The 72,089-nt window shown below is 44.6% G+C and overlaps 1 long non-coding RNA gene across 1 annotated transcript; it reads right to left on the bottom strand.

Moving 5' to 3' along the window:
* Nucleotides 1-27,387: 27,387 nt before the first annotated feature.
* LOC123065706 (uncharacterized) lies at nucleotides 27,388-28,774 on the bottom strand. Its single transcript, XR_006431115.1, has 2 exons — nucleotides 28,405-28,774; nucleotides 27,388-28,020 (listed from the first exon to the last, which is right to left on the bottom strand). It is a non-coding gene; the product is annotated as an uncharacterized lncRNA (long non-coding RNA).
* Between the last annotated feature and the right edge of the window lie 43,315 nt (nucleotides 28,775-72,089).

Raw genomic sequence — 72,089 nt, 5'->3', positions numbered from 1 at the left:
CAAAACTGACCTGACGATGTTTCGGGTCATAATAGCTTTTCTACCGGCTGTGAGCTATTTTCAGTCTGTCCTGAATAAGTTTCACTTTTGTTTCTGCTTTCTTGAGAATTGTCAGGCCAAAAATTCGGCTATCCCCGGTTTCACACCAATTGAGTGGGGTACGGCATCTTCGGCCATACAATGCTTCAAAGGGTGACGTCTTTAGACTTGCCTGATAACTATTGTTGTATGAGAATTCCGCATATGGCAGGCTATCCTCCCAACTTGCTCCATAAGTAAGAACAAAAGTTCTCAGCATGTCTTCCAATATTTGGTTTACCCGTTCAGTCTGTCCCCCTGTTTGTGGGTGATATGCCGTACCGAAAACCAGTTGCGCTCCTAGGGCCTGCTGCAGGTGATCCCAAAACCTTGAGACAAACTGAGTTCCTCTGTCAGAGACTATGGTCTTGGGTACTCCGTGTAGGCAAACAATTCGAGAGAGGTATAACTTAGCAAGCCTCTGAGTTGAATATGTTGTGTCACGCCCAATATGCGACCCTATCCGAAAGGAACTCGAAGGTCCCACCAAGGATAGACCCGCATATTGAAACACTTTTGCAAGGTGGATATCATTACATCAACATTACAAAATAGATGGGGATACATACATAAGACATACAAAGCCACACGAATACAACATCATGATACATCAGAGCACCATCCGACTACGGATGAAACACAAACAGAAACTCAAATGACATCCACCCTGCTAGCCCAGGCTGCCGACCTGGAACCTATCCCCTGATCGAAGAAGTAGAAGAAGAACTCAACGCAAGCAAGCATCACTCTCGCGTCATGATCATCGCATGAACCTGTACCTGCAACTGTTGTTGTAGTAATCTATGAGCCACGAGGACTCAGCAATCCCATTACCATGGGTATCAAGACTAGCAAAGCTTAAAGGAAAGGAAGGGGTAAAGTGGTGAGGCTGCAGCAGCGACTAAGCATGATAAGATGGCTAACATACGCAAACAAGAGCAAGAAGAGAACAAGCGGAATGGTCGTGAAACTAGCAATGATCAAGAAGTGATCCTGAACTCCTACTTACATTAAACATAACCCAGAAACCGTGTTCACTTCCCGGACTCCGCCGAAAAGAGACCATCACGGCTACACACGCGGTTGATGCGTTTTAATTCGGATCTGGTGTCAAGTTATCTACAACCGGACATTAACAAATTCCCATCTGCCTATAACCGCAGGCACGGCTTTCAAAATATTATACCCTGCAGGGGTGTCCCAACTTAGCCCACGATAAGCTCTCGCGATCAACGAAGGAATAGACCTTCTCCCAGGAAGACCCGATCAGACTCGGAATCTCGGTTTACATGACATTTCGACAATGGTAAAACAAGACCAGCAAGACCGCCCGATGCGCCAACAATCCCGATAGGAGCTGCACATATCTCGTTCTCAGGGCAACACCGGATAAGCGAAGCGTACAAGAACCGACGTAACCCAAGTTGCAAAGGGATGGCCCCGTACGGTGCTCTAGTTTGGACCAACACTTAGACAAGCACTGGCCCGGGGGGGCTATAATAAAGATGACCCTCGAGATAGCGACTCCCAAGGGAAAAGTAGGTGGTGGTGAGGCAAATGGTAAAACCAATGTTGGGCCTTGCTGGAGGAGTTTTATTCAAAGCGAACTGTCAAGGGGGTCCCATAAATCACCCGACCGCGTAAGGAACGCAAAATCCAGGAACATAACACCGGTATGACAGAAACTAGGGCGGCAAGAGTGGAACAAAACACCAGGCAAAAGGCCGAGTCTTCCACCCTTTACCAAATATATAGATGCATTAATAATATAAGAGATATTGTGATATCCCAACCAAAATCCTGTCCACCATGGAGCAATCTTCAACTTCACCTGCAACTAGCAACGCTATAAGAGGGCTGAGCAAAGCGGTAACATAGCCAAACAACGGTTTGAATAGGAAAGGTGTCAAAGGTTAGAGGTTCATGGCAATATGGGAGGCTTGAAGAGCAAAAGATAGGTAACGCAGCATAGCGATAGAACGAAGAAACTAGCATAGCAATAATAGTAGTGAGATCCAGGGTAGCGGTCATCTTGCCTGAAATCCTGCAAGGAAGAAGAACGAGTCCATGAAGAAGACGAACGGATGAAGCCGAACCAAGTGTAGACGAACGAATCCTCACGATCGCAACGAAACAGGAACTAACAAGAAGAAGCACACACCACGGTAAACACACCACACATGAACATGACATGATGCACAACAAGCATGATGCATGACAAGACTACATGAAGCTACTCATGGCAAGGGATGATGCAAACAAGAGCAACACATCAAGGCAAGTTTAAATGAGGCCGGGAACAACATATAACAATTCCGGTAAGTCCTCATATGCATATTTCGAAATTGGTCCAGATCTGAATAAACCTTATATTCAAGTTGTTAAACAGCAAGTTAAAATGCACAAGGATGATCTACACGAGATTCTAGTCAATTTACATATGAAGTTCATTTAGTTCGGAGTTACGGCCTAGAAGATATGAGCAAAACAAGTTAGACATGGCATCGATGCAAAATACATACAAACATCAAGCAAACACCTCAAAACAAGGATGCAACATGATAATATGAAACTACATGCAAAATCAAGCAATTTTCATATAGAGCACACTCAAATCGGAGCAACGGTTCAACATACACACACTATACAAGTTTAAAGGATAAGCTGTCCAAAACAGCAACTAGGCATATTGCAAGCATCAAAACAATATGCTACACCACCTCAACAAGAAAACAAAAGGCATGGGCATGATGTACAGGTAAAGCATAACAAAACATGAACACTGAGCTATCTCCAGAAATCACTAGAACATGCTCAAATACACATGGTAAGATTGCAAGTTATAACAATTTCAGACTTTGCAGAAAACAACATCACGATGCAATGTTTAGAGCTATCAAACAACATGTTACAGGAACTTATAATGGCAAACAAAGGCATGGCATGATTCTACTCAAAGCATAGATCAAAAGTCCTTTACTGACCATAAGCCAAAAAGGATCACAAAATTTGATGGCACCCACGTAAACATAGCAAGTTATATTACAGATCCATACATGGCAGAAACAGAATTATGAAGGCATGTAAATGAGCTTGTACCACTCACTACAGAGAAATACATGGCATGGCAAGGCACCCAACAGTAAGAAAACATATTTGTGAAGCTAAGCATGGCAATAGCAAGTTAATAGCGTGCATGGATCACTAGGAAAACACATGGAACCAACTGAACTTGATGTTAACAGGCTGACAGCAACATTATGAAGCAACTTCAGAGCAAGATTACAACAAGCTACATCAACCTATAAATTCAATCAGGGGCATGGATGGATAGAGGATGACATGTAGATCAAAACATGTTTATAGAACATCTCCAGATTATGCATAGAATGATTAGTAGCAACATGTTTATATAGCATCACGAAATAACAGATTTAGCCTAGCAAAACAGCAACATAATGTACCCTACTTAACAAGCTCGATTCACTCACCACAAGTCATTGCATGACAAGATAAGCATAGCATCATCAAGAAGACATGTTTGTGAAACAAACCAAGTCAAGAACAGGTCTATAGCATGCAAGGATAAACTATAGCAACCTTGGCAAAATTGAATAACAAGTAAACAATCTGTCAGGAAACATTTTGAAGCAAAAGTAGAGCACGAAAATGACATGCTAGACTACTCCATAATTGCAACAAAGGGCATGAATGGATAGACAATAACCATATGTTCAAAACATCCTTACTGAAGTATCTCAAAATATGCATGGATCTCTCTGTAGCATCAAGTTTACATGGCATCAAAATAACAGCAGAACAGGGACTAAAATCAGCAACATCACGATGCCTAGTTTGCATGCTTGTGCTTGTCACCACATTGATCACAAAAATACATGGTGAACACCACTGTAAATAAGACATGGCATAGATCAAAACACATGTAGACATCAACCTCATAGGATGCACGCATCAAACATGGCAAAAATGACAAAAGAGCTCGTTCTGTTAACAGACAGCAGAAAACATTATGAAGCACTCTTACAACGATGATTCAGGTATCTAGATGACCTCAAATGAACATGATGCAATGTAATGAAATGATTACTCATTGAGACGAACAATTTGACATATTACACGCGCAAAACGGAGCTACGGATGCAGACATACGACGTGATGAATATGGCATGATAATGACAAAAATCTGGGACTTAGTCATTTTTTTGAAAAAAACCGGAACAGCGCAATATAACTAAGACGTGACCGGGCGGGTTTTAGGCGGGCTCACCTAGCGGGCCAGGCCCAGAAGGGGAAGGAGGCAGGCCGGCTTGGGCCTGGGAGGCAGCAGGCCGGGGCTGGGCCGGACACGGATGGGCCGGGCGGGGCCCATGAGCGGATGCTGGTCCTCCCGATCCCGCCTGGATCGGGGCAAGGGCGGCGGCGACTCCGGGAAGGGTGGGGCGGCGAAGGGGCGGCAGGACGGCGGCGGGGGCGGCCAGATCCGGGCATGGCGCCCCCGGATCCAGGCGACGACGAGGCCGGGGCGCCGAAGGGCGACCGGCGGCGGGGTCTGGTGGAGGCGGGGTCCGGCGACGGAGGAGCTCGGAAGTGGAGGCGGCGGGGCCGCGGAGCGAGGCGCGGAGGCGCTCGCGCGGCTGCGGCCGGGAGCGGGCCTCGGGGGCCGGCCTCGGGCCCGGGCGGGCCGGCGGCGCGGGAGACGGCGGCGCCACCGTGGCGGCCGCGGATTGGCCGGGGCGGCGGCGGCGGACATTGTCCGGCCCAGATCGGACATGTCCGGTGCGCGGAGAGGGGATTTTTAGGATTTCGGGAGGAATCATCCGCGAATTTTGAGGGGGGGGGAGGACCTATTTATAGATAGAGGGAGCTAGGCGAGTCCAAATGAGGAGCGGTTTTCGGCCACGCGATCGTGATCGAACGACCGAGAGCATGGAGGGGAGTTAGATGGGTTTTGGGCCAGTTTGGAAGAGGTGTTGGGCTACAAAGAGAGAGGGGCTTTACGGTTACCCGGTTAACCGTTGGAGTATCAAACGACCTCCAAATGACACGAAACTTGACAGGCGGTCTACCGGTGGTATACCAAGGCCGCTTGGCAAGACTCGGTCCATTCCGAGAACGTTTAACACCCGCTCACAACGAGAGACGAAAGGGGAACGCCGGAGGGCATAGGAGCGCCGGATTGCAAAATGGACAACGGGGAAAAGGCTCGGATGCATGAGACGAACACGCATGCAAAATGAAATGCACATGATGACATGATAAAATGCAACACACAAGCAAATGACATGGCAACAACGGCGAATAACTGGCAGACACCTGGCGCATCGGATCCGGGGCATTACAACACTCCTCCACTAACAAGAGATGTCGTCCCGAGATATTAGGACCGATACGGAAGGGAAAAGGAAGAGGTGAAAAAGAACTGAAGAGAAGAAGCAAAGAATCGAGAGCACTCGAGAAGAAGAGAGGAACGACGAGAATGACGAGAATCGAAAGCTCACGGAATCATATAGACTATGAAACCACTCCGGTTAGAACGAGATAAGAAACTAATAAGATTGAAAGGATTTAGGCAGCACTCCTGCTGAAAATGGAATGAAAAGAACACAAACTTTAGAGGATGGAAAGATACTTGATTAACTCTTGAAGAATGAATTAAATCATGAAGAACCACCATGAAGAACTCCGGTAAACAAAAAGGATGACGAGATAGAATGAAGGAATAAAGAATGAGATTAAAGCCTTGAGACGATTTAGATGGAGGTTCCGACGAAATGGCCAATGAAAGTTGAACTCCGGAAAGAAAAAGATGAAAACACTTGGAACTAGAATTTATTCATCAAGAACAAACTCTGAAGGAAGGGATTACTCACTTGGATGAAATAAGAATAAGATTTTTGTTATGCTTATCCTCATCAAATTAAATTGATGACAAGCAATGGATTTTGCATACCACTTATTCTTCTTGAAAAAGGATTGAGAAGGGATAGCACAAAACTTGAGAAAGTCCTCATGAATCACCGGTAGTATTGAAAAGAACGAATGAATTAAAATGATAATCGAGGAAAAAGAATCTTGACCGAACCACCGTAAGAATTCGAAAATGACTGATAAAAGAGACTGAATCACCGGGAAGAATTAGAAGAACAAATATGCTTGAGTGGATTTAGATGCCAAAGAACGAAGAGATAACGAGCTGATTAAAGAACACTTGAACGAAACACTGGGATAATTAAAGAAAGAAAAACTGGAATGATGAGGGCGAAGAATTCTTCTAGAACGAAGGCCTCCGGTGAAAAGAAATGGAAAAACAACCCTTACATACTCCGGATGGATGAAAATAACTTCTGTCAAACGGAATAATTTGAGAGGATAATATGAAGCTAGAACCATGAATCTTCGGAAGAACGGACATGATTTGGAGGAAAACTCTTCTTCGATCTTCAAATGACAACGGGAAACACCACCAAAATAACTGAGATACTCCGGTAGAATGAAAACGAAGGGGTTTGAGCCAACAATGAAAAGAATTTGAACGAGATCTTGGAACAACATCTGACTGATGAAATCCATTCTTACGTCACACTTGAAAAGAATTGAGAATAACTCCGGGAGAATTAGAAGAGTCAGGTAAGATCCTGGGAAAAGACCTGTGGGTTAGGGCCCACTGAATAGAAAACACCGTTGAAAAGGATGATGAACAAATAGATGAAGCACCGGAACAATTGAAATATTTGAATGAGGTGACAACCTCGAATTAATACGAACACAGACGAATCTCCTGAGATGTCTTGAACTCCGGAATGATTGAATGGTGAGAGACAAACAAGCAGGGAAAACACTTGAGCCGAGGGAAAAAATACGATCAACACCGAAAAACATGAATTGAATCCACCGGAAAGAAAAAGAGCTGAAGAATGTCCACCGAGACGAGAATTCACCGGTTAGAATAATTGAGGGAAGCCTGAAGAGGCTCCGCACGAATGAAATAGATGGTCGAAACAGACTCAGACTCCGGGAAGAAGAGGGTGGGAGGGCGGGAAAACAAAGGCAACTTAGAAGGGGAAACGACGAATATCTTGAAGAGAAAAACACTGGTTGAAATCGCTGAGGAAAGAAAGCAAAGACTTCGCACGAGTAGGATGGATACTCGATTACGGACTCCGGTTCCGAGAAGAAGAAGGGTGGGCGGGTGGGAAAGAAAACAACTGAGGATTGAACTCAAAGATGAAGAGGGTCGAGTCAACTTGACGAGAAATGCACCGGATCAAAAAGAGCTGAGAACCAATGATTGGAAAACCAACTGCGTGATCCTAAAGAAAATTTGAAAGGGAAGAGGAGTAATTCAAAACACCTACGTCAAGATTCCTCACCAGAGCGACGAAGGGACTGAGGAGTAAAAAGAATTCCAACTCTCCGATATAACTAGACTCTGAAAAAATAGTTTATTCTAGACTCAACAATGGCCAAACTACACGATCAATCAAGGGGGCTCCTAGGGTCGGTCGAGGCTCTAATACCAACTTGTCACGCCCAATATGTGACCCTATCCGAAAGGAACTCGAAGGTCCCACCAAGGATAGACCCGCATATTGAAACGCTTTTGCAAGGTGGATATCATTACATCAACATTACAAAATAGATGGGGATACATACATAAGACATACAAAGCCACACGAATACAACATCATGATACATCAGAGCACCATCCGACTACGGATGAAACACAAACAGAAACTCAAACGACATCCACCCTGCTAGCCCAGGCTGCCGACCTGGAACCTATCCCATGATCGAAGAAGTAGAAGAAGAACTCAACGCAAGCAAGCATCGCTCTCGCGTCATGATCATCGCATGAACCTGTACCTGCAACTGTTGTTGTAGTAATCTGTGAGCCATGAGGACTCAGCAATCCCATTACCATGGGTATCAAGACTAGCAAAGCTTAAAGGAAAGGAAGGGGTAAAGTGGTGAGGCAGCAGCAGCGACTAAGCATGATAAGGTGGCTAACATACGCAAATAAGAGCGAGAAGAGAACAAGCGGAACGGTCGTGAAACTAGCAATGATCAAGAAGTGATCCTGAACTCCTACTTACGTCAAACATAACCCAGAAACCGTGTTCACTTCCCGGACTCCGCCGAAAAGAGACCATCACGGCTACACACGCGGTTGATACGTTTTAATTCGGATCTGGTGTCAAGTTATCTACAACCGGACATTAACAAATTCCCATCTGCCTATAACCGCAGGCACGACTTTCGAAAGATTATACCCTGCAGGGGTGTCCCAACTTAGCCCACGATAAGCTCTCGCGATCAACGAAGGAATAGACCTTCTCCCAGGAAGACCCGATCAGACTCGGAATCCCGGTTTACATGACATTTCGACAATGGTAAAACAAGACCAGCAAGACCGCCCGATGCGCCGAAAATCCCGATAGGAGCTGCACATATCTCGTTCTCAGGGCAACACCAGATAAGCGAAGCGTACAGGAACCGACGTAACCCAAGTTGCCAAGGGATGGCCCCGCACGGTGCTCTAGTTTGGACCAACACTTAGACAAGCACTGGCCCGGGGGGGGGGGCTATAATAAGGATGACCCTCGAGAGAGCGACTCCCAAGGGAAAAGTAGGTGGTGGTGAGGCAAATGGTAAAACCAATGTTGGGCCTTGCTGGAGGAGTTTTATTCAAAGCAAACTGTCAAGGGGGTCCCATAAATCACCCGACCGCGTAAGGAACGCAAAATCCGGGAACATAACACCGGTATGACGGAAACTAGGGCGGCAAGAGTGGAACAAAACACCAGGAAAAAGGACGAGTCTTCCACCCTTTACCAAATATATAGATGCATTAATAATATAAGAGATATTGTGATATCCCAACCAAAATCCTGTCCACCATGGAGCAATCTTCAACTTCACCTGCAACTAGCAACGCTATAAGAGGGCTGAGCAAAGCGGTAACATAGCCAAACAACGGTTTGCATAGGAAAGATGTCAAAGGTTAGAGGTTCATGGCAATATGGGACGCTTGAAGAGCAAAAGATAGGTAACGCAGCATAGCGATAGAACGAAGCAACTAGCAGCAATGATAGTAGTGAGATCCAGGGTAGCGGTCATCTTGCCTGAAATCCCGCAACGAAGAAGAACGAGTCCATGAAGAAGACGAACGGATGAAGCCGAACCAAGCGTAGACGAACGAATCCTCACGATCGTAACGGAACAGGAACTAACAAGAAGAAGCACACACCACGGTAAACACACCACACATGAACATGACATGATGCACAACAAGCATGATGCATGACAAGACTACATGAAGCTACTCATGGCAAGGGATGATGCAAACAAGAGCAACACATCAAGGCAAGTTTAAATGAGGCCGGGAACAACATATAACAATTCCGGTAAGTCCTCATATGCGTATTTCGAAATTGGTCCAGATATGAATAAACCTTATGTTCAAGTTGTTAAATAGAAAGTTAAAGTTCACAAGGATGATCTACACGAGATTCTAGTCAAGTTTCATATAAAGTTCATTTAGTTCGGAGTTACGGCCTAGAAGATATGAGCAAAACAAGTTAGACATGGCATCGATGCAAAATGCATACAAACATCAAGCAAACACCTCAAAACAAGGGTGCAACATGATAATATGAAACTACATGCAAAATCAAGCAAGTTTCATATAGAGCACACTCAAAACGGAGCAACGGTTCAACATACACACACTATACAAGTTTAAAGGATGAGCTGTCCAAAACAGCAACTAGGCATATTGCAAGCATCAAAACAATGCTACAACACCTTAACAAGAAAACAAAAGGCATGGGCATGATGTACAGGTAAAGCATAACAAAACATGAACACTGAGCTATCTCCAGAAATCACTAGAACATGCTCAAATACACATGGTAAGATTGCAAGTTATAACAATTTCAGACTTTGCAGAAAACAACATCACGATGCAATGTTTAGAGCTATCAAACAACATGTTACAAGAACTTATAATGGCAAACAAAGGCATGGCATGATTCTACTCAAAGCATAGATCAAAAGTCCTTTACTGACCATAAGCCAAAAAGGATCACAAAATTTGATGGCACCCACGTAAACATAGCAAGTTATATTACAGATTCATACATGGCAGAAACAGAATTATGAAGGCATGTAAATGAGCTTGTACCACTCACTACAGAGAAATACATGGCATGGCAAGGCACCCAACAGTAAGAAGACATATTTGTGAAGCTAAGCATGGCAATAGCAAGTTAATAGGGTGCATGGATCACTAGGAAAACACATGGAAACAACTGAACTTGATGTTAACAGGCTGACAGCAACATTATGAAGCAACTTCAGAGCAAGATTACAATAAGCTAAAGCAACCTATAAATGCAACCAGGGGCATGTATGGATAGAGGATGACATGTAGATCAAAACATGTTTATAGAACATCTCCAGATTATGCATAGAATGATTAGTAGCAACATGTTTATATAGCATCACGAAATAACAGATTCAGCCTAGCAAAACAGCAACATCATGTACCCTACTTAACAAGCTCGATTCACTCACCACAAGTCATTGAATTACAAGATAAGCATAGCATCATCAAGAAGACATGTTTGTGAAACAAACCAAGTCAAGAACAAGTCTATAGCATGCAAGGATAAACTATAGGAACCTTGGCAAAATTGAATAACAAGTAAACAATCTGCCAGGAAACATTTTGAAGCAAAAGTAGAGCACGAAAATGACATGCTAGACTACTCCATAATTGCAACAAAGGGCATGAATGGATAGAAAATAACCATATGTTCAAAACATCCTTACTGAAGTATCTCAAAATATGCATGGATCTCTCTGTAGCATCAAGTTTACATGGCATCAAAATAACAGCAGAACAGGGACTAAAATCAGCAACATCACGATGCCTAGTTTGCATGCTTGTGCTAATCACTACATTGATCACAAAAATACATGGTAAACACCACTGTAAATAAGACATGGCATAGATCAAAACACATGTAGACATCAACCTCATAGGATGCACGCATCAAACATGGCAAAAATGACAAAAGAGCTCGTTCTGTTAACAGACAGCAGAAAACATTATGAAGCACTCTTACAACGATGATTCAGGTATCTAGATGACCTCAAATGAACATGATGAAATGGAATGAAATGATGTACTCATCGAGGTGAACAATTTGACATATTACACGCGCAAAACGAAGCTACGGATGCAGACATACAACATGATGAATATGGCATGATAATGACAAAAATCTGGACTTAAGTCATTTTTTGAAAAACCGACGAGCGCAATATAACTAAGACATGAACCGGGCGGGATTTTAGGCGGGCTCACCTAGCGGGCCAGGCCAGAAGGGGAAGGAGGAAGACGGCTTGGGCCTGGGAGGCAGCAGGCGGGGCTGGCGGACGCGGATGGCCGGGCGGGCCCACGAGCGTGCGCTCGTTCCCGATCCCGCCTGGATCGGGGCAAGGGCGCGGCGACTCCGGGAAGGGTGGGGCGGCGAAGGGGCGGCAGGAGGCGGCGGGGGCGGCCAGATCCAGGCATGGCGCCCCCGGATCCAGGCGACGATGAGGCGGGACGGCGAAGGGCGACCGGCGGCGGGGTCTGGTGGAGGCGGGTCGGCGACGGAGGAGCTCGAAGTGGAGGCGGCGGGGCCGCGGAGCGAGGCGTGGAGGCGCTCGCGCAGCTTGCGGCCGGGGAGCGGGCCGTGGGGCCGGCCTCGGGCCCGAGCGGGCCGGCGGCGCGGAGACGGCGGCGCCCACGTGGCGCCGCGGATTGGCCGGGGCGGCGGCCGCGGACATTGTCCGGCCCAGATCGGACATGTCTGCGGCGCGGAGAGGGGATTTTTTAGGGTTTCGGGAGAATCATCCGCGAATTTCGGGGGGGGAGGACCTATTTATAGATAGAGGGAGATAGGAGAGTCCAAATGAGGAGCGGTTTTCGGCCATGCGATCGTGATCGAACGGCCGAGAGCATGGAGGGGAGTTAGATGGGTTTTGGGCCAGTTTGGAAGAGGTGTTGGGCTACAAAGAGAGAGGGGCTTTACGGTTACCCGGTTAACCGTTGGAGTATCAAGCGACCTCCAAATGACACGAAACTTGACAGGCGGTCTACCGGTGTTATACCAAGGCCGCTTGGCAAGACTCGGTCCATTCCGAGAACGTTTAACACCCGCTCAGAACGAGAGACGAAAGGGGAACGCCAGAGGGCATAGGAGCGCCGGATTGCAAAACGGACAACGGGGAAAAGGCTCGGATGCATGAGACGAGCACGCATGCAAAATGAAATGCACATGATGACATGATAAAATGCAACACGCAAGCAAATGACATGGCAACAACAGCGAATAACTGGCAGACATCTGGCGCATCGGATCCGGGGCGTTACATGTTGCTTTTACCGGAATGAAATGTGCCCCCTTGGTTAATAAATCCGTGATAACCCAGATAGCATCATTCCCATGTCGTGATCTCGGTAATCCGACAATAAAAGCCATTCCTATTTCGTCCCACTTCCATTCCGGTACTCTGTGTGGCTGCAACAATCCTGCTGGCCTCTGATGTTCTGCCTTTATACGCTGACATGAGTCACACTGTGTAACATACACATCTATATCTCTTTTCATCCCGTGCCACCAGAAGTCCTTCTGTAAATCCTTGTACATTTTGGTTCCTCCTGGGTGAATGGAGTATGGTGTTGTATGGGCTTCTACCAAAATTTGTTGCTTGATCTCTTCTTTGTCGGGCACGCATAGCCTTCTTCTGTACCATAGGATTCCTTGCCCATCAATGGTAAACTCAGATGCCTTGCCTAAGTTTACCTTCCTTTTAATTCCTTCAATGCTGGGGTGTCCTTTCTGAGCTTCTTTGATATGAGATTCCAATGTGGCTTTTACTTCTAGTTGAGCAACAGTTCCTTCCGTGACTAGAACCATGTTGAGTTTGGCAAACTCCTGGTTGAACTCATGCTGTGGAAATCGCACACCATCATTGTCGATGCATGGATTTCGACTGAGAGCGTCTGCCACAACATTTGCTTTACCCGGGTGGTAATGAATCCCCACATCATAGTCCTTAATTAATTCTAGCCAGCGGCGTTGCCGTAGGTTTAGTTTGTTGGGGAACGTTGTAGAAAATTAAAAATTTTCCTACGGTTTCACCAAGATCCATCTATGAGTTCATCTAAGCAACGTGTCATGGGAGAGAGATTGCATCTACATACCACTTTGTAGATCGCGTACGGAAGCGTTCGAGGGAACGGTGATGATGGAGTCATACTCGCCGTGATTCAGATCACCGATGACCAAGTGCTGAACGGACAGCACCTCCGCGTTCAACACACGTACGGTACGGACGACGTCTCCTCCTTCTTGATCCAGCAAGGGGGAAGGAGAGGTTGAGGAAGAAGGCTCCAGCAGCAGCACGACGGCGTGATGATGGTGAACAGGCAGTATTCCGATAGGGCTTCGCCAAGCGGTCAACGGAGGAGGAGAGGTGTTGGGGAGGGGAGGGGCTGCGCCTTGGATTAGGTGTTCAGCCCTCTCCTCGCCCCTCTATTTATAGGGGAAGGGGGAAGGGGGCCGGCCCCTCTAGATGAGATCTAGAGGGGGGGGGCGGCGGCCAGGGAGGGGGCTTGCCCCCCAAGCAAGGGGGTGCGCCCCCACTAGGGTTCCCCCCCAACCCTAGGCGCATGGGCCCAAGGGGGGGGCGCCCAGCCCTCCAGGGGATGGTGCCCTGCCCCACGCGGCCCATGTGGCCCACCAAGAGGGGTGGCCCCTCCCGGTGGATCCCCGGAACCCTTCCGGTGGCCCCGGTACAATACCGATATGTCCCCGAAACTTTCCGGTGTCCGTATGACAACTTCCCATATATAAATCTTCACCTCCGGACCCTTCCGGAACTCCTCGTGACGTCCGGGATCTCATCCGGGACTCCGAACAACATTCGGTAATCACATACAAGTCTTCCTTGTAACCCTAGCGTCACCGAACCTTAAGTGTGTAGACCCTACGGGTTCGGGAGACATGCAGACATGACCGAGACGGCTCTCCGGTCAATAACCAACAGAGGGATCTGGATACCCATGTTGGCTCCCACATGCTCCTCGATGATCTCATCGGATGAACCACGATGTCGAGGATTCAAACAACCCTGTATACTATTCCCTTTGTCAGACGGTATGTTACTTGCCCGAGACTCGATCGTCGGTATCCCAATACCTCGTTCAGTCTCGTTACCGGCAAGTCACTTTACTCGTACCGTAATGCATGATCCCGTGACCAGACACTTGGTCACTTTGAGCTCATTATGATGATGCACTACCGAGTGGGCCCAGTGATACCTCTCCGTAATCCGGAGTGACAAATCCCAGTCTCGATCCGTGTCAACCCAACAGACACTTTCGGAGATACCTGTAGTGCACCTTTATAGTCACCCAGTTACGTTGTGACGTTTGGTACACCCAAAGCACTTCTACGGTATCCGGGAGTTACACGATCTCATGGTCTAAGGAAGAGATACTTGACATTGGAAAAGCTCTAGCAAAACGAACTACACGATCTTGTGCTATGCTTAGGATTGGGTCTTGTCCATCACGTCATTCTCCTAATGACGTGATCCCGTTGTCAATGACATCTAATGTCCATAGTCAGGAAACCATGACTATCTGTTGACCAACGAGCTAGTCAACTAGAGGCTTACTAGGGACGTATTGTGGTCTATGTATTCACACGTGTATTACGATTTCCGGATAATACAATTATAGCATGAATAAAAGACAATTATCATGAACAAGGAAATATAATAATAATCCATTTATTATTGCCTCTAGGGCATATTTCCAACAGTCTCCCACTTGCACTAGAGTCAATAATCTAGTTACATTGTGATGAATCGAACACCCATAGAGTTCTGGTGTTGATCATGTTTTGCTCGCGAGAGAGGTTTAGTCAACGGATCTGCGACATTCAGATCCGTATGTACTTTGCAAATATCTATGTCTCCATCTTGAACATTTTCACGGATGGAGTTGAAGCGACGCTTGATGTGCCTGGTCTTCTTGTGAAACCTGGGCTCCTTGGCAAGGGCAATAGCTCCAGTGTTGTCACAGAAGAGTTTGATCGGCCCCGACGCATTGGGTATGACTCCTAGGTCGGTGATGAACTCCTTCACCCAAATTGCTTCATGCGCTGCCTCCGAGGCTGCCATGTACTCCGCTTCACATGTAGATCCCGCCACGACGCTCTGCTTGCAGCTGCACCAGCTTACTGCTCCACCATTCAACATATACACGTATCCGGTTTGTGACTTAGAGTCATCCAGATCTGTGTCGAAGCTAGCGTCGACGTAACCCTTTACGACGAGCTCTTCGTCACCTCCATAAACGAGAAACATGTCCTTTGTCCTTTTCAGGTACTTCAGGATATTCTTGACCGCTGTCCAGTGTTCCTTGCCGGGATTACTTTGGTACCTTCCTACCAAACTTACGGCAAGGTTTACATCAGGTCTGGTACACAGCATGGCATACATAATAGATCCTATGGCTGAGGCATAGGGGATGACGCTCATCTCTTCTTTATCTTTTGCCGTGGTCGGGCATTGAGCCGAGCTCAATCTCACACCTTGCAGTACAGGCAAGAACCCTTTCTTGGACTGATCCATTTTGAACTTCTTCAAAATCTTATCAAGGTATGTGCTTTGTGAAAGACCTATGAGGCGTCTCGATCTATCCCTATAGATCTTGATGCCTAATATGTAAGCAGCTTCTCCAAGGTCCTTCATTGAAAAACACTTATTCAAGTAGGCCTTAATGCTATCCAAGAATTCTATATCATTTCCCATCAAAAGTATGTCATCTACATATAATATGAGAAATGCTACAGAGCTCCCACTCACTTTCTTGTAAACGCAGGCTTCTCCGTAAGTCTGCATAAACCCAAACGCTTTGATCATCTCATCAAAACGAATGTTCCAACTCCGAGATGCTTGCACCAGCCCATAAATGGATCGCTGGAGCTTGCACACTTTGTTAGCATTCTTAGGATCGACAAAACCCTCCGGCTGCATCATATACAGTTCTTCCTTAAGATGCCCGTTAAGGAATGCCGTTTTGACGTCCATCTGCCATATCTCATAATCATAGTATGCGGCAATTGCTAACATGATTCGGACGGACTTAAGCTTCGCTACGGGAGAGAAAGTCTCATCGTAGTCAATCCCTTGAACTTGCCGATAACCCTTAGCGACAAGTCGAGCTTTATAGATGGTGACATTACCATCCGCGTCCGTCTTCTTCTTAAAGATCCATTTGTTTTCTATCGCTCGCCGATCATCGGGCAAGTCAGTCAAAGTCCATACTTTGTTTTCATACATGGATTCTATCTCGGATTTCATGGCTTCTAGCCATTTGTTGGAATCTGGGCCCGCCATCGCTTCTTCATAGTTCGAAGGTTCACCGTTGTCTAACAACATGATTTCCAGGACAGGGTTGCCATACCACTCTGGTGTGGAACGTGTCCTTGTGGACCTACGAAGTTCAGTAGCAACTTGATCAGAAGTACCTTGATCATCATCATTAATTTCCTCTCCAGTCGGTGTAGGCACCACAGGAACGTTTTCCTGAGCTGCACTACTTTCCGGTTCAAGAGGTAGTACTTCATCGAGTTCTACTTTCCTCCCACTTACTCCTTTCGAGAGAAACTCTTTTTCCAGAAAGGATCCGTTCTTGGCAACAAAGATCTTGCCCTCGGATCTTAAGTAGAAGGTATACCCAATGGTTTCCTTAGGGTATCCTATGAAGACGCATTTTTCCGACTTGGGTTCGAGCTTTTCAGGTTGAAGTTTCTTGACATAAGCATCGCATCCCCAAACTTTTAGAAACGACAGCTTAGGTTTCTTCCCAAACCATAATTCATACGGTGTCGTCTCAACGGATTTAGACGGTGCCCTATTTAAAGTGAATGTAGCTGTCTCTAGAGCGTATCCCCAAAATGATAGCGGTAAATCGGTAAGAGACATCATAGATCGCACCATATCCAATAGAGTGCGATTACGACGTTCGGACACACCGTTACGCTGAGGTGTTCCAGGCGGCGTGAGTTGTGAAACGATTCCACATTTTCTTAAGTGTGTACCAAATTCGTGACTTAAATATTCTCCTCCACGATCCGATCGTAAGAACTTTATCTTTCGGTCACGTTGATTCTCTACTTCATTCTGAAATTCCTTGAACTTTTCAAAGGTCTCAGACTTGTGTTTCATCAAGTAGACATACCCATATCTACTCAAGTCATCAGTGAGAGTGAGAACATAACGATATCCTCCGCGAGCCTCAACGCTCATTGGACCGCACACATCGGTATGTATGATTTCCAACAAGTTGGTTGCTCGCTCCATTGTTCCGGAGAACGGGGTCTTGGTCATTTTGCCCATGAGGCATGGTTCGCATGTGTCAAATGATTCATAATCTAGAGACTCTAAAAGTCCATCAGCATGGAGCTTCTTCATGCGCTTGACACCAATGTGACCAAGGCGGCAGTGCCACAAGTATGTGGGACTATCGTTATCAACTTTACATCTTTTGGTATTCACACTATGAATATGTGTAACATTACGTTCGAGATTCATTAAGAATAAACCATTGACCATCGGGGCATGACCATAAAACATATCTCTCATATAAATAGAACAACCATTATTCTCGGATTTAAATGAGTAGCCATCTCGTATCAAACGAGATCCAGATACAATGTTCATGCTCAAACTTGGCACTAAATAACAATTATTGAGGTTTAAAACTAATCCCGTAGGTAAATGTAGAGGTAGCGTGCCGACGGCGATCACATCGACCTTGGAACCATTCCCGACGCGCATCGTCACCTCGTCCTTCGCCAGTCTCCGCTTATTCCGCAGCTCCTGCTGTGAGTTACAAATGTGAGCAACGGCACCGGTATCAAATACCCAGGAGTTACTACGAGTACTGGTAAGGTACACATCAATTACATGTATATCAAATATACCTTTAGTGTTGCCGGCCTTCTTGTCCGCTAAGTATTTGGGGCAGTTCCGCTTCCAGTGACCCTTCCCCTTGCAATAAAAGCACTCAGTTTCAGGCTTGGGTCCATTCTTTGACTTCTTCCCGGCAACTGGCTTACCGGGCGCGGCAACATCTTTGCCGTCCTTCTTGAAGTTCTTCTTACCCTTGCCCTTTTTGAACTTAGTGGTCTTATTGACCATCAACACTTGATGTTCTTTCTTGATTTCAACCTCTGCTGACTTCAGCATTGAGAATACTTCAGGAATGGTCTTCACCATCCCCTGCATATTGTAGTTCAACACAAAGCTCTTGTAGCTCGGTGGGAGCGACTGAAGGATTCTGTCAATGACCGCCTCTTCCGGGAGGTTGATCTCCAACTGGGACAGGCGGTTGTGCAACCCAGACATTTTGAGTATGTGCTCACTGACAGAACTGTTTTCCTCCATCTTACAACTATAGAACTTGTCGGAGACTTCATATCTCTCGACCCGGGCATGAGCTTGGAAAACCATTTTCAGCTCCTCGAACATCTCATATGCTCCGTGCTTCTCAAAACGCTTTTGGAGCCCCGGTTCTAAGCTGTAAAGCATGCCGCACTGAACGAGGGAGTAATCATCAGCACGTGATTGCCAAGTGTTCATAACGTCTTGGTTCTCTGGGATGGGTGCTTCACCTAGCGGTGCATCTAGGACATAGTCTTTCTTGGCTGCTATGAGGATGATCCTCAGGTTCCGGACCCAGTCCGAATAGTTGCTGCCATCATCTTTCAGCTTGGTTTTCTCTAGGAACGCGTTGAAGTTCATGTTGACATGAGCGTTGGCCATTTGATCTACAAGACATATTTTGCAAAAGTTTTAGACTAAGTTCATGATAATTAAGTTCATCTAATCAAATTATTTAATGAACTCCCACTCAGATTAGACATCCCTCTAGTCATCTAAGTGTTACACGATCCGAGTCGACTAGGCCGTGTCCGATCATCACGTGAGACGGACTAGTCATCATCGGTGAACATCTCCATGTTGATCGTATCTTCCATACGACTCATGTTCGACCTTTCGGTCTCTGTGTTCCGAGGCCATGTCTGTACATGCTAGGCTCGTCAAGTTAACCCTAAGTGTTCTGCATGTGTAAATCTGTCTTACACCCGTTGTATGTGAACGTAAGGATCTATCACACCCGATCATCACGTGGTGCTTCGAAACGACGAACTTTAGCAACGGTGCACAGTTAGGGGGAACACTTTCTTGAAATTATTATAAGGGATCATCTTATTTACTACCGCCGTTCTAAGTAAACAAGATGCATAAAACATAATAAACATCACATGCAATTATATAGTAGTGACATGATATGGCCAATATCATATAGCTCCTTTGATCTCCATCTTCGGGGCTCCATGATCATCTTCGTCACCGGCATGACACCATGATCTCCATCATCATGATCTCCATCATTGTGTCTTCATGAAGTTGTCACGCCAACGACTACTTCTACTTCTATGGCTAACGCGTTTAGCAATAAAGTAAAGTAATTTACATGGCGTTCTTCAATGACACGCAGGTCATACAAAAAATAAAGACAACTCCTATGGCTCCTGCCGGTTGTCATACTCATCGACATGCAAGTCGTGATTCCTATTACAAGAACATGATCTCATACATCACAATATATCATTCATCATTCATCACAACTTCTGGCCATATCACATCACATGACAATTGCTGCAAAAACAAGTTAGACGTCCTCTAATTGTTGTTGCATCTTTTACGTGGCTGCAATTGGGTTCTAGCAAGAACGTTTTCTTACCTACGAATAACCACAACGTGATTTTGTCAACTTCTATTTACCCTTCATAAGGACCCTTTTCATCTAATCCGCTCCAACTAAAGTAGGAGAGACAGACACCCGCTAGCCACCTTATGCAACTAGTGCATGTCAGTCGGTGGAACCTGTCTCACGTAAGCGTACGTGTAAGGTCGGTCCGGGCCGCTTCATCCCACAATACCGCTGAAGCAAGAAAAGACTAGTAGCGGCAAGCAAGTTGACAAGATCTACGCCCACAACAAAATTGTGTTCTACTCGTGCAATAGAGAACTACGCATAGACCTAGCTCATGATGCCACTGTTGGGGAACGTTGCAGAAAATTAAAATTTTTCCTACGGTTTCACCAAGATCCATCTATGAGTTCATCTAAGCAACGAGTCATGGGAGAGAGATTGCATCTACATACCACTTTGTAGATCGCGTACGGAAGCGTTCGAGGGAACGGTGATGATGGAGTCGTACTCGCCGTGATTCAGATCACCGATGACCAAGTGCTGAACGGACAGCACCTCCGCGTTCAACACACGTACGGTACGGACGACGTCTCCTCCTTCTTGATCCAGCAAGGGGGAAGGAGAGGTTGAGGAAGAAGGCTCCAGCAGCAGCACGACGGCGTGATGATGGTGGAGAGGCAGTACTCCGACAGGGCTTCGCCAAGCGCTCAACGGAGGAGGAGAGGTGTTGGGGAGGGGAGGGGCTGCGCCTTGGATCAGGTGTTCAGCCCTCCCCTCGCCCCTCTATTTATAGGGGAAGGGGGAAGGGGCCCGGCCCCCTCTAGATGAGATCTAGAGGGGGGGCGGCGGCCAGGGAGGGGGGCTTGCCCCCCAAGCAAGGGGGGTGCGCCCCCACTAGGGTTCCCCCCCAACCCTAGGCGCATGGGCCCAAGGGGGGGGCGCCCAGCCCTCCAGGGGCTGGTGCCCTGCCCCACGCGGCCCATGTGGCCCACCAAGAGGGGTGGCCCCTCCCGGTGGACCCCCGGAACCCTTCCGGTGGCCCCGGTACAATACCGATATGTCCCCGAAACTTTCCGGTGTCCGTATGACAACTTCCCATATATAAATCTTCACCTCCGGACCCTTCCGGAACTCCTCGTGACGTCCGGGATCTCATCCGGGACTCCGAACAACATTCGGTAATCACATACAAGTCTTCCTTATAACCCTAGCGTCACCGAACCTTAAGTGTGTAGACCCTACGGGTTCGGGAGACATGCAGACATGACCGAGACGGTTCTCCGGTCAATAACCAACAGCGGGATCTGGATACCCATGTTGGCTCCCACATGCTCCTCGATGATCTCATCGGATGAACCACGATGTCGAGGATTCAAACAACCCTGTATACTATTCCCTTTGTCAGACGGTATGTTACTTGCCCGAGACTCGATCGTCGGTATCCCAATACCTCGTTCAGTCTCGTTACCGGCAAGTCACTTTACTCGTACCGTAATGCATGATCCCGTGACCAGACACTTGGTCACTTTGAGCTCATTATGATGATGCACTACCGAGTGGGCCCAGTGATACCTCTCCGTAATCCGGAGTGACAAATCCCAGTCTCGATCCGTGTCAACCCAACAGACACTTTCGGAGATACCTGTAGTGCACCTTTATAGTCACCCAGTTACGTTGTGACGTTTGGTACACCCAAAGCACTTCTACGGTATCCGGGAGTTACACGATCTCATGGTCTAAGGAAGAGATACTTGACATTGGAAAAGCTCTAGCAAAACGAACTACACGATCTTGTGCTATGCTTAGGATTGGGTCTTGTCCATCACGTCATTCTCCTAATGACGTGATCCCATTGTCAATGACATCTAATGTCCATAGTCAGGAAACCATGACTATCTGTTGACCAACGAGCTAGTCAACTAGAGGCTTACTAGGGACGTATTGTGGTCTATGTATTCACACGTGTATTACGATTTCCAGATAATACAATTATAGCATGAATAAAAGACAATTATCATGAACAAGGAAATATAATAATAATCCATTTATTATTGCCTCTAGGGCATATTTCCAACACAGTTCTGGCTGGGTGAAGATATACTTAAGGCTTTTGTGATCCGTGTATATTTCACATCGGTTACCAAGAAGGTAATGCCGTCATTCCTTGAGTGCATGTATCACGGCTGCCAATTCCAAGTCATGGGTAGGATAATTCTCTTCGTGTCATCATAGTTTCCTTGAAGCATACGCTACGATTTTTCTCTCTTGCATTAAGACACACCCAATGCCCTTTCCGGATGCGTCTCAGTATATATCAAATTTTTTTGTGTACATATGGCACTGTCAGAACGGGTGTAGTTGTTAATCTCTTCTTTAATTCCTGGAAACTTTTCTCGCATGCTTCGGTCCATTCAAACTTTTTACCTTTCTTGAGCAACTGAGTCATGGGTTTGGCTATAGTGGAGAACCCTTCAATAAATCGTCGGTAGTAGCCAGCCAAACCAAGAAAACTTCTAACTTTTGTTACGCTGGTGGGTTGCTTCCATCCCAAGACATCTTTTACTTTGCTTGGGTCGACTACTATTCCATCCTATGTCAGAACATGCCCTAGAAAGCCAACTTCTCGTAACCAAAATTCACACTTACTGAATTTGGCATAGAGTTGATTTTTCCGTAATTCCTCGAGGACTATTCGAAGATGTCGCTCATGTTCTTATGGTGTCTTGGAATAAATAAGTATATCATCAATGAACACAACCACAAACTTATCCAAGTATTTCATAAAGACCTTGTTCATGAGGTGTACAAAATAAGCAGGAGCATTGGTTAATCCAATAGGCATCAGAGTGAACTCATATAATCCATATCGGGTGGTAAAGGCAGTCTTTGGTAGATCTGATGGTCAGATCCTTAATTGGTGGTAGCCTAATATCAAGTCTATTTTTGAGAACACCTTGGCTTCAGCCAGTTGGTCGAACAAGTCATTGATTTGTGGTGGTGGATATTTATTTTTGATGGTGACCAGGTTGAGTGCCCTATAATCAATACACAACCTTAAGGTACCATCCTTTTTCTTGGCGAATACCACCGGTGATCCCCATGGTGACGAGCTGGGTCGGACATAACCCTTCTCTAATAACTCCTTGATTTGCTTCTTTAGCTCAACCAACTCAGTTGGTGCCATGCGATACGGCTTCTTATAGATGGGTGCTGTTCCGGGTGCTAGTTCAATAACGAACTCAATCTCACGATCCGGTGGCATGCTTGGTAGCTCCTCAGAGAATACGTCTGGATATTCACATACCACAGGAGCTTTGCTCAAGTCTGTCATGTCCACCTGATTTAATTTTCCTTGCGAGGTGGAAATTCTCCTTGTACCAACCTTTACTGTTTTCCCCTGACAGTCTGTGAGAGTTACTGTACGGCTGTAGCAGTCTATAAAACCTTTATTTGCAGTCAACTAGTCCATTCCTAGAATGAAGTCTAGATCGACTGCTTCCAACACAATAAGGTTGGCTAAAACCTTTGTTCCTTTGACGTTAATGCTCACATCCTTGCAGTACCATTGCATACTCTGCTTTGATCCCGGGGACTGAATAACCATTGAATTTTCCAACGACAAGTAAGAAAATTGATTCTTCAAGGCAAATCTTTTAGAGATGCATGAATGGGAAGCTCCGGAATCAAATAAAACTGTAGCATTAATTGTGTTGATAGGGAACATACCAAACATGATGTCCGGTGCATTCTGGGCTTCCTCAAACGTCACATGATTAACATGTCCCTCTCTCTGGTTGTTATTGGGGTTGTTGTGTCATGGGGCTGCCTTTGTCCCGCGGCCGTTGTTGTTGGGTCTTGGAGCATTATTTCCCTGTTTTGGGCACTGCCTACCGTAATGCCCTTCCGCACCACAGGCATAGCAAGTAACGCTAGGGCGGTACACAATTTCATTGGCCCAATTGTTGAAAGTGTTGCGATTCTGTTGCGATCGTGGTGTCGGTACTGCTGGTCGGGGTATCACAGGCTTCTGAAATTCATTTCGAGGCCACTCATTTCGGGGCCTGTTGTTGCGGACCAGTGCTGACTGGTTCATACGGCGCTTGTGGATCTCATTCAGGTTGTGGTGCTCATTTTCCAGAATAATAGCCTTGTCTACCAGTGTCTTGAAATCTAGAAAGGTGTGGACCACTAGTTGGCACTTCAGAGATGGAACAAGTTCGTCCAGAAACTTTTCCATCCTTTTGTTCTCTGTCATGTACTCATTATTGGCATACCGTGCTAGCTGAGTAAATTGGTCTAGGTACTGGGTAACCGTTGTGCCCCGTTGCTTGTGATCCTCAAACTCTCGTTTCTTTAACTTCATGATACTATTGGGGATATGGGCTCCCCGGAAGTTTTCCTTGAATTGCTCCCAGGTCATGTCCCCTCCATTGGGATGCGTGTGGCATAGATTTTCCCACCATGATGCTGCTGTACCAGAAAAGTAATGCGGAGCATATAGTACTTTTTCTTGGTCCGTACACTGGGCTATGACCAATTTCCTTTCAATGTCACGTAGCCAGTCGTCTGCCTCTAGAGGTTTATCTGTGTGAGAAAAGACCGTTGGGTTGGTCTTCTGGAGTTTAGATAATTTTGAATTGGATTGGTGTTGACCTTGGTGATTCCCCATATTTATCAAGTGCTGCATCATTTCCTAGTGTTGTTGCTGAGTTTGCTCGTACAGACGGAACACTTGTGAAAACGCAGAGTCATTGCTTTGTTGACTTGTCTGTCCAGGTGTGAAATTGTTTCCCATCCGGGCAAAGCTGTCCTCTAGCGGACTGGGGATAGAACGAGTCCAGGGGCGATGCATTTTCTTTCTGGGGTATTGGTTTAACACGATGAGAAGAGAATTTCAAAGGAGAAAAACAAATCTTTAAGAAACTGAAAATAAACTCCCCCCAAGACGCAGGTACACCAAGACATATTATACATGCATGTTTTAATTATACATGAAGGACTTAATCGTACATGCATGATCTAATTATACAGTATGCACGCCACCATCGTATACTACATGACCGCTTATTAAGACTAGTGCACTGCTCTAACTTCTAGCGTTCTGCAGTCTGAGTCTACTACTTGCTATCTTACACGGGAAGACAAAGACAGAAGATAACTATTTTACAACTACATCTCCTTAAGGGTGGTTATGGTGTAGCTGCCTTAGCTGCCATCAAGGAGTATCCGAGATGTCATAGGCCCTGCTGAGTGTGAGTCCCAGACGAGGTCCTAAAGATTCGACCTCCTCATCCTCCTCGTGTATGGTCTCCAGTCACGCAGTTGTTGATGCCACGTCCGCTCGCAGTGGCACCGTGCTTGTTGGTGGTGACGCTCTAACGGGAATGGGTGCAACCAAGCGACTAGCTTCATTGCTCGGGGATGGGCGCCGAAACGCGGAGTAAGTAGAAGGGATATATGGTGGAGTCGGAATGCGTGGAGCACGTGGTAACGGAGAACGGAGCTCCCTCCTGCGAGGAACTCTCACACGAGCTAAGTACATTCGTACAATAAGATAGTCATCCACCAGTAAGGTGAAGACTGATTCGAGAGCCATGATATATTGAACCAGGGGTTCAATTGCCTCGTCCCTTTCTACCGCAGTGCACGAGAAAGCATAGTGACTTGTGTATGGAACATGGCATGGCAGGTAATGATAGGGACGGGTCTGCATGACTGGAAGGATGTCCCTAAGACGAGCAATGGCTTCACGAGCGAGCATCTAGATAGCATGCCTCTCACTAGGCATGACTCTCCCAACAAAGCGATAGTTGTGGTGGGGCTCGGCGGATTCACCCCGAATATATACCGAGGCCTAGTACATGGTCAGGGTGTCCGTGATCCTGTTGGGGAAGATGGTGTACTTTGGACGGCTTGGCGTTCGCACTGCAACTCTACCGATGATGACGAGAAGACGGGAGAATCCCGCAGGCTCGTTGGCGAATATCTGGGTCGGACAACTGCCGCTAGACATCTACAACAGTAGACAAAAATCCAAATAGTCATATCATTGGTATATGATGACTAAGGAGAATTCGTTACACTGCACAAAATGCAAGCTAAGAAAATGTTAGGACTGATCCTATTACTAGCTAACGCACCTAGGGCTTCCTATAGTCAGCCTGGCTCTGATACCAAGGTTTGTCTGGCTCACTTTCGTAATAAATCACAGAATAGCCCAAAGTCTCACCAGCCCCAAGATCAGGACTGCTGGTGGACTTCCTTGATAAATATAACCAGTACACACATAATATTACATCGCGTGGAGCCAGAGTGCTCTACAATCTAGTACAAACTTGTACAACAAGTGGTGGTGGAATATGACAGTGGGTGACAGTGCTATAGCACCGATACAATAAAGTGAGCCAAGCGTCAGAGTGAGGCTTGACTATTTTATTCGTGTAGCGGAGGCACTAGTGGATGATACACGTAGTAGACTCCAAATCCATAGGTGACTGACTTGGAACACCTCTACGCGTTGGGCTCGCTAGCGCAGTCCTCCTCGGCAAGCTCGTCCTCCTCAAGGCCTGGCCAAGACAATAGCCAGGGACATGCCTGTGAGTACGTTGGAATGTACTCGCAAACATTATGAACAAAAGGCATAACGAATGCAAATGCTGATGGGCTATGCTAAATGCACATGTTGACTGGAATTAATCATGACATGATAATGTCGATCTGATGTAGAAAAATAATCAAATAATAGTAGTGATAGCTAGGATATTTAAAGTGGAACATCGGGCGTTAGACCGCCCGAGAAATTCCAGGAAAAATGCCAAACAGGTATCTGAAAGCGACACCTCGTAAGGTCTTGAAAAGAAATGCCATACGGGTGTCTAAAAGAGAGTCAGGCAAGACAAGACCGCCCGAGAACTCAAGCGACGCCACGTAAGGTCTTGAAAATAAAACTAAGTAACCGGGTAGTTTAGCCATCCCAGGTGATACTAAGAAAAGAAAATAAAGCTAAGTGCATGGGTAGTCTAGCCATCCCAAGTGACACTCAGTACAATTGAATAAGAGAACTAGGTTAGTCCAACACATCAATAATATGCATATTCATGGCAGCCTCAATGGTGCCCATAATTACCCTGCAAGATGGATCAAGCTCAATTTAATTATTTTCCTCCAAAGACCGACACCGGGACCGATACTTGACCCTTCCCAACTGTGCCCTTGACCGTGGACACGGCTATTCGAATAGATGTAACTCTGCGGAGGGTGTACTCTTTACCCACATGTATGGAATTCCTGTAGCCAATGTTTAGACCTTGACTAGTTTCCATTATGTTCTTTGGGTTGGAAACACACCTGACCAGCACACACCAGAATTTCTTTCCGGACGCCAGGAATCACCCAAAGCATCTTTCAAGTAAAACTCTAAGTCGGGGAGACCATCGTCTCGAATAGCATGGAATCATTATTAATACACGCGGATTACAAGGGGTGCCCCCCTCTCGGCCCAGCCGGATACACCCATGCCCCCTGACCCGATGACTGGCATTAGTCCATGGCCGTGGAACCCTCATCGTGGCCTCTCTAAGTGGTGTTTACATGGAAAGGGGTTAACAACTTACTAAATCACACTCCCCTTGCAGGAAGACAAGTGGCAGCATGGTGTGTAGTTAGGCTTAAAGGAACAAGACTCGATTCTAGGCCGACTCAGGAGGTATTGTTACAAGACTGGCATGTCTCACATGCCATAGTGACACCGTCTTGTCGTGACACAGCCCGTGCCCATCGGCATGTCCAAGGCAGGAGATACACTCCTGGATTCTATCCACATTCATACGTTAGCAAAATACCTGAAGAGTGAAATAGTGCTCACATGACATGCAACAGGGTTCATGCAATAGTGCTTAAATTGACGTGACCGATGCATGCTTCCACTATCACTACTATATGGTGCAAAACTACTCCGATGCAACCAGGAAGGTATTTCACTATAACCCAAGTCCAATAATACTTGCCTTGACCAAAGTAATCAGCAAGAGGTTCTTCAAAACTCCCGGTATAGTCCCCCTCTTCGCTTTCTGAAAATGAAAGTCCAAATTCAACTTTTTTGCAACCGCACAAAAAGTTGTCTCAAACTATTTTTAAGAAAATACTAAAATAAACTAGAGTGAAAAACAAGAATTTCAGAAAAAGAAACAATTGAAACTGATGTGTGGTTTAAAAGTTATTAAGGATTTAAAACCAGGGACCTCTCTGTAACAAAATAATTGCCAGCGGGTCCCGGCGGTAACAAGTAAAAACGCCTCGCCCAGAATACGCTTCCCCGAGAAGGAAGCTTAAATCGGAGAGACGCTTCCCAAAAAACAGAAAAGAACAAAATACTGACGGGTCGGTCCCACCCGTCAGGTTCGAAATTCAAACGCGCTTTACGCGCGCGTGCACAGAGGGGAGGCGGTGGTCACCGGCGGCGATCGCCAGCGTTTCAGGAGGCGGCGATGGTCGGGACGCGTTCGGGGTGGCACCCCGCGTAGGTGGGTAGTGGTGGTGGTCGCCGGCGAGCACCAGGACGACGACGAGGTTGACTCCGGCGGACGACGGTGTCGGGTGGTTGTGGGCTTCGCCGGAGAGGGCTCCGGTTGTCAAATTGAAGCACGGAAATGATCACATGGTGGATCAGTGGGCTACTGGCAGATTTTTGGAGGTGGGGGTGGAGTGGTGGTGTCGTGCTGATCAGGGAGGCTGGTGGCGGATCGGTAGTCGGAGCCGGGGAAGAAGACCTTCTCGAGGTCGAGGTGGTGTGCGGGAGGTAGATTGGGATGGTGGTGGAGTGGTGTGGGTGATGAACGAGGCTCGGGGTGGCCTTTTATAGGCGGTCCGAGCAGGTCAGTGGTGGAGTGGATCACGTCAGGGTTATTCCGGCCGACGAGGTAGGTTTGGACGGCGGTCGGGGGCGGTGAGGAGTGGATGAGGTCGAGGGAATACTCCAGAAGCACTATCGTGGGCGGAGCTGAGTCCTACGGCCTTATCCACGACAAAGTGTCCACGCGGGTGTGGCGGCGGCGATCGGCTCCGATGACTGCCAGCCAGGCACGGGGCGGTTTGAGCGGTGGATCAACGCCACAGAAGAGGTGCCGCGTGGAGAGGTGGTAGGCAGGGGAGCAGTAGGGGAGTGAAGGCGCTGGTCGGCGAGCTGATCCGCTCGGCCGCCGCTGCCGAGGGCGGTGGCAGGTGCACCGACCAGCCATTGTGCTGGTCGGCGGCGAGGCACTGACCGGAGGGGTCCTGGCATCTCATTTATGCCTCAGGTAGACGACACCGCGCGGGAAAGTGGAAGAGGTTGAAGTGCACGACATCGATCTCCCTCTCTCTCTGAACTTCTGTTACCTCTGAATCTTACTGAAACTTTTGACAGCGGTGAACAGTGCATGGCAGGTGTTTGATAAAATGCCAGAGAGCTCTAGGAATTTTAGAAAATTTTGAGGATATTTGTGGTGATGTTTCTATGCATAAGAGAGTGTCTGGCCAAATCTCAGAATTTTTGGAGCAAGGAAAATTGGGTTTTGACCATGAAATGTGAATTCGGTCCAAATTTGAATTGCATGGAATTTGAAAATTTTGAACCGTGGAACCCAATTTTTTTGGTGAAATAGGTTTTGGGTACCGTCTAGTTGCTTGTGTAATCCTTGTGGATGCAAAAGAGTCACCTAGAATGTGGTTCCTTTGTAAACCAAAGAAACCTTGATAAATATAAATTCCACTTTGGGAATTTATTAAATATGAGGAAAAATATTTTTGTGGAGAAGTGAGGTGTTGGACACTGTCCTAGAAAGTGAGGAAGACTAGGATGGGAATTTAGAGTGACATGATAGATTTTTGGGATGAGTTAGAAGTGTTTGAAAAGGGTGAAGTGACCAGATCCTTGGAATATTTTTTAAATGCCACAAAAATTATTCTAACAAAAGAAATGCTTTTGATATTAGAACAAAAAAAAACTAAACCAAAGACTCATCCAAATAAAGAAACCATTTAAAAACCAAGGGATAACTTTGGGGTGTTACACCTCCCTGCTATCTTCCTCTCTGAGGCTCCGGAGACGCCAATTGAGGCGTTTCTTCAGCGGAGCATTTGTAAACTCAGGAAGACCCATTCGGATTGGGTCAGGAAGGGAGACATCTTCAATATAAAACCACTCGGAAGGCCATTCTTCGGATACCTTCTTCGGTGTGCCGGATAAGTATCCGGTCCCGGTGATGCGCCATATCTCGGCTCCGCCCACTTGGAATATTGATTCCCCTTGATTACGGGGGACGAGGCAAACCAAATTCTTCCATAGGTAAAAATGGGCTTCGCAACCCAGAAATAGCTCGCAAAGAGCGACATAACCTACGATGTGCAGGATGGAGGCAGGTGTAAAGTTGTGCAGCTGGAGGCCATAGTACTCCAGAAGCCCGCGGAGGAACGGATGGATTGGAAATCCGACACCCCTTAGTAAGTAGGAAACAAGGCATACTCGCTCCCCCTGGATGGGTTGGGAAAGTTCTCCGCTTGCTCCCCGCCATCGAAGGAAGCCAATCCGGCTCGAACGGGGACTAGACATGCAGGAGGTAGAAACCCTTGGGTCTGCAACTTCATTAATTGGCCGTGGGATACGGTACACTTCTCCCAATCGCCCGACTTGGTGCTGTGAGGGAGGGAGGAAGAGCTGCGAGCACCGGCCATGTTGGAGTGGTTTTTTGGGCACGCTCTAATGCTTCCTTGCTTGGGGAAGATGGTGTGGATTGGATCTGAAGATCCCCGTCTGTTTAATAGACAATTTATTTACATGGTTAGGGTGGCAAGTGTAAAACTGCCCCGACTTCTCGCATTCGCTCGACACGTAGAAGCTGAGACTATTAAGGTACATAAGACGATGAGCGTAACATTAAATGGGAAGTCGGACACTGCTCTTTACAACATGTACTTTGAAGAGTTCGGAGAAGGAACCCGCCTTGCAATGTTGAAGACAATCTGCACGTCGGACTCATCGTCATTGAAGCCTGGTTCGGGGGCTACTGAGGGAGTCCTGGATTAAGGGGTCCTCGGACAGCTGGACTATATGCGTTGGCCGGACTGTTGGGCTATGAAGATACAAGATAGAAGACTTCGTTCCATGTCCGGGTGGGACTCTCCTTTACGTGGAAGGAAAGCTTGGCGATTCAGAGAAGATTCCTTTCTCTGTAACCAACTCTTTGTAACCCTAGCCCCCTCCAGTGTCTATATAAATCGGAGGGTTTAGTCCGTAGGACAAGAACAATCATAATCATAGGCTAGCTTCTAGGGTTTAGCCTCTACGATCTCGTGGTAGATCAACTCTTGTAATACTCATATCATCAAGATCATTCAAGCAGGAAGTAGGGTATTACCTCCATAGAGAGGGCCCGAACCTGGGTAAACATTGTGTCCCCCGCCTCCTGTTACCATTAGCCTTAGATGCACAATTCGGGACCCACTACCCGAGATCCGCCAGTTTTGAAACCGACAGCCGCTACCAACCGTGCAGGTCGGAGGTGATCCGAACTGTGACCAAGCCGACTTCAACCTAAGGGGTCGCATGCTTAAGGGAAGGAACCTACGAGGTTGGTTCAGAGGACACTGGTCGGATGTGATCCGAGCTGGACTTGGAATGCGACCGAGTAGACTTTGGGCTTTAGGATCCGTGCAAGGCCCAAGTGTAGAGCCCACGATGGATGCCTATAAATAGTGGAGGTATGGCACACTTATTTAGTCGATCTCTTCGGCGCTGTCACTAGAGTTTGCATGTGTTGCGAATAGTCACCTCCACTCATCGCTGATTATGTGATTGGACCTAGCAGTCCGCCGCACGGTGTTCCTCCTACACATGCGGATACCATTAGAGGCGGTGCACTTGTGCCGCTCTGGCGAACCTGTACGTGGGAACCGACGACCGACTGTTCGAGGGAGATCGGACGAGGAGAAGACGATCCACGCGGACACGCTGCCCCAACTCTTCTTTGGATGCACGACAATGCGTGTCTAGTGGTAATGATCTGTGATCCATCTCCCACGCGGACCATTGAATATAGATAGGGGAAGGTGGTGGAGTTGTTGGTGAAGATGACGGAGTTGTTGGAGTAGATCACCGTCACACGATGATTGCCCCGGCGGCGTTCCGGCGCCACCGAGAGAGAGGGGGGAGAGCCTTCCTTGGCCTCCCCCTAGATGGGGGGAGAGTTCCCCTTCTAGTCCATGGCCTCCATGGCGGAGAAGGGGCAGGAGCCCCTCCTAGATTGGATCTCTCCCTCAGTTCTCTTCTTTTTTGCGTTCCTGGTTTCTGGCTGAAAACCATTTCTTAAATATCTGGAGATCCGTAACTCCGATTGCACTGAGATTTTAACAAGATTTTTTCCGGATATAAGCTTTGTTGTGCCCAAAGTAGAGCAGCGACTGCCTTACGAGGTGGCCACCAGCCACCACCATGCGCATGGGAGCTGGGCCGCGCCCTGGTGTCTTGTGGGGGATGTGTGCCTCCTTTTGCCTTGATCCCACCTCCCCAAAATCACATATATTCCAAAATAATTTTGTATAAAATTTTATTGCATTTGGACTTAGTTTGATATGGATATTTTTATGAAACGAAAAACATGCAAAAAACAGGAACTGACACTGGGCACTAGATCAATATGTTAGTCCAATAAATCATATAAAATGTTGCCAAAAATATGTGAAAGTTGTATAATATTGGCATGAAACAATCAAAAATTATAGATACGATAGAGACATATCAGCATCCCCAAGCTTAATTCATGCTCGTCCTCGAGTAGGTAAATGATAAAAAAGATAATTTTTGATGTGGAATGCTACCTAGCATAATTTTGATCATATGTCTAATCATGGCATGAATATTAACACAAGTGATTCAAAGCAATAGTCTATAATTTGACATAAATACCTTAATACTCAGGCATCCCAACAATTAATCATGTCTTTCAAACTATCAAAGCTAAAGAATGCTATCCCTACAAAATCATATAGTCTTGTGATGCTCCATCTTCTTAACACAAATTATTTGTCATGTACTACCCCGGTGTCAGCCAAGCAATTGGTTCATACTTTTTAACGTGCTTCAGTTTTTCAACCCCCACGGAATACATGAGCGCAAGCCATGGATATAACACTATGGATGGAATAGAATACGGTGGTAGAGATTAATTTGGAGAAGACAAAAAAAGATAGTCTCACATTGACGCGGCTAATCAACGGGCTACGGAGATGCCCATGAATTGATATCAATGCGAGGGGTAGGGATCGCCATGCAACGGATGCACTAAGAGCTATAAGTGTATGAAAGCTCAAACTGAAACTAAGTGGGTGTGCATCTAACTCTATAATGAAAAATTCTCACGAGTATATGAAAGTGACAACATAGGAGACTCTCTTTATCAAAAACATGGTGCTACTTTGAAGAAAAAGTGTGGATTGGCATGCCCCTTCTCTCTTTTCTCTCATTTTTTCCTTTTTTTCTTGGGCTCTTTTTGGCCTCACTTTTTTTGTTTGTCCGGAGCCTCATCCCAATTTGTGGGGAAATCATAGTTTCCATCATTCTGTCCTCACTGGGACATGCTCTAATAATGAATAATGATGATCATCACACTTCTATTTACTTGCAACTTAATATTACAATTCGATACCTAGAACAAAGTATGACTCTATATGAATGCTTCTGGCAGTGTACTAGTATGTGCAATGATCTAGCGTAGCAAGGATATCAAAAAATGGACAAGCCATGGAAATATCATGCTAGCTATCTTACGATCATGCAAAGCAATATAACAATGAATGCTCAAGTCATCAAAACGGAAGCGGTGGACGTTGGATGGCAATATATCTCGGAATGGCTATGAAAATGCCATAATAGGTAGGTATGGTGGCTGTTTTGAGGAAGATATAGTAAGGTTTATGTGTGATAGAGTGTATCATATCATGGGGTTTGGATGCACCGCCGTAGTTTGCACCGACTCTCGAGGTGAGAAAGGGCAATGCTCGGTACCGAAGAGGCTAGCAAATTGCGAAAAGGTAAGAGTGCGTATAATCCATGGACTCATGTTAGTCATAAATAACTCATATACTTATTGCAAAACTTTATTAGCCCTCGAAGCAAAGTACTTGGGGGGAGGTTTCTAGGAGTTAAGCATCGCGCGCGCCCGACCTCTACACAAAGGAAGACAATCAATAATAAATCATACTCCAACTTCATAACATAATGATAGACTATACATGCATGCTTCAAGAATCACAAACCTTAATACCAATAACTTACTAAACATGATCATCCACTAGTACCTCTCACATATTATCATCTCTATATCGCAAAACTATTGCGAGGAATCAAACATATTATATTCAGTGATCCACAAGTTTTATGTAGGATTTTATGACTAACCATGAAATGGACCAATTCCTGTTGACTCTCTAAATAGATATAAGTGAAAAATGGGAGTTCAATTCTTGCTACATAATACCATTTTCTATATGAAGAGAAACAAGCAATCCAAACTTCAAACGATATAAGTGAAGCACATGAAGCATTCTATAAATCCCTACTCAAAATATATAAGTGAAGTGAAATGAGCATTTAAACATATAAGGCTGCTAGCCAACTTGCCTCCATGCTGCTCCCCCAATTGGGCCTTCGTTGGCCATTAGATCTGGTCATTTAGAGCGTTTGAGCCGTTGGATCTTTACCTTCTATCAGACCCAATTTCACTCGCGATCATTTTTGCCGTCCAATGACTGGTCGGCTCGCGCTATGCGTTTATTGGCTGGGTCGATCGTTTTCGCGTGGAAGAGGCTTTTGCCCAATCCCCACGCATGATCAGCTTCCAATACTCCTCGCGGGGTTGCTGCACCAGAGCCCATACGCGCCCCAACCGTAGCTTTCACACCTCTCCTTCCTCCCTCGCTTGACACCATAGGCGTTGCACCCCCTCCCCTCCTTCCTGCTCGGGCGGATAGCCGCCGGCCGCCGCATCCCTTCTCCCCCTTCCTCCTCCTTCCTCCTACCCGCTGGCGCCCCTCACCCTCGTCCTAGGACAAGGGGCCTTCCGCAGGGATGGCCACGTCTTCAAACTAGGGGTAGAGATGCAGGGGAGGGCCAAGAAGCCAGCACTAGGGGTGGAGCAGCTTGGCCAAGGAGGACCCAGGTGGTGGACGCGTCATGGGGTTAAGGATAGGCCCATGATAGGGATAAGTAGGAGGAGTGCCATGGATCTGCACGGAAAGGAGGGCGAGGGCGACGCCCTCGGCGGGTGTCCTAGTAGGAAGCCGACGGGGAGCACATCACCATAGGCGTCAAGGGAGCCATGGACAAGCCGCCAGGAGGAGAAAGCTCCTAGTTTGTGGAGGAGACTATGAGATAGGTGTGTTTCCTCCTATTTTTCTTCCCCTTTTCTCATCTTTCCATGATGACCTGCAATTTTTTCAAGTTTTCCAGGTGGTGTTTTGGAATCTAGATTGATTTGGTACTGTATGTTGTGTGATGTGCCCTTGCCAAGAATATTTGATGTGTGTGAGCAATTATAGAGGTAAAGATTAGTCTCTCTGGTTCAAAGAGCATTTAGGTTTCAAAAATTGATTGCTTGTATCATTGTCCAAAGCTATGAACACGATGCTCGATTAGTGGACTGCCGCTTGAGAAGAAGCTTGTCATTTGTCTCTTTGAGCCGCGGTGGATAGGGGCCTTCGAAGAACTTGGGGTTTGACATAGCCATCGAGGAAGTGCAGGGTAGTACTCTTATATGAAGTATGATAATTCCACATGGGGTGATGTTGGTATATGTTTTGGTATGATAAACTTCAAAAAAATACTGAAACGTGGAGCTACAGCCTGTGGATAATCTGTAAGCCAACCAAGGTGGCACTGCTTCAGTTGATGTGATGATAAATCCATTTTAAGTGCAACTCACTAGAAAGTGATTGATCTTACATGTATTTTTTCCTCTTACAGGACACAAGAAGCAACAGTGTTAATAGAGAAGAGGTGGTGTTAGTCGGGATATTTGTTCAAACTATGTTTCCTTTTTATTTGAAAACTACTTATTAGATTGGGATCTGGGAGACGATCATGTTAAAGATCTTACTAGGTGTGCCTCATGTTTAGTTAATGCCCTTTGATTGTGATGTTCATTCTATGGGGAATTTTGTTTACTTTTTATACTTTGTGCATTTTCTATTTCATGTATTGGTCAGTGGTCCAAAATCCCATGTGATTTCTTCATTCTTCAGGCAAATTACATATCAGGAGAGCCATTTATTAGAGGATCTTCTAAAAGGCTTTTTACATTTGGTTCCTGATGTTCTGCTTCTTGGGGTTTGCTCACTTCCTTTCTAGCTAGAAATACCATATTTTCCTCTCTGTGTGTACTGTATTGGTGTTTGGTTCGCTGCTCGTCTTAATATTCCGGATTTAGCCGGGCATCATGTTTTGTTCAGCCTCATGCTCCTAAGTGTATCTCACATTGTTTAGGAACCTGTCATGCGGGGACCTTGCCTTTTATGCTTCTTCTTGATAATAGAAGTATTCAATATACCTGTTTCTTCTGCTGAAACATTTTGGCTAAGTGGCGATATTCCAAATAAATGGATGTATCTTGAACAAAGGGATGTCAGATGGTTTCTTAATTTCGTTGACTAACCAGGGAGTTCAAGGATGATGACTGAAAGTTTTGTCATTACTGGCTAACACTTGGCGACGGTGTGTCCATCAGAAATGATCCGATTATCCTCTGTTGTATTATATTTCCTACTTTTTTTGTAAATATGTATGGATGTACATGCACACTCTTTTGATGTCTGAAAAATGACCGTCATCCCCCAGTGGGCAAAGATGATTTTGTTGAACAGTTTCAGTATATGTTACATAGTGTATTCTTTCCAATGTGGAAGGTAGCAGCTGACTCTGCATTGCTGTGGTGCTTATATTATGGAGTAGTTAAGTTATTCTCCCTATGTAAAGAAATATAAGAGCGAAACACTCTTATATTTCTTTACGGAGGGAGTATTCCACAATATTTAGGATGTCAACTTCAGCCAATTGTTTAGTGGATGTAAGAGCACCTCTAGCCGATCCTTAAAAATCTTTAGAGGATAGTCCAGTCGGATACAAACTGACTGCTCCTCAGGAAGGCTTGCTGTAGGTTACGAAACACTTGCAGGCGAGGTCTGCACTTGAATTTATTTGCTCTATATTATGCTATCTATTTGATCTGCCAGCTAATTTATTGCTTCATTTCTCCCTGATTGCATTTCTGTATACATGCATGCACTACACTTCAAAAATCAGTGATGGTCTCCTTCCAACTGCACTACTACTGCAATTGAACAATGATTTATACTTAGATCGCTTGCTTGCGCTTGATGTGTCTATTTTCTATTCTGGCAAATCGCCATGCCCTAGACACAGTGCCAAACACGTTTTGTCTGTGGCTGACCCCAAAAGGACTTCTGCACTAGAAGAACATGTCCTTGAGGCTGTGACAAAGCAGCAGAGGTTATACAAGTTACATATCTGGAACTGTTTTAGACCATTGGTGTTACCAGTATGACGAATTTCGGTCCTATAACTGAACTGTTCCTTTTCCCGGTGTATTTATAAGTGGCATGTGTGTGGTTTTGTGTAGTACATAGTATATGTATGCATTTCTTCAGTGGGGAGATTAGTGCATGATGTCATATACGAAATTCAGAAAATTTGTTTGATAATACTTAGGTTAGTCTATTCTTTCAAGGAGAAAAGAGTAGGTCGAATTAATGAAAGAAATTCGAGCAAGGTGAAATTTGGCTCACACTTTTCAAACAGGTTCAGTTATTACTTTACGACCGGATTGTAGCACGTCATTTCCACCAAAAACATGGTTTCATGCGTATAACTAGAGCCATATTAAAAATGCAAATGGTGCGAAAAGGTCACATCCATGTATAAATTAATAGCTAGGTTGTGTTTAAGAATACAACAAGGTCTTATGAGCATATAAAAAAGATATAGCAATGTTATATTAAGTTATATTGCATTTGTGTTATCTCCTTCCAATAATGAGATGGTGTAGGTGTCATTTCTTTCTATTTTAATTAAATAGTGTTATCGATGATATGTAGTATTTGAAGTTCAAACAGATATACGTGTTATATTTATTTATTACATGTTTCGTTAAATTAGTCGCCATATGTGCTTGCTCGAAACTAAATCAACTAAACCATGGATTTCTTTTCATTGCTAACATGAAATCAGCAGGTCTCTACGCCATTTGGCGCAATGGGTCCACTAGTTCTATAAATCAACCATGGACTATCTCATACCAGCATGGTGCATAAAACAAAAGTGGAAACTCAACAGAAAAGATGCTCCAAGATTTACACATATTACATGAACGAAACAAAAACGAAAATATACTGATACTTATTGAAGAAAGATGGGATGCCTTCTAGGGAATCCCCAAGCTTAGACACTTGATTCTCCTTGGATATTTACTTGGGGTGCCTTGGGCATCCCCAAGCTTGAACTCTTGCCTCTCCTCCTTCTCCTCATATTGAGACCTCCTCGATCTTTGAACACTTCATCAACAAAAAACTCAACAGAAAACTCGTGAGATCCGTTAGTATAATAATGCAAATTACTACTTTAAGTATTGTTGCATACCCATTCATATTTTGTTTTTTCATTATAGATACTGTATTATAACTTCTCCATGGCTTATACCACCGATACAATCGATAGTTTCATCAAAACGAGCAAAACAATGCATCAAAAACTGAATCTGTGAAAAACAGGACGGTTTGTATAAATCTGAACATTCACCATACTTCTGTAAATCTAAAAATTCTTAAAAATAAGTAAGAAATAAATAATTTGCATAGCAGTACTATGTAAAAGTTTCAGAATCTTTTGATGTTCCAGTAAAAAATAAAAATTCACGTACTACAGCCAAAGTTTCTGGTTTTGCACCGCACATACCAACAAGCAATCTAATCATCCTAAAGGCAAATCTTGGCACATTTTTTATAATACAATGGATTTGTACAAGGGGGTAATTATTTTTGTTGAAAAGTTTATGTAATCAAGATTCACAAAGTTTCCATGGGCATGAACAAAGTTCAAGGACGTCCCCCACTTCAACGGTGTTCGACTTTCTCACTTTCACTTTTCTTTTTGAAAAGTTTTAGGTTCCCCTCTATGTTTTTTTGTTTTTAAACATTATAAAATCACACAACAGAACAAAATGACCCTTTAAAACTTTCAGGTTGTCTCTGATGACCCACAAGTATAGCGGATCAATCCTAGTCCTTTCGATAAGTAAGAGTATCGAACCAAACGAGGAGCAGAAGGAAATGACAAGTGGTTTTCAGCAAGGCATTTTCTGCAAGCACTGAAATTGTCGGTAACAGGTAGTTTGATAGCAAGATAGTTTGTAACGGACAATTAACGATAACGGTAAATAAAGTGCAGCAAGGTAGCACAATCCTTTTGTGGCAAAGGACAGGCCAAAACGGTTTCTTATGATAAGCAAAGCGTTCTTGAGGGTACACGGGAATTTCACCATGTCACTTTCATCATGTTGGTTTGATTCGTGTTCACTACTTTGATAATTTGATATGTGGGTGGACCAGTGCTTACGTGTTGTTCTTACTTGAACAAACCTCCTACTTATGATTAACTCCATCGCAAGCATCCGCAACTATGAAAAAAGTATTAAGATAAAATCTAACTATAGCATTAAACTTTTGAATCCAAATCAGTCCCTTACAAAGTAGTGCATAAACTAGGGTTTAAGCTTCTGTAACTCTAGCAACCCATCATCTAATAACTACTCCGCAATGCATTCCCTTAGGCCCAAAATATGGTGAAGTGCCATATAGTCGACGTTCACATGACACCACTAAGGGAATCACAACATACATATCATCAAAATATCAAACACATATCAAGTTCACATGATTACTTGCAACATGACTTCTCCCATGACCTCAAGAACAAAAGTAACTACTCACAAATGATAATCATGCTCAAGATCAGAGGGGTATTAAATAGAATAATGGATCTGAACATATAATCTTCCACCAAATAAACCATATAGTAATCAACTAAAAGATGTAATCAACACTACTAGTCACCCATAGGTACCAATCTAAGGTCCGGTACAAAGATTGAACACAAGAGATGAACTAGGGTTTGATAGAGACAAATGTGTCCCGTCTTTTGATGATATGGTAGCTATCATTTTGGTGGAAGTCGACTTTGATGATCCGACTACGAACATGCAAGGACGTCGTTGAGGGAGTCCTGGATTCGGGGGTCCTCAGATGTCCGGCCTGGGTTTGGGCCGGGCTGCGTGGGCTGCACAGGATCATGTTGAAGATCATCTATCGTGTCTGGATGGGGCTTCTCAATGCGTGGACGACAAGAATAGAGTCTGGAGGTTTATTTCCCTGATAAACCGACTTTGTACCATCTGTAGACCCCCTCCGGTGTGTATATAAACGGGAGGGGTTAGACCGTAGAGGCCAACTTTCACCATCATCGAATCCTCATAGGTTAGCCATCTAGGATGAGCCATCACGATCTCGAGGAAGATCATCTCTTGTAATCTTCCTATTCGATAATCATAATCAAGCAGGAGTAGGGTTTTACCTCCATTAAGAGGGACCGAGCCTGGGTAAACATCGTGTACCCTGGCCTCCTGTTACCATTGATCCTTAGACGCATAGCTTGGGCCCCCTACCCGAGATCTGTCAGTTTTGACAGCGACATTGGTGCTTTCATTGAGAGCTCCACTGTGCTGTCTGCCAAAAGCGATCTATGGCTCGCCTGGTCATCAACGACAACATCACTTCCGGAGGGTGCCTCGCTCCTGGGCATACCCTCCGGTTCGGCGGTTTTACCATGAAGGCACGCACGGCCGTCGAGCCAGCAAGTCCCCTCACGGCCGCTGGACACCATCCTCGCATTGGTCCCAACTACTCTGAAAAGCTGGATCCGGCAGATATTTCATCTTTAAATGAACTGCCAGACCGCATCGCTGCCCTGGGGGTCTCAACGGACTATGATCGTATCGGGCTCAAGCCTGACCAGAGGGAAATGAATCACCCACCGATCACCCACTTCGTGGCGATATTCGAGGAACCGGCCACCGACGACTCCCCCATATTAAGGACCAAGTATGTCTGGGTCCCTGAATCCCCCGATACGGATGCTTCCCCTACGAAAGGGACTTTACTCCCGCCGGACTTTGACTTAGCAGCATGGCTGCAAGAGCCCTCGCGCTTAGCCGGACCAGAACCGGTCATTGCGGAAGCCATACCAGCTCCAAACAAGGACGTGGGATAGGATTCAAAATTCAATCCATCCACCCACCACAATCTATAGTCTCCAAGCAACTTAGGTCCTCCAGATGTATATGACCTGATGTATGTACGACAGCAGCCCCAGGAAACAGTTCACCACTTTTGGGCCAGATTCCTGCTTGTTAAAAACAAGATCAAGGACTGTTCGGATGATGACGTAGTCTCGGTCTTTCACCATAACTGTGCAGATGAAGGGATATTGAATGCCCTCGACCGCCACCGCATACAGAGCTTCACCGAGTTATCGCAGGTAAAACAAAAGTACTGTGCAAAAGCATATGAAGGGCCCAGAAAACTCAACTGGAGCCCGCCACGTCGACGCCGAATGTGGGTCGGGCTAAAAGAATATACCCAGGCGGATCTCTCGACAATCGGGCTGCGGGTAGGAAGAACAAGCCCTTCATGGGACATAGGTCCGTTCTTGACGAACTATTGGACAAACCCTGCCCAATCCATACTACTCTACACACAGTCCCAACCTATAGCCTTTAGGCATGCTGGGTACTCCGACAGATAGCAAAAAGTGGGGAGTCAATCCTCACCACAACCATAGGAGGATACTCACCAGAGAAGGCAATTTTAACGTCCTGACAGTGTTCGAGACTTTTTTCTCTAACAACTGGCGCAAACGGGCGCTACGTGACCTCGCCGAAGTCCATTAAGTTACCAAACTGAGCCCATGGAACGACACGGCAATAACGTTTATGGCCGAAGACGAACCAAAGGCTCGGTCCGTCCGAGTACCCGCCGCCTTGGTGTTAAAGCCCATCGTAGATGGTTTCCGGCTAACCAAAGTGCTCATGGACGGTGGTAGTGGACTTAACCTCATCTATGAGGACACGCTCGACAAGATGCATATGGATAGGTCATGCATCAAGCAAAGTAACACCACCTTTCGAGGTATTATCCCAAGTCGAGAAGCACATTGCTCGGGAAAAATCAAGCTGGATGTGGTGTTCGACACACCTGAGAACTATAGATCCGAAGAGTTACTCTTCCACATGATCCCCTTTAATAGTGCGTATCATGCTATCCTCGTCTGAGATACTTTCTCATGCTTTCAAGCCATACCCCATTACGGGTACATGAAGCTCAAAATTCCCGGCCCTAACGGAATCAGCACAATCTCAACCGACCTAGACATGGATCTCCGTGCCGAAAACAAGACCGCATCCTTGGCCCTAGAGGCACTGTCCGAAGCCATCTGCAAAAGGTTCCTTAATGATACCTAGATCTCTTCTGTAAAAAATGACAGCTATTCTCGCGAGCACAAAAGTTTCTGTTTTTTACAGCAAGATCGCAAAGACTTCACCCAAGTCTTTCCAAAGGTTCTACTTGGCACAAACACTAATTAAAACATAAAACCACATCTAAACAGAATCGAAATGAATTGTCTATTACTAAACAGGAGCCAAAAGCAAACAACAAAAATAAAATTGGGTTGCCTCCCAACAAACGCTATCGTTTAACGCCCCTAGCTAGGCATAAAAACAAGAATAGATCTAGGTATTGCCATCTTTGGCATGCAATTCTTCAACTGAACACACACAACCCTTAGGAGGTTCTTTGGTTTTTTTAGTGATCAAACTCCTAGGCAAGAAATCAAGAAATTCATTTGTGGCAAAAGGTTCCGTAATGATATCGAAAAAATTGGGGTGAACACTTATTGATTTGAGATCCTCATTTTCCTTACTAGCAAATTCACCCTTATTCTTAGGAACATAGATAAACTTGGCAAATTTGGCAGGAGGAGGATTTGAGGTATTTTTAACGGCAGAAAAAGTGGAACCCAAGTTGGTAATAATATCTTCGAGTTTATCAATTCTAGTAGAATCTTGACCTATCGTTTCATTAACTATGGGTTCTTTTTCCCTAAGATTCTTTAGAGTGACTCCTACTTTAGATCCATATTGAGTAATTTGGTTGTGGATCTTTTTATCCAAATTTTCAACTAACTCAACAGTAGCAATTTTATTTTCAATCATATCAAGCCTTTGCATCACATTTTCCAAGGTTAAAATAGTTCCATTGACAAAAAGAGGTGGTGGACCTAACAAATCTATCATGGCATTACAAGAATCAAAAGTATGGCTTCCCAAAAAATTCCTTCCAGTGATGGTGTCAAGAACATATCTATTCCAAGGAGTAATGCCTACATAAAAATTACGAAGAAGAACAGAAGTGGATTGATTCTTGGTAGATCTATTTTGAGCATTGCAAATTCTATACTAACCATCTTTTAGATTTTCTCCCTCCCTTTGTTTAAAATTGAGAACTTCATTATAGGGAGTACTAACAATGATATGAGGACTAGCCATGAGGGCGAAGCAAACGATCTAACACACGAACGCACAAGAAGCAAGCAGAAAGATACAAACGGAAGAGGGGCGAAGAAAAGGCAAAGGTTTTCGAAAATCGTTTTAGAAGTGGGGGAGAGGAAAACGAGAGGCGAATGGCAAATAATGTAATGCGAGGGAGAAGAGTTTATGATGGGTAGTTGGTACGGCTTGACTTGACGTAGATCTCCCCGGCAACGGCGCCAGAAATCCTTCTTGCTACCTCTTGAGCTCGCGTTGGTGTTTCCCTTGAAGAGGAAAGGGCGATGCAGCAAATTAGCGTAAGTATTTCCCTCAGTTTTAAGAACCAAGGTATCAATCCAGTAGGAGACGATGCACAAGTCACCTAGTACCTGCACAAACAATCAAGAACCTTCCAACCAATGCGATAAAGGGGTTGTCAATCCCTTCACGGACACTTGCAAAAGTGAGATCTAATAGAGATAGTAAAGTAATTTTTTTTGGTATTTTTGTTGTATAGATTGGAAAGTAAAGAACGCAAAATAGTAAACAAGATTCAAAGAGATGCAATATAATGTAAAAGAGACCCGGGGCCATAGGTTTCACTAGTGGCTTCTCTCAAGATAGCATGTATTACGGTTGGTGAACAATCTAAGGCAATGATCATGAACATAGGTATCACGTCCGTGTCAAGTAGACCGAAACGATTCCGCATCTACTACTATTACTCCACACATCGACCGCTATCCAGCATGCATCTAGAGTATTAAGTTCATTAGAACGGAGTAACGCATTAAGCAAGATGACATGATGTAGAGGGATAAACTCAAGCAATATGATATAAACCCCATCTTTTTATCCTCGATGGCAACAATACAATACTTGCCTTGTTGCCCCTACTATCACTGGTAAAGGACACCGCAAGATTGAACCGAAAGCTAAGCAGATCTCCCATTGCAAGAAAGATCAATCTAGTATGCCAAACTAAATCAATAATTCGAAGAGACTTGCAAAGATATCAAATGAACCATATAAGAATTCAGAGAAGAACCAAATAATATTCATAGATAATCTTGTTCATAAATCCACAATTCATCGGATCTCGGCAAACACACCACAAAAGATTATTACATCGAATAGATCTCCAAGAACATTGAAGAGAACTTTGTATTGAGAATCAAAGAGAGAGAAGAAGTCATCTAGCTAATAACTATGGACCTGAAGGTCTGTGGTAAACTACACACGCTTCATCGGAGAGGCAATGGTGTTGATGTAGAAGCCCTTCCGTGATCGATTCCCCCTCCGGCAGATCGCCGGAAAAGGCTCCAAGATGGGATCTCATGGGTACAAAAGGTTGCGGCGGTGGAAAAGTGGTTTCGTGGCTCCCCCTGATGTTTCTAGGGTATAAGAGTATATATAGGCGAAAGAAGTACGTCGGTGGAGCTACGAGGGGCCCATGAAGGGTGGGGGCACGCCTACCCCCCTAGGCGCGCCCTCCTGCCTCGTGGACACCTCTAGGTGTTTCTGACTTCAACTCCAAGTCTTCTGGTTTGCTTTCGGTCCAAGATAGATCATCACGAAGGTTTCATTCCATTTGGACTCCGTTTGGTATTCCTTTTCTGCAAAACTCTAAAATAGGCACACAGTAAAAAGAAACTGGCACTGGGCCTTCGGTTAATAAGTTAGTCCCAAAAAAAATATAAAAGAGCATATTAAAGCCCATTAAATAGCCACAACAGATAATATAATAGCATGGAACAATCAAAAATTATAGATATGTTGGAGACATATCAAGCATCCCCAAGCTTAATTCCTGCTCGTCCTTAAGTTGGTAAATGATAAAAACAGAATTTTTGATGTGGAATGCCACCTAACATATTTATCAATGTAGTTTTCTTTACTATGGCATGAATTTACAGAGCCGAAAGATTCAAGACAAAAGTTTGATATTGACATAAAAACAATAATACTTCAAGCATACTAACAAAGCAATCATGTCTTCTCAAAATAACATGGCCAAAGAAATCTATCCCTACAAAATCATATAGTCTGGTTATGCTCTATCTTCATCACACAAAATATTTAATCATGCACAACCCCGATGACAAGCCAAGCAGTTGTTTCATACTTTTGATGTTCTCAAAATTTTTCAATCTTCACGCAATACATGAGCGTGAGCCATGGACATAGCACTATAAGTGGCATAGAGTGGTGGTTGTGGAGAAGACAAAAAGGAGAAGATAGTCTCACATCAACTAGGCGTATCAATAGGCTATGGAGATGCCCAACAATAGATATCAATGTGAGTGAGTAGGGATTGCCATGCAACAGATGCACTAGAGCTACAAGTGTATGAAAGCTCAACAAAAGAAATTAAGTGGGTGTGCATCCAACTTGCTTGCTCATGAAGACCTAGGGCACTTATGAGGAAGCCCATCATTGGAATATACAAGCCAAGTTCTATAATGAAAAATTCCCACTAGTATATGAAAGTGACAACATAGGAGACTCTATATCATGAAGATCATGGTGCTACTTTGAAGCACAAGTGTGGTAAAAGGATAGTAGCATTGCCCCTTCTCTCTTTTTATCTCATTTTTTTGTTTGGGCCTTTTTTATGGCCTCTTTTTTTAGTCCAGAGTCTCATCCCGAATTGTGGGGGAATCATAGTCTCCATCATCCTTTCCTCACTAGGACAATGCTCTAATAATGAAGATCATCACACTTTTATTTACTTACAACTCAAGAATTACAACTCAATAGTTAGAACAAAATATGACTCTATGTGAATGCCTCCGGCGGTGTACCGGGATGTGCAATGATTCAAGAGCGACATGTATAAAAAATTATGAACGGTGGGTTTGCCACAAATACGATATCAACTACATGATCATGCAAGGCAATATGACAATGGTGGAGCGTGTCATAATAAACGGAATGGTGGAAAGTTGCATGGCAATATATCTCAGAATGGCTATGGAAATGCCATAATAGGTAGGTATGGTGGCTGTTTTGATGACGGTATATGGTGGGTGTATGGTACCGGCGAAAGTTGCGTGGTACTAGAGAGGCTAGCAATGGTGGAAGGGTGAGAGTGCATATAATCCATGGACTCAACATTACTCAAAAAGAACTCACATACTTATTGAAAAAAAATTATTATTTATTGAAACTAAGTACTACGCACATGCTCCTAAGGGGATAGATTTGTAGGAAAAGACCATCGCTCGTCCCCGACCACCACTCATAAGGAAAACAATCAATAAATAAATCATGCTCCAACTTCATCACATAACAGTTCACCATACGTGCATGCTATGGGAATCACAAACTTTAACACAAGTATCTCTCAAATTCACAACTACTCTACTAGCATGAATCTAATATCACCATCTTCATATCTCAAAACAATCATAAAGAATCAAACTTCTCATAGTATTCAATGCACTTCATATGAAAGATTTTATTATACCCATCTTGGATGCCCATCATATTAGGGCTAATTTTATAACCAAAGCAAATTACCATGCTGTTCTAAAAGACTCTAAAAATAATATATGTGAAGCATGAGAGATCAACAATTTCTATAAAATAAAACCACCGCCGTGCTCTAAAAAGATATAAGTGAAGCACTAGAGCAATATAGTCTAGCTCAAAAGATATAAGTGAAGCACATAGAGTATTTCAATAAATTCTGATTCATGCGAGTCTCTCCCAAAAGGTGTTTACAGAAAGGATGATTGTGGTAAACTAAAAATCAAAGAATCAAATCATACAAGACGCTCCAAGCAAAACACATATCATGTGGTGAATAAAAATATAGCCTCAAGTAAAGTTACCGATAGACGAAGACGAAAGAGGGGATGCCTTCCGGGGCATCCCCAAGCTTAGGCTTTTGTATGTACTTGAATTTTACCTTGGGGTGCCTTGGGTATACCCAAGCTTAGGCTCTTTCCACTCCTTATTCCAAAATCCATCAAATCTTTACCCAAAAACTAGAAACTTCACAACACAAAACTTCAACAGAAAAGCTCTTGAGATCCGTTAGTATAAGAAAATAAATCAACACTTTAAGTTACTGTAATGAACTCATTCTTTATTTATATTGGTTTTAAACCTACTTTATTCCAACTTCTCTATGGTTCATACCCCTCGATACTACTCATAGATTCATCAAAATAAGCAAACAACACACGAAAAACAGAATCTGTCAAAAAACAGAACAGTCTGTAGCAACATGTAACTTCCGAATACTTATGTAACACTAGAAATTCTGAAATAAATTGGTGGACGTGAGGAACTTGTCTATTAATCATCTGAAAAAAGAATCAACCTAAAATCACTCTTCTGTAAAAAATTACAGCTATTCTCGTGAGCGCAAAAGTTTCTGTTTTTTACAGCAAGATCGCAAAGACTTCACCCAAGTCTTTCCAAAGGTTCTACTTGGCACAAACACTAATTAAAACATAAAACCACATCTAAACAGAATCTAGATGAATTATTTATTAATAAACAGGAGCAAGAAGCAAAAACAAAAATAAAATTGGGTTGCCTCCCAACAAGCGCTATCGTTTAATGACCCTAGCTAGGCATAAAAACAAGAATAGATCTAGGTATTGCCATCTTCAGCATGCAATTCTTAAATTGAACACACATAACCCTTAGGAGGTTCTTTGGTTTTGTTAATGATCAAACTCCTAGACAAGAAATCCAAAAATTCATTTATGGCAAAAGGTTCCTTAATGATATCGAAAATTTTGGGGTGAACACTTATTGATTTGAGATCCTCATTTTCCTTACTAGAAGATTCACCCTTATTCTTAGGAACATAGATAAACTTGGCAAATTTGGCAGGAGGAGGATTTGAGGTATTTTTAACAGCAGAAAAAGCATCTTTTAGATTTTCTCCCTCCCTTTGTTTAAAATTGAGAACTTCTTTATCGGGAGTACTAACAATGATAGGAGGACTAGCCATGAGGGCAAAACAAACAATCTAACACATGAATCCACAAGAAGCAAGCGGAAAGAGAGGAACGGAAGAGGGGCGAAGAAAAGGCAAAGGTTTTCGAAAATTATTTTAGAAGTGGGGGCGAGAGGCGAATGGCTAATAATGTAATGCGAGGGAGAAGAGTTTATGATGGGTACTTGGTACGGCTTGACTTGACGTAGATCTCCCCCAGAAATCCTTCTTGCTACCTCTTGAGCTTGCATTGGTTTTTCCCTTGAAGAGGAAAGGGTGATGCAACAAAGTAGCGTAAGTATTTCCCTCAGTTTTCAGAACCAAGGTATCAATCCAGTAGGATACGACACACAAGTCACCTAGTAGCTGCACAAACAATCAAGAACCTTGGAACAAACACGATAAAGGGGTTGTCAATCTCTTCACGATCACTCGCAAAAGTGAGATCTAATAGAGATAGTAAAGAAAATATTTTTGGTATTTTTGTTGTATAGATTGGAAAGTAAAGAATGCAAAATAGTAAACGAGATTCAAAGAGATACAATATAATGGAAAAGAGACCCGGGGCCATAGGTTTCACTAGTGGCTTCTCTCAAGATAGCATGTATTACGGTGGGTGAAATTATGAAGAAATCTAAGGCAATGATCATGAACACAGGCATCACGTCCATGTCAAGTAGACCGAAACGATTCTGCATCTACTACTATTACTCCACACATCGACCACTATCCAGCATGCATCTAGAGTATTAAGTTCATAAGAACAAAGTAATGCATTAAGCAAGATGACATGCTGTAGAGGGATAAACTCAAGCAATATGATATAAAACCCATCTTTTTGTCCTTGATGGCAACAATACAATACGTGCCTTGCTGCCCCTACTGTCACTGGGAAAGGACACCGCAACATTCAACCCATAGCTAAGCACTTCTCCCATAGCAAGAAAGATCAATCTAGTAGGCCAAACTAAACCGATAATTCGAAGAGACTTGCAAAGATATCAAATCATGCATATAAGAATTCAGAGAAGAACCGAATAATATTCATAGATAGTCTTGTTCATAAGTCCATAATTCATTGGATCTTGGCAAACACACCGCAAAAGAGTATTACATCGAATAGATCTCCAAGAACAACGAGGAGAACTTTGTATTGAGAATTTAAGAGAGATAAGAAATCATCTAGCTAATAACTATGGACCCGAAGGTTTGTGGTAAACTACTCACGCTTCATCGGAGAGGCAATGGTGTTGATGTAGAAGCCCTTCCGTGACCAATTCCCCCTCCGGCAGATCATCGAAAAAGGCCCCAAGATGGGATCTCACGGGTACAGAAGGTTGCGGCGGTGGAGAAGTGGTTTTGTGGCTCCCCCTGATGTTTCTAGGGTATAAGAGTATATATAGGCGAAAGACGTACGTTAGTGGAGCTATGAGGGGCCCATGAGGGTGGGGGCGCGCCTACCCCCCTGGGCGCGCCCTCTTGCCTCGTGGACACCTCGTGGCATTTCTGACTTCAACTCCAAGTCTTCTGGTTTGCTTTCGGTCCACTAAAGATCACCGCAAAGGTTTCATTCCATCTGGACTCCGTTTGGTATTCCTTTTCTGCAAAACTCTAAAATAGGCAAAAAAACAGAAACTGGCACTAGGCCTTCGGTTAATAGGTTAGTCCCAAAAATAATATAAAAGAGCATATTAAAGCCCATTAAACATCCAAAACAGATAATATAATAGCATGGAACAATCAAAAATTATAGATACGTTGGAGACGTATCAGCTACCTACCAGTGCATGATTCAAACATGCTTGGAAAATAGGAAAAATGGTTGAAGCATACGTGGACGATGTGGTCATTAAAACAAAACACGTCGAGTCACTGGTGGATGATCTTTGCCTTACCTTCGACAATCTCAAAACATACAACATCCGACTGAATCCGGAAAAAAGTGTCCTCGGAGTTCCAGCCGGAAAGTTGCTGGGGTTCATTGTTTCCCATAGAGGAATTGAGGCAAACCCAGTAAAAATCCGAGCATTGTCTCAATTGGCCGCGCCAATAGACCTAAAGCAGGTCCAGAAATTAGCTGTATGTGTAGCGGTTTTGAGTCGATTTATCTCCAAATTAGGAGAAAAGGCATTGCCATTATACAAGCTACTGCACCGTACAGATAACTTCAAGTGGACGGATGCAGCCATAGCCGAATTGAAAGAAATAAAAGCCCTTCTCGCAAGCAACCCAATCTTGGCCGCACCTGGCGTTGGAGAGCCTATGTTATTATACATTGCAGCAACCAACAAAGTAGTAAGCGTCGTCCTCGTTGTCGAACGAGGGGAGGAGGGACATAAATTCCCCACCCAAAAACCCATTTACTATGTATCAGAGGTCCTTCCACCTTGCAAATCCCGGTACCCACAATATCAGAAGATAGCCTACACAGTCTTTATGGCGTCTCGCAAACTTCGACACTACTTTCAAGTGTGTTCGATCATAGTGGCATCCGAGGTACCACTGAATGACATCATTAATAACAGAGACACCACTGGCCATGTAGAAAAGTGGGTCATCGAGCTATTACCGTTCGAAATCACATACAAGCCACGCCAGGCTATTAAATCCCAGGTGTTGGCCGACTTTATTGCCGAATGGACGGAAGCCGAACTCCCTAAAGAGTACATCTCCTATTCTAATTGGGTCATGTACTTTGATGGCTCCAAAATGCTGGCCAGACTGGGGGCTGGCGTGATCCTCACATCCCCCACTTGGGACAAGCCCGCTACGTATTACAAATCATGTATACGGACTCTAATAATGAAGTTGAATATGAGGCGCTACTGCACGGTCTTCGTATGGCTGTCTCCATTGTCATACAACGCTTGGAGGTGCGTGGTGATTTGAACCTCGCAATTTCATAGGTCAACGGAGAGTTTGATGCGAAGGACCCCAAAATGATGGCATACCGTACGCCATATTGAAAATGTCAGCTCGGTTCGACGAACTTGAGTTCCATCATGTCGCCCAGGAAAGTAATCAGGCAGCCAACACCTTTGCTCATATAGGCACTAAATGCGACCCTGTGCCACCCAACACCTTTGTGGAACAGCTTTTCAAGCCTTCCGTGGTGTGGCAAGGTGAGAGCGGCGAAGGCAACGCAGACCTGATCACACCCCCATCCACTGAACATAATGCGGACAACGTCGGGGATTCGGATATCGATTTAACACCCTCTGCTCATGAGATCATGGCTATTATTGCCCCTTCTTACTTAGCCTACCTCAATAGGCAAGAGCTTCCCAATGATAAAAACGAAGCGCGATCTATAGTTCGACGCTCCAAAGCCTTCAAAGTACACGAATGCAAACTATGTAAAAGAAGTACAACCGGAGTCCTTCAAAGGTGTATCTCTGAAGAGGAGGGAAGGCAGCTCTTGGCAGAGATACATGCCGGTCTCGGCAGTCACCATGTTGCAGCACGCGCCCTTGTAAGCAAGGCATTTCAGATAGGCTTTTTTTGGCCTACGGCTCGAGCTGACGCTCAATACCTTGTCCAACACTGCGTGGGCTGCCAACTCTTCGCCAATCAGAGCCACATGCCTCCCACCGCATTAAGAACAATCCCCATTACTTGGACCTTTGCAGTCTGGGGGCTTGACATGGTCGGACCCCTTAAAGGGGGAAGCCACAAAAAGAAATACCTTTTGGTCATGGTGGATAAATTCACTAAATGGATAGAAGCCAAACTAGTTAAAACAGCTGAGGCTGGACCGGTGATTGATTTTATATCAGGCGTAGTACACCGTTATGGTGTCCCGCACAGTATCATCACTAACAGTGGATCTAACTTCCTAGCTGATGAGGTGAAACCTGGTGCGCCAAGTTGGGCATTAAACTCGACTATGCATTTGTATACCATCCCCAAATGAACGGCCAAGTCAAACGGGCCAATGGTCTGATCATGAGTGGTATCAAACCAAGACTCGTGCGCTCTTTACAAAAATTGATAAGCACTGGGTTGAGGAACTCGATTTCGTACTCTGGGACTCCGGACAACGCCCAAACGAACGACCGGATATACACCCTTCTTTATGGTATACGGCACTGAAGCCGTATTACCCTACGATATTATTCATGACTCACCTAGAGTGCGCATGTACAAATAGAAAGAAGCCGAACTTGATCGGCAGGATGACCTGGATGGACTGGAAGAAGAGCACGATGTAGCCAAGGCTCATTCCGCATTTTGTCAACAACAGGCCAGGCGTTACCAAAGCAGAGAAGTGCGGGCCAAAACATATAACGTTGGAGAACTTGTTCTACGCCTCCCGGAGAAGAAAAAGGATAAGCTCAAACCCAAATGGGAGGGCCCCTTCATTATCGATGAAGTCCTTCTGGGGATCCTATCGCCCTTGCAATGCGGAGGATAATCGCCTTGAGCCGAACCCATGGAACGCCGCCTGGCTCCGAAGATTTTACGCATAATTCGGCCCCCTTATGTCCAAGTTAAAAATTAGGTTTTTTCCATTTTCCTTTTCTGTTTACCCTCTCTAAAATTCCCTCCTTATATTGTATGTCCGGATAAACCGCATTGTTGGGAGTACGCATCTTTAAATGTATACATCCCACCATACATGGGGGCTTCTTTTAAAAGAAGCATTTTATTATAAAAGCTTAAAAGCTACTTTTGTTCGCACTATCTTTTGTCTCTACCATTTTATGCACCTCTATGACTTAAGTTTTTGCCATGCTGGGTTGCCTCTCTCATGTGCTTATACCCTACGTTCTCGATTTTTCGGCTAGGGTGTAAAGGGAGCACCTCTGCGATTGTTACAACCGGGTTATCCGCCACTGTACCTTAGACGGGTGAAGCCGAAAGTTAGTGTTCTTAAGAGAATATTTGGGCGGCACATATTGAACATGACGTCTTTGAAATAAAAGATTAAAAGTGGTTGTCTGTACTTCGGAGACAAGCCCAACCTAAGAAAAGGAACCCATGACGGAACTATTTTTCTTGGAAGATGTTTTTTACGTTAAAAAGTAATATAACATAACTCCGTCGATCACTGTTTGTCTGTTTGAGCAATATGACCGGATTGCCTGGTTTCCGCCAATACCAAATGTTTAGTGCCAAACATAGTATGCGGAAACACTCCAACTTTTTGGTTCGGAGGTGGAAGCCAAAGGTCTGTGATGACAAAATTTTCATACAATTCGGCAGGAGATAAGTTCGGTCGTAAAGTACATGGGTACATCAAATAGAACGCTCACTCCCTTTCTATGCCATCTAGTAGGCTATCTAATTTACAATCCTATTGCAAAAATTTCACTGCAGTCATTGCTTGGTTATATACCAAGTTTACGGGAATTTCCTTCCGGTCGGGTCCCCGCGGTCCAACCCTGGCCATATGGTTTGGGTCAAGACCCGCATAGCGTGTCTTCACCATGGCCCATGCCTCTCGAGCACCTTCACGGCAGGCTGATGTCTTCCACAGCTCGAACCGACACCGGGCACCCTTGAAAAGATTAGCCAGCCCCTCCATACTTTCTGGAGGGACATCGGAGGGCCACAAGGCTTTGGCCATGTTCTTCATTGCCTTCCGAGCACGTTCGTGCAGCTTGGCTAGCTCCTTCAGAATGTCACTCTGAAGAACTAGCATTTCTTCCTCGGGGCGGCCGGTCAACATACCTGCATCAACTGAACTATCATATTCCGCATTATATGATTCTCTCAAATAATCTGGATGGTTCGCAAGACATACTGAATATAGCACCCTTCAGTTTCTGGTTTTCTTGTGGCGCCTCTAAGAGTTGAGCCTTCAAGCACTTTATCTCTTTGGCCTGTTTCTTTACTTCCTCTTCCAATTTTTTTGTCATTGCCGTAGTACATTGGGGCACTCTTTATTTCTTCAAGCTCCCTGGTGAGTGCATTGTTCTTCTCCTGGAGAACCTGTGATCATCAAACAATCCTTAAATCTGTTTGGTCACCCGCTTCAAGTCTTGGGGGCTACTACTACTATCTACCCATTAAGTTGCTGAATTTTTACCTGCATATCCTTTGAGAACAGGCGAGCGACCCCGGTTAGTCCATCCCGGACAGCTCGGATATAAGCACCTACAGTGCTTAGGGTGTTGAACTCTGTCTCTGTTAAGGCAGGGGCGCATAAGGCCTCTTTTAAGTGACGATGATTCATCGCACTTTCGACTTCGGTTGGTCACGGACATCTCATCCGGCTCTTCGTGTGACAAGCGAGCATATGCCGCATCATCATGTGCCCCCGTCCCGATTGGTATCTCCGACGCCGAATTAGCCGTAGTTCGGCTGGCTGGGACCTTACCCATTGTACGCTGAATACCCCTCCTGCGATAATAGAGGGAGGATTCGAATAATGGCCTGACTTCACAACCGAATAATATCAGAGAAATATATACCTTTTCGATGGTGGAGTAGGATCAGAGGCACTGTCAACCTCCTTTCGTTTTCCACGGCCCTTCCACGAAGATGCTGACCTTTTCTTGGTCGCCCTCCCTTGGGTAAGTCTCGCTGAGCGCCGATCCTGTGAAGCATGGTCCAATGTATAAGATAAGGAGACAAGTGGAAGTATTCCTCTTCCTTGAGAATACAGTTTCCGAACACTTACTTTCACGAATGGATAAAGGTCGGGGTAGTCAGCCATGATGGCCACCTCTGAGCCGTCAAGGCTCGCCTGATAGTAGACTCCATCTTTGAACTCTACAACTATATTCGGATCCTCGTGGAATCTAGGGACTTCATCGCGATCATGATCCTCTGGCTGGGGGGCAGGGCAATTAATTTTCTTGACAACCTGCTTCCATGACTGTTCAAAAAACAAATAGCCAAGGTATCTGGTCACTGCATTTCTGTGGGTAAAAGAGTATTGAGCGGTTAAAAAACTTACCCATTCAATAGAAGAGTACATGGAATAGGCTTCTCGGCAATTTACACACATAAAGTCATCTTCCTCTCCTTTATATAGGTCTGCCAGAGCTGCTGCTAAGGCGGCTTGGCCATTCGGCCCCTTTCGCCCACAGCAGGATGGGTCGTCCTCCCTGTTGTAATTCCATAAAGGAGTTACTCGGGATTGAAGTGACTGGATGCATCTCTTTATTGTGATAGCCATGACTTCTATGATGGAGAGTCCGGAATGGGTCAATAGCTTGATCTTGTTTACTAAGTTCATCGCCTCCGCACTATCTTGTTGGGTGGAGGATTTGGGACGCCAGTTGTATAGCTTCTTCAAGGGGGCGCTGGAAAACTCTGGCAGTCCGTGCCAAACAGGGTCTGGAAGGGGTACGTCGTCGATATAGAACCATTCCGAAGACCATTCGGCACATCCTTTCTTCAGAGTCCTGACGGGGTAACTGGATCCGGCTATACGCCATACTTCGGCACCGCCCACTTCAAATATAGACCCGCCGCCCTGAAGGCAGGGGACGAGGCAGAAGAAGTTCTTCCATAGTTTGAAGTGGGCCTCGCAACCCAAGAACAGTTTGCAGAGAGCAATAAAACCGGAGATATGTAAAATAGAACCTAGTGTGAGGTTGTGCAGCTGGATCCCATAGTGTTCCAGTAGGCACCTAAGGAAGGGATGGATTGGGAATCCCACGCCCCTCAAAAGAAATGAGGTGAAGCACACCCTCTCCCCTTGACTGGGATTGGGGAAATTCTCCACCAATGCACCAGTGCCTATGGTGGTTAGTGTCAGTGTCAAAACCGGCGGATCTCGGGTAGGGGGTCCCGAACTGTGCATCTAAGGTCGATGGTAACAGGGGACGGGGGACATGATGTTTACCCAGGTTCGGGCCCTCTCTATGGAGGTAATACCCTACTTCCTGCTTGATTGATCTTGATGAATATGAGTATTACAAGAGTTGATCTACCATGAGATCGTAATGGCTAAAACCCTAGAAGTCTAGCCTATATGATTACGATTGTAATTGCCTCTACAGACTAAGCCCTACGGGTTATATAGACACGGAGGGGGCTAAGGTTGTACAAAGTTGGTTACATAGAAAGGAATCTTCATATCCGAACGCCAAGCTTGCCTTCCACGCCAAGGAGAGTCCCATCCGGACACGGGACGAAGTCTTCTGTCTTGTATGTTCATAGCCCATCAGTCTGGCCCATGTCACATAGTCCGGATGATGGAGGACCCCTTAATACAGGAGTCCCTCAGTAGCCGCTGAACCAGGCTTCAATGAGGAGGTGTCCGGCGCGTAGATTGTCTTCGACATTGCAAGGCAGGTTCCTCCCCCGAATACTCCAAAATAGTCTACGAACACAAGAATCGTGTCCAGCTCTGCAAAACAAATTCCACACACAACCATAGAGAGTATAATATTTCACGAGTCCAATCCGCTGACAACTTTTTGTAGTGTGACGTCACGTCACCACCCGGTCATTATTCGAGCCGTTTTTAGCCTGCCGCTCCATATTTTGAGATGCGGTTTCATTGGCACATCTTGTCAAAGCAGAGATCGTGTCCCCTTATTGCGTGATTCTCATCAACAGGGTGTGGGTAACCCAATCATTCTGTTGGCATGATTCCATGGGAATAGGCATGTTTTCAGGCCTAAGAGGGGGCGTTTGATATTCGTTGCCTTTATAAAGGGGCTAAGAATCATCTTTTTTCCTTATGCCAAGCCTTTCTTCAACCTCTCCCACCTCAAGTTCCACCACCCAAGGTTCAAGTTAGTCGCTCCGCGCTTCCAAGTCATGTCCGGACCCAGCACTCAAGGCTGGTGGGTGGCCTCCTCTGTCACAGAGGAGGATATCGCGAAGCTTCGGGAGGCAATATATCTAACCGCGGAGATCCTCCATAGGCTTCTTGCTCAAGGGCAGGTTATTCCTACTCCCAGATCTGGCGAGAGGGTCGTATTCATCTCTCACTTCCTCTGAGGGCTAGGGTTCGCTCTTCATCCCTTCGTTCGAGGGCTCATGTTTTATTACGGGCTAGATTTTCACGATCTAGCTCTAGACTCCTTCCTTCATGTCTCGGCGTTTATCATCACGTGCGAGGCCTTCCTCCGTATTTCCCCACACTTCGGATTGTGGCTCAAGACCTTTAATGTGAAACCAAAGGTAGTCGATGTGAAACAAGCAGAGTGCAGAGGTGCTGCAATAAGCAAACTCACCAATACTCCTTGGCCAAAGGGCTCCTTCGCAGAAACTTCCGACCTATGGCAACGGGAGTGGTTTTACATCACCGAACCCCGTGGTAAAAAATGGGCAGCTAAACCTGCGTTCCAATCTGGCCCTCCGCTGCAGCTTGCATCATGGATTTATAAGGGGCTGGACTGGGGATCCGTCGATGAAGTGCATAAGCTGCAAAGCCGCATCCGGAGCCTCATTGAAAAGGACACCGTTCTCATCAACGTAATCCAAGTAATGCTAGTCCGTCGGGTCCTACCGTGCCGGCGACAGCCTCTCTGCATGTGGGAGTTTAATCCAGAAGGACCACGAACCCTTCAGCACTTCTCCGGCACGACGGTCAGAGGAATGTGGAAATTATTCTTCGGGACACGGAAACAGTGGTCGGATACTAGAGAGGACATCGGCCTTGACTGCAACCATCTGGATACCTCGGTAAGCACTCGACTCCTGAACACAACTTAGTTTAAGTTTCTCATAACAACATACTGAGAAAACTCTACTCGGCCAAGGCTGGATAAAGAAGGCGGAGATAATTAGGTGTTCGGCTCCTCTTCCTGAAGACTCGGCCGATCCGGTGTTAACAAGGATGCTGGCTCCGGCCCATATCAAGTGCCGGCGGGGGAAGACAAGGAGGAGAGCAAGAAGGCCCAGAGTGGCCCCCATTCCACAGGTGCACCGGACACCTCATCCAGGCAGATTAAAACTCCCTCTTCCGAAGATGAAAGGGAAAGGGAAACTGACATCTCTTCTTCCCATGGGAAGAAGAGGATCGCTTTCGAAGACTTGAATATGAAGGCTTCTAAGCGAGGGAAGATATCCCTATCAGGGGGCTCTGGTTCGGGAGGCGACGTTGACACGCAGTCTCTCCATAAAGACAGGCCCTTAGCCGAATCTTAAGTGAACAAGGGTGTTTTAAACATACCTCGTTCTTTCGTGGTTGCCGGGGTAACGTTTAAAATATATGTTTGCAATCCGGCATGCAGCCTTCCTCAACAGTCCTCCTCCTCGGGGGATCTTCTTTCGGAGATGATGGAGAGTGAGATGCCTCCACAGATCTCCCTGCCCGATAAGGCAGACGATGCCAAGGTTTCATCCCAGAGGATCTATCCTGATCAACAGACGGTGCGAGGGACAGTGAAGACCAGGCTCGAAGGTGAAACTTCGGCGGCCCAGGGTCCGGGGTGTGCGGCCCCTACAGGGAACAACAACAAAGGCCTGGACTATCCAGTTTCCGAGGGACGCTGCATTCTACTCCGGATCCGGAGGCGCCGGATACATTGACGGACACATTGCGACATGCGTCCGTCTCAGAGGAACATCGTACCTTGATGGGTATGGTGGAGAGGGTTTGGTCCGCTAAAAGCGGAATGAATGAAGTCTTTATGAGCCTGCTAAGAGGCTTCCAGGTACGTAATGTAATATTTTTTGAATTGTGTGATAAACGCAAAATGCGCCTGTGTATAGATAGTAGCTTGACTCTGGTCGGCATCCAAAGGGAGGCGATTAGAGGATCAAATCATACATGCCCAGGAAATGTCATGACTAATTAAAACACAAGCTGTTACATCCGTGGCGACTGCCCAAGTTACAGAGATTGCACATATGAAGCAGAAAGTTGATGTGGCGGATGATGACATCACGCTTATGAACAGGCGGTTTGACGAGGTGCAAGGTAACTACTTAGGGCACTTAGTATATGCAAGTATTATGATATGAGCATGACGCTGAGAATTGTATACTGAGATATGCATAACTGCAGATAGTGCCGCCGCAGTTGAGACCCTTCGGGCTGAGCTTGCCCGGGCCAAAGAGCAGGCCAGGACACTACTAGGGAAAACCTTATACACAGAGGTATAGCAGTAGCGCTGGTCACAACTCTGCGCTAGTGCTACTTAGTAGTAGCGCTTGTTGCAAAAGCACGCTACAACCATTGGTGTAGCAGTAGTGCGTCTGCACAGAAACACGCTACTACTATAATTCCCTCACTGGTGCCGGTAGGCTAGGAATAGTAGTAGAGGTTCTTCCAGAAGCACGCTACTGCTAAAAGCATTGTAGCAGTGTGTTTATGCTGTACATCGCTACTGCTATGAAAAAGAAAATAAATAGAAAAGTAAACTAAAATCAAAGAAATAGAAAAAGGAGAAATGGAAAAAAGAAAATGTAAAGAAAAAAAAGAAAAAGAAAAATAAAACAGAAATGAATAGCTGTAGCGCGTTTCGCCAGAAAATTCTATATCTAACTTAGCTATAGCGTGTTTCAGCAAAATGCGCTACTGCTAGTTTGACTTAACCCCCGGCCGCGCGGGCTCAAAATTTTGCTAAGTCCTTCCCCCTCTACTCCCCCTTGTCCCCCAACTGCTCCATCACTGCCGTCGCCCTGCCGCCTTCGACCACACCGCCGCCGCCCGAGGCCGCCTTCGACCACACTGCCGCCGCCCGAGGCCGTCGTCGACTTCATCGTCGCCTCCCTAAATCTCGCCGCCGCCGCCCTCGACCTCACCGACCCCGCCCGAGCTTGCCCAGGACCTCCGCTGCCCGAGCCCGAGCCTTCCCTCGTCACCGACCGTAAGGCTCTGCCTCTCCTCTCCCCTACCCTCCTCTCTCTCTCTGCTAGGGCAATTCATATATATGTTGATGCTGTGTTGATGTTCATATGAACCCTAGAGTTGTTTAGGGCAGTAGGCATTTTTTAGCATTTAGGAAAAATGATTAGCAACTTTTTTAGAAAAAATAGCTAGGGCAATTTTTTTATGAAAATGCCTAAACAGTAATTCCATTTAGCTTTAAATTAATAGAGGGTATATAAATAATAGTATCATTTAGATTTAAATTAATAGAGGCTATAAACAAAAAACACTTAGCTATAAAAAATTGACATGAAGCCTTTCACTAAGCCCGGGGACTATCTCCCTAACATCGATGGATGGCATGACATGTTGGAGTGATTGTCGATATATGACAATGTGTCCGTTTAGTCCATACTTTCTGTATGACAAAACTTTGAGTTATGCACGGCAAAACTTTATTTGTGATGTAATTAAACCGTCCTCCTCCTCGACTAGCGAAGATCACTCTAGTTAGGGCATTTTGGGTACGATGAACTTTGTTATTTATGCTTATGATATGTTGTTTCTATTTTTGCCAAGTCTGTCTCTTTTTGTTGGTCAATAATATATGTTGCATATCATCGACTCATGTGACGATGCAGGTGCATAGACCATCGATGGTGAAGAAGTGATACGCCAGGAGTATATATATGATGAGTGGTTGGAGTGTTAGGCCCATGTGTATCGGTTTCCGGTTTCCGAGCGATAGACAGTAGTTAGTTTAGGTTCACGCTAATGCGAGAGAGGGATACGAACTCATGTACTGCATAGTTTCGCTCTCACTCAAAGTGATAGCTCTTCTCACGCACATCATTGTTTAGATGGATAATGATGTATTTGCAAGTAATCAAGACTTGTATCGCTATTTTCGAGATGATGACAAGAGACCACTTTGTGTTGGATGATGATTATGATGATGACGTGATTTGATGAGACGAGTTGTATGTATATGCTATGATTACATTTGTATGTGTATGATATGCTAAAGATTATTGTATAAAGCCTATTCAAACTATGCAGAAAAAACTAATAAAACTAGTAGTAGCAAGGGTGGAAAAGTTAGCAGTAGCGCCGCCTTACCAGTAGCGCTTCTCTATAAAAAGCGCTGTAGATAATATCAGTAGCACTCTTCACTGAAGCGCGCTACAGCTATCCATGTATAGCAGTAGCGTGGGACGACATGCGCTACTGCTACACGTTAGCTGTACCGCCTTATTAGTAGCACATCATCTCGCGCTACTGATAGGCCTAAAACCCGCGCTGCTGCTAGACCCTAGTAGTGGGATGAGCAATGCGGCTGCCGAAAAGGCAGCTATAGAATTAAAGGGCGAACAGGCTGCTTGGTGCCAGTGCGAGGAGAGAATATCTACTATGGCACTTGAGCTAAAGGATGCCACTGGTCGATGCGACCTTCTCGAGCAAGATAACAAAACCCGAGTGGCTGATCTTGACAAGGCCTTACAAGAGGCGAGAGAAGCACGGTCTGAGTCTAGAGCGGCTCGGGAGGAGATCCGACAAGCTGGGGAGATCGCGGCTGGTAAGCACTTTTAATTGCAAACTAAATTTGGCGATCCGAAGTATGCCCCGCTTATTTAGATGTGGAGTTCTCCAGACACATTGTTGGACTTGCCGAAGAGTGTCTCCGATGCGACGCAGTTTTTCCAAGCATGAGAAGGACATGCGACGGAAAAGTTGTTTTGGTCGCAATTCAGCATGTCACAGCGTCCACTGTTGCTAAACAAACAGATGGTCCTGTGGGCCGAGCTCTACAAGCTATCCGAATCTGCCATGAAGGACGTCATAGTCCGGTTGTGGACGACTGAGCCAATTCCGAATAGTTATTTCGGTCTGGTGCGGCGAATTGTTGATGCGGTGCCGCGTATCGACACTGTGAAGCGATCAACATGCATAGAAGGTGCAAGGACGACCCTTTCTCGTGTCAAGACATACTGGGTGAAGATGAAGGCCACCGATATCGCAGCGCAAAGTCCACCCGAGGGCAAGGACCATCACACGCCAGAAAATTATTTTGAAGATGTCCTAGAGGGTGCCCGCTTGATAGAGGGGCAATGCTCGAAAGATATTATGTTCGAGTGAAGTGTACTGAAATTGTAAAAACAATATTATGGTATATTTAAGGCTATGTTTTTTATACTTTTGCCTAAAAAAGTTTTTAGTGCCTCCTGTGCGGCCGTTTTTGTATAATCTGAAAGTTTACCAGTCATCGGCTTCGGCCCCCTCGCATATAATGCGGGGGGTGTTCGGAAAAGCACTTGATCACTCTTGACCCAACGTCTTGGTCCATTAAGGAGGTATCAATTTGGCGAACTAGGCAATCGGACTATAGGGCTTTAACACTTTCACTTAGCCATAGGAGTTTGACGGTGGGTCAACGACATAGCCCCTGGTATGTACGCGGTTATCCGAATACAGTGCATTTACATACGTGGCCAGAAGAACGGTCCTTCATTAATGCAGAAGGAATCACAAAGATTCCGCTGAGTCATCGAGTGGTTGACCAGCTCTCGCCGCATCATGATAGTCAGTTTTCGGCTTTCTCTACTGAGGTGCTCATCCGGATGAACCAGGACACAATCGCAGTAGTTCTCCCTTTACTACCCTAGCCGATAAAGCAGAACGTAAGGTAGTAAGCACAAGAGCCGGGCAACCCAACTATTGACCAATGACATGATTTGGAGCTGATGCATATAAGGCCAAACTCGCGACGCCGAACACTCCCTATAGGTGTTTGGACTTTTCAACATATACCTGGCTGAATACAACCCCTGGTAATGGACCCTGGTATCAAGGCACGTGTGGCAATCTGACATGGGGAAAGAACGCAGGTGGTGAGAGAATAATACTCCAAACACAATATGAACCAAGCTGCTTCTATAATATCCACTTTTAGTGTGGTGAGCCGTATACTTACAGATAGTGCCGATAGCTTCCTTGGACATTTTACATGCCAGGAAAGTATAAAACAAAAGGAGATAAAAAGGTTTACACATGGTCTTAATCTAAAAAGAAACCTTAATGCGGGGCCCTGCTGCACGTCTGCATGGTTTTCTCCGTTGTGAAGTGTCCTTGAAGGGGGAAGTGTGATGGCCATCTGTAAAAAAAGGAAAAAAATCGGGAAAAAAGAATCCGGTGTGGCCGTAAACAAAGCTGGTTCGTTTTAATGAACCTTGAAAGATAACTTCTAGAGTCTGAATAGGGTCGAGCCAAACTATGGACTTTTTTGTTTGCAGTGTGCCCCCAACGCCGCCCAAGGAATTTTAAGGGTATACTTGTGTACACGACGCACATATGCTATCTCCTTATGGGGCAGTCGATGGGGGCGTAACTGCTAATCGAGCTCGGGTTTATCTGAGCTGCCGCACTGAGGCGTGCGTCGGACACATTTAGGTGTGACCGCGGTCTTCATGACCGATGAGCTGTTCGGCTTGAATAGGCCGTTTTGGGCTTCGGCTGCTAGAGCCGCAGTGTACTCTTCTTTGTGAAGAGAGCGCTCCATATTTCCACTGACCGTAATGACGCCACGCGGTCCAGGCATTTTGAGCTTTGGATAAGCATAATGCGGGACTGCATTGAACCAGGCAAAGGCCGTTCTTCTGAGTAGTGCATGATAGGCACTTCGGAATGGAGCTATGTCAAAGATTAGTTCTTCGCTTTGAAAGTTATCAGGAGAGTCAAATACAACCTCCAATGTTAAAGAGCCCGTGCAGCGGGCCTCTATGCCCGGTATGACTCCTTTAAAGGTTGTGCTGCTTGGCTTGATTCTTGACAGGTCGATCCCCATTTTGCGGATAGTGTCCTGATATATCAAATTGAGACTGCCGCCGCCGTCCATAAGGACTCGAGTGAGATGGTATCCGTCGATTATTGGATCAAGCACTAGGGCAGTGATACGTCCATTTTGCATCATGCTTTTATATCAATATTTATTGCATTATGGGCTGTTATTACACATTATATCTCAATACTTATGGCTATTCTCTCTTATTTTACAAGGTTTACCATGACGAGGGGGAATACCGGCAGCTGGAATTCTAGCTGGAAAAGGAGCAAACGTTGGAAACCTATTCTGCACAATTCCAAAAGTCCCGAAGCTCCATGAAACATCTTTTTGGATTTAATAAGAATTTCTGAGCGAAAGAAATACACCAGGGGGCCCACACCCTGTCCAGGAGAGAGGAGGGCGCCCCCCTATAGGGCGTGCCCCCTATCTCCTGAGCCCCCTGGTGGGCCTCCGATGTCCATATTCTGCTATATCAAGGCTCTTACCCTGGAAAAAATTGTGGGCAAGCTTACGGGACGAAACTCCGCCGCCACGAGGTGGAACCTTGGAGGAATCAATCTAGGCCTCCAGCGGAGCTGTTCTGCCGGGGACACTTCCCTCCGGGAGGGGGAAATCATCACCAACATCATCACCAACGATCCTCTCATCGAGAGGGGGTCAATCTCCATCAACATCTTCACCAGCACCATCTCCTCTCAAAACCCTGGTTCATCTCTTGTATCCAATCTTGTATCAAAACCACAAATTGGTACCTATGGGTTGCTAGTAGTGTTAATTACTCCTTATAGTTGATGCTAATTGGTTTACTTGGTGGAAGATCATATGTTCAGATCCTTTATGCATATTATTACTCCTCTGATTATGAACATGAATATGCTTTGTGAGTAGTTATGTTTGTTCCTGAGGACATGGGTGAAGTCTTGCTATTAGTAGTCATGTGAATTTGGTATTCTTTCGATATTTTGATGAGATGTATGTTGTATTTTCCTCTAGTGGTGTTATGTGAATGTCGACTATATGACACTTCACCGTTATTTGGGCCTAGAGGAAGGCATGGGGAAGTAGTAAGTAGATGATGGGTTGCTAGAGTGATAGAAGCTTAAACCCTAGTTTATGCGTTGCTTCGTTAGGGGCTGATATGGATCCATATGTTTAATGATGTGGTTAGGTTTACCTTAATACTTCTTTTGTAGTTGCGGATGCTTGCAATAGGGGTTAATCATAAGTGGGATGCTTGTCCAAGTAAGGGCAGTACCCAAGTACTGGTCCACCCACATATCAAATTATCAAAGTACCGAACGTGAATCATATGAACGTGATGAAAACTAGGTTGACGATAATTCCCATGTGTCCTCGGGAGCTCCTTTCTCATTATTAGAAATTGTCCAGGCTTATCCTTTGCTACATAAAGGATTGGGCCACCTTGCTACACTTTATTTACTTTATTTACTTGTTACTCGTTATCATTTATCTTATCACAAAACTATCTATCACCTACAATTTCAGTGCTTGCAGAGTAAACCTTACTAAAAACCGCTTATCATTTCCTTCTGCTCCTCGTTGGGTTCGACACTCTTACTTATCGAAAGGACTACGATTGATCCCCTACACTTGTGGGTCATCAAGACTCTTTTCTGGCGCCGTTGCCGGGGAGTTTAGCACTTTTGGTGAGTAGAACTTGGTAAGCAAACATTTATATAGTGTGCTGAAATTTTCTGTTACTTGTCACTATGGAAACTAATCCTTTGAGGGGCTTGTTTGGGGTATCTTCACCCCAACTAGAAGAGCAAAGAGTTACTCCTCAACCTACTAAACTTTATGAAAATATTTACTTTGAGATCCCTTCGGGTATGATAGAGAAACTACTAGCTAATCCATTTGCAGGAGATGGAACATTGCATCCCGATTTACACCTTATCTTTGTGGATGAAGTTTGTGGATTATTTAAGCTTGCAGGTATTCTCGATGATGTTGTCAAAAGGAAGGTCTTCCCTTTATATTTGAAGGGAAATGCATTGACATGGTATAGGCTATGTGATGATACGAGATCTTGGAATTATAAGCGATTGAAGTTGGAATTTCACCAGAAATTCTATCCTATGCATTTTTTCATCGTGATCGTAATTACATATATAATTTCTGGCCCCGCGAAGGAGAAAGCATCGCTCAAGCTTGGGGGAGGCTTAAGTCAATGTTATATTCATGCCCCAATCATGAGCTCTCTCGGGAAATGATTATTCAGAACTTTTATGCTCGACTTTCTCTTGATAATCGCAACCTGCTCGATACTTCCTGTGTTGGTTCTTATATGCTGAAGACTATTGATTTCAAATGGGACTTATTGGAAAGAATTAAACGCAACTCTGAACATTGGGGTTCTGACGATGGTAAGGAGTCAGGTATGACACCTAAGTTCGATTGTGTTAAATCTTTTATGGATACTGATGCTTTTCGTGGATTTAGCGCTAAGTATGGACTTGACTCTGAGATAGTAGCTTCTTTCTGTGAATCTTTTGCTACTCACGTTGATCTCCCTAAAGAGAAGTGGTTTAAATATAATCCTCATGTTGAAGTGAAAGTAGTTGCACCTATTACAGTCGAAGAAAAGACTATCACCTATAGTGATCCTATTGTTCCTACTACTTATATTGAAAAACCTCCTTTTCCTGTTAGAATAAAGGATCATGCTAAAGCTTCGACTGTTGTTCGTAAGAGTAATACTAGGACTTATAAACCGCTTGAGCAAATTAATGTTGAACCTAGTATGCTATGGTTAAAGATCTCTTGGATGATGATTTAGATGGGCATGTTATTTATTTTTGTGGTGAGACTGCTAATATTGCTAGGCCACACACTAAGACACGTAGACCTGTCGTAGGCATGCCTGTTATTTCTGTTAAAATAGGAGATCATTGTTATCATGGCTTATGTGATATGGGTGCTAGTGCTAGTGCAATACCTTATACTTTATATCAAGAAATTATGCATGACATTGCACCCATTGAATTAGAAGACATTGATGTTACCATTAAACCCTTTGGGATTGTTAGAGATGTTGAATTTTTGTGTGGGAAGGTTAAATACCCTGCTGATTTTCTTGTTCTTGGTTCCCCACAAGATGATTTTTGTCCCATTATTTTTGGTAGACCCTTCTTGAATACGTCCAGTGCTATGATTAATTGTGAAAAGAATACCGTCACTGTTGGCATAAATGGTATGTCTCGTGAGTTTAAATTCGCTAAGTTTAGTAGAAAACCTCGTGATAGGGAACCACCTAGTAAGGATGAGATTATTGGTCTTGCTTCCATTGTTGTTCCTCCAACTGATCCGTTAGAAAAATATTTGATAGACCATGAAAACGATATGTTTATGAAGGAAAGAGAGGAAATAGATGAAGTGTTCCTTAAACAGGAACCTATGCTGAAACATAACCTTCCCGTTGAAATTCTTGGGGATCCCCCTCCACCCAAGGGTGATACCGTGTTTGCACTTAAACCATTACCTAATAATCTTAAGTATGCTTATCTTGATGAAAAATAAATATATCCTGTTATTATTAGTGCTAACCTTTCAGAGAAAGAAGAAGAAAGATTATTGAAAACTCTGAAGAAGCACCGAGCAGCTATTGGATATACTTTGATGATCTTAAGGGCATTAGTCCCACCTTATGCCAACACAAAATTTCAGTGGAGAAAGATGTCAAGCCAGTTAGAGATCCTCAAAGACGACTAAATCCCAAGATGAAAGAAGTGGTAAGAAAGGAGATACTAAATCTCCTTGAGGCAGGTATTATTTATCCCGTTGCTGATAGTGAATGGGTAAGTCCTGTCCATTGTGTTCCTAAAAAGGGAGGTATTACCATTGTTCCTAATGATAAAGATGAATTGATCCCGCAAAGAATTATTACAGGTTATAGGATGGTAATTGATTTCCCTAAGTTAAATAAAGCTACTAAGAAAGATCATTACCCTTTACCTTTTATTGATCAAATGCTAGAAAGACTATCCAAACACACACATTTCTGCTTTCTAGATGGTTATTCTGGCTTCTCTCAAATACCTGTGTCAGCAAAGGATCAATCTAAAACTACTTTTACTTGCCCTTTTAGTACTTTTGCTTATAGACGTATGCCTTTTGGTTTATGTAATGCACCTGCTACCTTTGAAAGATGCATGATGGCTATATTCTCTGATTTTTGCGAAAATATTTGTGAGGTATTCATGGATGATTTCTCAGTTTATGGATCCTATTTTGATGATTGTCTGAGCAACCTTGATCGAGTTTTGCAGAGATGCGAAGACACTAGTCTCGTCCTGAATTGGGAAAAGTGTCACTTTATGGTTAATGAAGGCATTGTCTTGGGGCATAAGATCTCCGAGAGAGGTATTGAAGTTGACAAAGCCAAAGTTGATGCTATTGAAAACATGCCATGTCCCAAGGACATAAAAGGTATAAGAAGTTTCCTTGGTCACGCCGGTTTTTATAGGAGGTTCACTAAGGACTTCTCTAAAATCTCTAGGCCTCTGACTAATTTATTGCAAAAAGATATTCCTTTTGTCTTTGATGATGATTGCGTAGAAGCATTTGAAATATTTAAGAAAGCTTTGATCACTGCACCTATTGTCCAGCCACCTGATTGGAATTTACCTTTTGAAATTTTGTGGGATGCTAGTGATTATGATGTAGGTGCTGTTCTAGGGCAAAGAGTTGATAAGAAATTGAATGTTACCCAGTATGCTAGTAAGACTCTTGATACTGCCCAGAGAAATTATGCTACTACTGAAAAAGATTTCTTAGCAGTTGTGTTTGCATGTGATAAGTTTAGACCTTATATCGTTGATTCTAAGGTTACTATTCACACTAATCATGCTGCTATTAAATATCTTATGGAAAAGAAAGATGCTAAGCCTAGACTCATTAGATGGGTTCTCTTGCTCCAAGAATTTGACTTGCATATTATTGATAGAAAGGGAGCTAAGAACCCCGTTGCAGATAACTTGTCTAGGTTAGAGAATGTACTTGATGAGCCACTACCTATTAATGATAGCTTTCCTGATGAACAATTAGCGGTCGTCAATGCTTCTCGTACTGCTCCTTGGTATGCCGATTATGCTAATTACATTGTTGCTAAATATATACCTCCTAGTTTCACATACCAGCAAAAGAAAATTTTCTTTTATGATTTAAGGCATTACTTTTGGGATGACCCACACCTTTATAAAGAAGGAGTAGATGGTGTTATTAGACGTTGTGTGCCTGAGCATGAACAGGAACAGATCCTACGTAAGTGTCACTCTGAATCCTATGGAGGACACCACGCTGGAGATAGAACTGCACACAAGGTACTACAATCTGGTTTTTATTGGCGTACTCTCTTCAAAGATGCTCGTAAGTTTGTCTGATCTTGTGATGAATGTCAAAGAATAGGTAACATTAGTAGACGTCAAGAAATGCCTATGAATTACTCTCTTGTTATTGAACCATTTGATGTTTGGGGCTTTGATTATATGGGACCTTTTCCTGCCTCCAATGGTTATACACATATTTTAGTTGATGTTGATTACGTTACTAAGTGGGTAGAAGCTATTCCAACTAGTAGTGCCGATCATAACACTTCTATTAAAATGCTTAAGGAAGTTATTTTTCTGAGGTTTGGAGTCCCTAGATATCTTATGACTGATGGTGGTTCACATTTTATTCATGGTGCTTTCCGTAAGATGCTTGCTAAGTATGATGTCAATCATAGAATCGCATCTCCTTATCATCCACAGTCTAGTGGTCAAGTAGAGTTGAGCAATAGAGAGCTCAAATTAATTTTGCAAAAGACTGTGAATAGATCTAGAAAGAATTGGTCCAAAAAACTTGATGATGTATTATGGGCCTATAGAACTGCATACAAAAATCCTATGGGTATGTCTCCATATAAGATGGTTTATGGAAAAGCATGTCATTTACCTCTTGAGCTTGAACATAATGCATATTGGGCTATTAAAGAGCTCAACTATGACTTCAAACTTGCCGGTGAGAAGAGGTTGTTTGATATTAGCTCACTTGATGAATGGAGAACCCAAGCCTATGAGAATGCCAGGCTATTCAAAGAAAAAGTCAAACGCTGGCATGATAAGAGGATACAAAAGCGTGAGTTTAACATAGGAGACTATGTATTATTATTCAACTCTCGTTTGAGATTTTTTGCAGGAAAACTTCTCTCAAAATGGGAAGATCCTTACGTTATCGAGGAGGTCTATCGTTCTGGTTCCATAAAAATCAACAACTTTGAAGGCACGAGTCCATGGGTGGTAAGCGGTCAAAGAATTAAACATTATATTTCAGGTAATCCTATCAATGTTGAAACTAATATTATTGAAACCGTAACCCCTCAGGAATACATAAGGGACACTTTCCAGAATGTTCCAGACTCTGAAAAGGAATAGGTATGTGGTACGGTAAGTAAACCGACTCCAAAACAACTCCAATGGCAATTTTTATCTGGTTTGGAATATTTAAAAAATTTAGGAAGAAAGAAGTAGTCCGAAAGGGACACGGGGCTCTCACGAGAGTGGAGGGCGGCGCCCCCCCTACTGGGCGCGCCCCCCTGTCTCGTGGGCATCTCGTGTGCCTCCCGGACTCTGTTTTCTTGCACGTTACGTATTTTGGTTGGTAAAAATTCATTATATATACTCCCGAAGGTTTTGACCACCGTATCACGCAAATATCCTCTATTTTTGTTTTGAGTTGTTTCTGTTTCAGATCTAGAGCATCATGCCATCTCCAAGCGCTCCCAAGGACAAGTTTTTCGAGAGGGTTATCAACCCCTATCTCGCGGAGGTGCTGCAACACCCTCAAACCATTGAGATGTGTGAGGGGGTGCTGCACATCCGTGATGTGGAGGGACCAAGGCGTACCGGGAGCATGGAGACAAAGCTCGAAGCCGTGGAGCAGCAAGTTTTCAAGTGTCAAGGGATGGTGGAGCATGGACTCAACGCCAACCAAATGATGATCACAGAGTTCACCAACAACCACAAGCTGGATGCCAAAGTCATTGGGGAGACCATCTTCAAGCTTCAAGAGAAAATCGATCAGCTCCAAGCCCATATCTATGACCTGCAAAACCAGAACTGTGAGTATGAATATAGATTCAAGAGGATGAGTTTGGCTGCAGATTTAAGGATCCCAGAGACTCGATCATCCTTCTATGATGGAGAGCCTATGCCTTGGAAGATGGACGACAAGCCTACATCATCAACAACTCCTACTTCACCACCTCCAAGCACATAATCACATGGGTATGGGCACTCCCCTTGGCAACTGCCAAGCTTGGGGGAGGTGCCCCGGTATCGTATCACCATCACACTCCTATCTTTACTGTTTTATTTAGTTCGATCTTTTTAGTAGTATCTTGATCTAGTAGATTGAATTTTGATATCAAGTAGTTTTGAGTTTTGCTTTGTGATCTCTTTTTGTAATCGAGTCCGTGAGCTATCTATAATAAAGATTAGTGTTGAGTCAAGGGCTTTGCTATGATCTAGAGAAAGTAGAAAGAATAAAAGAGTTCATATTGATCTTATGGATAATGATAACTTCACATATAGAAATTATGAGGCATAAAAGTTGTTGAGAGTTGATAAACATCGTTTTGGTCATCGTTGCAATTAATAGGAAGTGATAAGGAAAGAGGGGTTCACATACAAATATATTATCTTGGACACCTTTTTATAATTGGGAGCACTCATTAAGTATGACATGCTAAAAGGGTTGACGTTGGACAAGGAAGAAAATGTAATAGTTTATGCTTTCCGACATCTCAGTTAAAGTATATTGTCATTGACCTTCCAAACATGTTGAGCTTGCCTTCCCCCTCATGCTAGCCAAATTCCTTGCACCAAGTAGAGATACTACTCGTGCTTCCAAATATCCTTAAACCCAGTTTT

The sequence above is a fragment of the Triticum aestivum genome, chromosome 3B (genome assembly GCF_018294505.1).
Source record: "Triticum aestivum cultivar Chinese Spring chromosome 3B, IWGSC CS RefSeq v2.1, whole genome shotgun sequence".
Classification (NCBI taxonomy): Eukaryota; Viridiplantae; Streptophyta; class Magnoliopsida; order Poales; family Poaceae; genus Triticum; species Triticum aestivum.
This window is presented reverse-complemented; position numbering and strand designations above follow the sequence as displayed.